Source organism: Pleurodeles waltl, chromosome 4_1 (genome assembly GCF_031143425.1).
Source record: "Pleurodeles waltl isolate 20211129_DDA chromosome 4_1, aPleWal1.hap1.20221129, whole genome shotgun sequence".
Lineage (NCBI taxonomy): Eukaryota > Metazoa > Chordata > Amphibia > Caudata > Salamandridae > Pleurodeles > Pleurodeles waltl.
The window spans coordinates 386,484,987-386,557,075 of record NC_090442.1 but is presented as its reverse complement, the minus strand read 5'-3'; positions in this window follow the sequence as shown (position 1 = coordinate 386,557,075).

Here is a 72,089-nt window from a genome sequence, read left to right as displayed (position 1 = left end):
TTATTCTCTCATAGCAGGTTAAACAGCTGTTTATCAAATGCTCTGTGTGTGTGAGTAGTGATGATTTAAATTGAATGAGGGACCATTACAATCAGTGTGTAGCCCATCACTATCCCCTCTGTTTGCTGAATGCTAAGGCTCACTGCAGCAAATGCTTAGAGGCACCCAGGGAATGCTACTGCTACAGGATCAAGAGTTGCTGAGAAATACCCAATGGGGCATGTGGTCTCCCCATGGGTCTGTGTCAACACAGATAAAGCGCATCCATCCCTCTCATGGCAAAAGAGTGCAAGTTCTTTAGTATAGTTCAGCGATCCAAGAGCAGGTGCACTGCATAGTAAATTTCAGAGGTCCTAGAAGGCGTCGATATTATCACTATCCCTTGGTACTGGGTCATTGACTACAGTTGAGTCAGCCTCAGCGAGGGTTTCACCATGAAGGAAAAGTTTCAGGTCAATTGTCGGCAATAGCCAGCTGTCACCAAGAACATTCATACTTTTCTTTGTGTTCATCTTAAGAATGCTTACAATATGTTCATGGAACTTCCTTTTACATCTGGTGGCCCAGATACATGACTTTTTTTTTTACTGCAATTTTTCGGGGGAAACGTTATGCACATTCTTAGTCAAGTGGTTGAGCAGAGCAGTTGTTCCTTTTCTACAAGCTTCCTTTCTTATTCATGTAACCAACAGGTCTTCAACATATTGGATTAGGGTCGAGCTATAGAGTAATTGCAGGGATTCTATGTTCTTTTTTAAGTATCTGATTGAAATAGGATGGATCTTCAGTTTACCTTTAAGGAACGCAACACCTCTCTTCTCTTGGAACTGAAACGCGAAGAGAAACTGGTTCTCTTTGTGAAGGGGAACTGAGAAGAACGCACAACAGAGATCAATGACTGTGAACCATTCAACTTCTGAGGGAATTTGGAACAGAATCATGGCAGGGTTTGGTACCACAGGAGACCATGGAATGACAATTTGGTTATTTTTCCAGCGATCTTGTACAATCCACCACCTTTTGTTGGGTTTCTATAAGGCCATGTTTTACATGAACTTCCAATGACTTCCTTCAGAATGCCTTGTTCTATCATGCTCTCACAGCTGATTCCTACAATGGCCACTGGGGCCATCTAGTAAGGACACATCTGAGGAAAAACTGCATTGGACTGAAGGGCTATTTTCACTGATTAGCACCCTTAGTCAATTCAATCTCCCACTCGTGAAATCTCAAACTTCTTCTCTGACTGTCTCCTTCAAATCCAGAAGGTAAAAACCAGATACAGTCTGATGACAGATTCCATTGTGTGTAGCTTGAAATCTGCATCTGCTGTTTGAATCTCGATCCTGACACCATCCTGGTTACAGTAAATGATGCAGTTGAGTTTACAAAGGAGATCCATTCCTAACAAGTTTATGGGACTCGAGTCATACACTAGGAACTGATGAATTTCCTTGATGTCTCTGATTTTTACTGGGTCAGAGGCAGTAATCTGATTGGTATGCTGCTTGTTATTAACACTTACAACTTGGACTTCTTTTCCCAAGAGGGGTAGGTTTGAGACCTCATTCTTCTAATAGTTGAGTGAGTGGCTCATTTGTCTATCAGGAAAGATCTGTTAACCTCTTCATCCAAATATGGTCCATTTCCCCAAGTACACACTCCTCCTCCCAGGTACGGTCATAGGGCCTAATAAAAGTTTGTGAAACTCTCACACATCATAGGAACCGGGGCATTTTGAGACACCAATGGATTTTGGGGTCACCTTCTACTCAGTTGGAGATGTGGACTTCCTCCCTGCATTTGCAAAGGTCCATGGGAATTTTGCGGTATGACTGATTTTGGGATCTTTCGGGTTGACATTGGAGGTCCCGGTAATGGAGAATGCCCTCTCTTCGCTGTGAAATTCACAGCTTGGGTGTTGAGCATGGCCCAATCAGGATTGTAGTCACAGCCCCGCTTTCAATGCCCAACCTTGTTGCAAATGTGGCAAGGGGTAACCTTCGTTGAACTCCTTGCTGGTCATCCTGATTCTAGGTTAAATTTCAGGACCTTGAAGGGGTGCTTTAAGTCCCTTCATTCTTCCATTCTGTGCTAATTGGGTCTTCATGTCCGTCTCTTTCAGGCCTTTTCGCTTCGATTCTAGCATATCAGTGCAATACTTTGTATACCTCAGGATCTCATCAAGGGGCTTACTCTGCAAGCAAATAACTGATTGGACAATCCGGTTGCTAATTTTGGGTCGTAGTCCCTGCGCAAAGGATGCACAGAATCCTCCCACGTTGCCTCAAATGGGTCATTTAGTCAACTATGCTCCCTATACACCTCCATCAACCTCTCAAAATGTGCATGCACAGACTCTTAAGGTTCTTGAAACGTTCAGAAAATCGTGGGGCAATTTATTTCTCTTTGGGGAAACTTAGGGCCAGATGTATCATTTTATTAAACTGTCATTACCTAATTGTGATTCCCTGCAAATCACAATTAAGTAATCGCTATTCTAATGTATGAAACTCATGGAGTTTGATTTTGCGTTTCCTAATGAGTCGTGAAGCAACCTATCTCATTAATATTCATGAGGTTGGTCGCAATTCACGACCCATTAGGAAACGTTAAAATCACAGGGATGGTGGCCTACTGGGCTCAGCAGACCACCATGTCTATGATGTTTTCTTTTTTTAAATGCAGCCCGTTTTCCTTAAAGGAAAATGTGATACGTTTAAAAAAGTAAAATGAAAAGTTTTCTTTTGATTTGTTTTAGAGCAGGCCGTGGCCCGTGCTCCTACAAAATGTTTTTGCATGCATTCACAAAGGGGACGGGGTCCCTTAGGGACCCCTTGCCCTTTTCAAATGGGTTACCACCTACTTGAAGTAGGAGCTGCAAAAGTATTTGTGCAGCTCTTTGAACAGTAAAACAGTAAAAAACACCACACAAAAAGATCCCACACCAGGCTAGAAAAATAGAGCTTAATCTAAAAAATAAACAAGACAAAAACTACAAAAATCCAATCAGTAGAACCAGAGTTATGAATTTTTAAAGAATAAACTGCAGCATAGCACATAAAAGCAAAGTGACACTTTGGTTAACTGGTCACGCTGGACCAGGTCAAAGTCAAGTTTAAGCCAACTGTGACTGAGTGCTGGTCAGACACAGTCCCAGATTAGTCCCGCTGAAAGTTTACCTTCTCAAGTTTTATGCCACGAGTTAAATTCACATGGGAGAAGGTAACCGGGTGTAAGGAGAGCTTCACAGACAGCAGCTGATGTGGTGCAAAGAGCATGCTTGGCATCGCAGTCAGGTATCATAAATTCAGTGAAGTTCTATAGAAAATCGAGCATAGCTTCGCCTTGTAAGAATGGGGAATAGTAGTTCCGTTTATGGAGAAAAGCAGGTCCTTTTATAGAACGTTAGACAAAGGCTTTCACACATTGCTACACAAGTACAGGATTCTCACGATATGCACCAATGAGGAGAAAACAAGAAGAAATATTTCACTAGAGAATACTTTTGAGGTTTCTCTCATAATACTTTTATATTGAATTCTGACAGTTGATTCTAACATTATAATCAACACATTGTATGAACAATAGTTTGAATGTCCTTGGTTGGGTACAATGTGGTGAGAAGCTCCTGGGAACGCTCAACATCTTTTAGTGTAAAGTTCACAATTTTCATTTAGGAAAGAAAGACAATAGTGCTAGTCATCACATGGTGTACTACAACATCATTTCAATATACAGGATAACATAAACATAGCATAAGAATAGTTTCTAATCTGTTGTAAGCTGGAAAAAAGAAAAACAGCTCTCACAGAGGAAAGGCATTGAAGGTTCAATGCACAGATCGTTCAACAATGTGGTCATGACTATCACCGAACAAAAAAACATTTAAGGATCTATAAAATAATTGGGAACAGTGATTTACAGGCACACCTTTAAACAGAGACTCTGTTTATACAGACCGCTCCCTTGTTCACTTCATTCAATGGACCAGTGACCAATAAAAGCAAATGGGTCATACACCAGTTTCAGAGCTAGAAGGCATCCAGTTAGTTTAAAGAGCCAAAGTGCCCAGAAGAAATCAAAAGGAGTAATGTGAAGCACTCTGAAACACCTCTTCAATAATACATCATTTGCTGTGAATTGCCAACAAGGGAGGCCTGTACTATCTTATTTATCAACCTGCTTTCAAAATGGATAAAGTCAACAAAGGGGAACCGACATACAACAATTGGCATATTAGTTTTACCACAAAAATGAATTAAAAATATTAATAGTGTCTAATAACTTTTGCTTACTCTATGCCATGTGCCTGCAGATAACTACCAACCTGCTAATAATGAATAAGGTATTAGACCCCAAGAAGGAGGTCAAAGCAGCCACACAGAGTTTAAGCCATAGCAACCTAATGCACATTGTTCAAAATTTGATACAGCAGTAAGAAAGACATTTTTCTATTCTATTCTGATCTATTCTAGGGATATGACCATATTGTGTGTGGTGTACCCCCAGATTGTTGCCTTCTATTTGTTTTTTACTCTGTTCATGTTAATCCTGTTAACCAGTAGTAAAGTGCCTGTACTCCCCCATTTAACATGGTTGAATTGGTCTGTCCCATTGACATATTTAAATTACCTATAAGTCCCTAGTATATGATGTAGGCTATATCAGGGGCCTGTAAGTTGAATGCTACTAGTGGGCAGCAACACCTAATGTGTCATCCACTACAGTGTCAGTGCAAACATGGCGTCCGGCCTAACTTTGTAGCCTGACTGGAACAGTTTACAAATCACAACACAAACTGTTAAAATAACTCATTTTGACAGGTCTATACCTTCCTTTTAAGTGTTAACAAGTCACCCTCAAGTGGGCCCAGTAGCCTATAATGCACAGGAAATGGAATTTTTAGGACATGTCACATTTAATGTTAAACATGTCTTTGCTGTGACTATCACCTAAATGCTATTTCACTGTAGTAAGGTTTGCTGTTCCATACAGAAACACTAGAATGCAATATTAAATTTAATAACGCTATCTTCAGCGAGGAAGCTACTAGAAATGTCATTTTTCTACTCTTTATAATATTTATAAAACTTAATTCACTTACAAAATCAGATTTTAATAAATATTAAAGAAAAGGTACTTTTTTCCTGCCTAACGCCTCAGGAGGCTAATTTGCATTAGCCTCCACCTGAGTGCTCAAGCCTTGAATGAGGGGTCAAAACTGCTCCCAGAGCTGAGACAAAGGCATGGATGTAGAAAAGGGGGCGGGCACTTTGCTTCTGTCCTTTTGGAAGGCTGACCATTTGGACACCACTCAGAAACTTAACTTATTTCAAAGGGGCATCTTCTGTCACAGGCAGATGTCAGCTCTTGTACAGGCCCTTCATTTGTTCACCCATTCAGCCAGGCTCCATTCCCAGTGGGGAGAGAGCAGACCCCAGGACTGGTTTGCAGTGACCGCAGAGGAGGGGTTGTTCATGTTCCAGGCCCTACTCAAGTGATGGCCACACAGGTTCTGCACAAGGGGAGAAGGGTCTCACCATTGGGGATTTAGGCATAGAGGGTTACTGTGGGATTGTTTGCAGTAGAACAAACAGGAGATGCTACAAAAGTGGATGGGGTAAACCGTGGGAGCCAGGAGTCACCCTAACTTGCATATTGGTGCCAGACATGGATTTGGCATCCCCAGTAACTTCCTCAGAACAGTACCTGGCCTGAGGAAGATCAGAAGAGAGAGAATTAACTTGCTGTATGAGACATAATAAGAGCCCGGATGGACTGGGCCTGCTTTGCCTATTATACCCAGGACTCCGAGGGGCATAAGGTTGATCTCCTCCTCAAGCTACAGGAACTCAATAAAATACATGAGTTCTTTCCTGTAGATTCCCAGCTGACCAGTTCCAACTGGACCTTCCGTGGACCCTGCTGGTGACCTCTGCTGGAGTGAGTCCTGACACCCAAGTGTGGTTCCTCAGGTCCTGGAACCCGTGGTTGGGCCCCCTGGGTGGACTTTTCCTACCATAATGAAAACCTTGGATTTTGAAACATTTGACCTCCAAGACCTCAGGACAACCAGGACAACCCTGCCAAACCTATACAACCAAGGTGTGTAGAAGCTGGACTGAAGATTCAGGTTTCTCCACAGCCAATGCGATTCAATGGGGCCTTACAGATATGCTATCTATCCTTATGGAGCCCACTTAGGTTATAGCCTTGAGCCTTGACCCTATGTAGAAATCAGAGTTCTAAAAAGATGACTAAGCACAAATTAAGAAATATTGACTATACAAGTGCACCCAAAAGTATCTGACCGGCAAAAGACCTTTCCTGGTTGTGAAATTGAATTTCTGTCTTTCTGAGCATTTTTGCCAAAAACCAACACTTTCACTGAGACTTCATCAGATGGCTATCTGACTTAGTGGAGCTACTGTGCCTTGCTGAAAACTTTAGACTTTTGTTTTTAAGACCAAATCCTAAGCAAAATCTTCCAACCAGGTTGAACCTGGTCCTTGTATGGCAGTTGGTCTCAGTTTTTGTCTAAGTTCCCACCTATGGCAACCAATTGAGAATGGTTGGCTCTCAATGCCTTCTGCTGCTTTTTTTATTTCAATCTTCAAAAACGTGTGTTTCCTCTTTTTGGATTTTCTCATTATGGTGCAATTTTATTTATTAAAATGTCATCCATTGTTCTATTCTAGTTTGTGATTTTTCTTGTGCTTTGTTTTTACTTTATTTGTGTTTTAGTACCTCATAAATACTTTACATATTGCTCTAAATTAAGCCTCTCTGTTCTGTGCTATAGTTGCTTGTGGGTTGAGCTTAGGTCATCTTAGTGATTTTAGTGGTCCACACTGGCAAGGACTCTGTTTGTTGTTTGAGGTTGTTAGTAAAAATCAAATTTCTTACACTTTTCTATTCCGATAATGAGCAATATTTACATTGAAGGAGCTCTTGGCAGATTTGAAGACAGGGCTAGAATTAGGCCCATGAGGGGAGCTTCACTCCGCTGGCAGAGCTAATGGAGTTTTTGGAACACTGTGCTCCGCTTGAAGCGTGGAGTAAGTACAAAAACTCTGGAGTGGAGCTCACCTTGTGCACGCTGCAGCCAAGTTTGGGCTGCACAGCGCAAGTGCAGAATGTCTGCCCAGGCCTAGCTCGAATAGCATGGAATACACATACCTGAAGTCTGTGATTGTACAAAGTGGTTTCAGAGATTTCTTAAATTTAAGCAAGCAATGTTCTGTTCATCCCAGAGGATTGAAATCAAAATGTTTTCCTACCCAAACACTTTTCAATGTGGGTACTATGAAAAGCTTAACGAAGACTGAACAAAGTTTAAGATTATGCTTGTGTTTCAGATATTCTTGCACCAAAAGATTTCTGTGCATAATACAGAGAGTTTTACAAATTTGTCTAGTTTTACTGGAAGCAAACGCTAAGTTTCCTGACATGTAATAAAATGTACACAGTCCAAAATAGGATCTTGCTGCTACTTTTCATATATGACACGATGTCTTCATATTTTTAGAAGCTAGACCTATAAAGATGACATAACAATAATTGATGTGAGAATAGATAAAGGACTTTAATTATAATGTTCTTTTCCAGGGTCAAAAAGTAAAAAGTGTGAAAAGACGTCTTTTATGTAAGAAGCAATGTTTTGAGCCAGGTATCCCTGATAGTCCAATGACAGATCATTATTAGTTATCACTCACAGGTTCCAAACTAATAAAGACAGATTTCAGGCAGAACTTCATTGAGGAATCCACACTCTCACTTATCTGGGGGGGTGTTGAGTAGACAATATTTTCTTCTTAGAAGGTTTTATACACTTCCACTATAGGATTGCATTCATTTTCCAGGGGAAACTATTGAGCACCCACATTTTACTTTCATCCTCTGCACTAACAGAATTTAGAAGATAGTTGAGGCTCACCTCATGGCACACATCAGATGCAGGAGGTAAATAGCCCTGCTGAATCATATGAAATATTACTGAAAGACTCTGCTGAGAACAGTAGCACCAGTGAAGGCCTCAGTTATACAACTAAGGGCCTGATTTAGATTTTGGCGGACCGTTTACTCCATCACAACAGTGACGGATATTCCATCCGCTGAAATATAAATCCCATTATTTCCTATAGGATCTGTATTTCGGCAGGTAGAACATTCACCACCGTTGTGACGCAGTCACCCAACTACAGAAATATATATCAGGCCCAAAGTAGGTCCTCTAGTTGATGGTGTTGCAGACTGTTAAAAGCGCTAGTAGAATTACCTCCCAGAACCATCCACGATTCTTCTCAATTCACCAACAACACCACTAATTCTGCACTGAGACCAGGTAGAAAGCCTGTCTGTTGGAAACCAAGAGCTAGATTGTCTTCCAACTCTGAAGATGGCAGGTAGTCTCCCTCTTAAAGAAACACAAGTAAGAAAGATGGGAAATTGGCCAGAATGGTAGAGTTCTATAAGGGTTTTTTAAGAAAGTTCTCACAATAACCATTTTCACTTGTATGAGAACTGAACCAGAAGGTAAGTAGACATTAGGAAATCCAAGTAAAAGGGCAGGCTGCTTAACTGTCATTATTGTTTTGACTAAACAAACATTTCTGGAGAACCTGTGACTTTGCTTTTTATTGTTAGCCTTATAAAAAGATAGTATTTCTATTATTTTTCACCTTGAGTGGTGCTCTCTGGGCAGCACCTTCCACAAATCAAAGTTACAACTTTTAAACCTTGTAATAATATACCTGGAGATTTTTTAAGTTTTGGAGTTACAATAGTAAATAAGCCTCCTGACCTATTTGGGCGAGAGTTGCGCGTTCACCAGTTATTCTATAACTGAATGTTGAATAGTAAATGTTGACCTCCCAGTGTCTGCTACAACCACTGCTGCCCTAACTGGGCATCTTTAGGCAAGAAACATAGATGTGATAAAAAGATAACCCCTTACATCAAACAAAATTAATTGATGAGACAGGTCCACAGTCACTCTGAATTAAGTGGATGAGAGTTAGGTTCCATTTTGGCTACTCTCCTTCCATTCTTGGCCACTCTCTTCTCAAATTAATATTATGGACTCTTTCAGAATACGGTAAAGACTGGGTCATGCCATTAATCAGTGAGTTGTTTGCCTACCCAAATTCGCTGTTTGATCGCCTTATATATAGGGGTGGGTGAAACATTCTGTCCAAGAGGGCATCACTAGAGTTTTTTGGCATAAAGTAATATTTAATTACCATACATTAATACAACTGCTGCCTTACATAGAATTGGCAGAATTTTGGCGACCCTATGTTACTTTTGTAACGATGAGGTCCAGCTAAATTCTGCCAATTGCCACATGGCAAAGTTTTTTTGACGTGCAGCTCCAGGATGGTAAGTTGTCAAGTACGAGTGCGATTTGACATCCCCCAACACGAATTCCTGTCAGAAGAGGACATCAGGACAGTTTTTTCTAACGCAGATGGTTGCAACCGTTTGTAGTCAATAAGCTGCTGCTCGAGTAGACAATCTACTTGAGCAGCAGCAAAATCAACTCAAGTAGCTGCGCTCTCAGGTGCGCCACAGTGTGCTGTCCATTCTGATTTTTCCGTGTGGAATGCGCTCCCAATTCTAATTCACAGTTGAGCGGCACAACATGCCTATTTCTGCCGATTGGAGAAATCAGCAGAATCTCGTGGAGTTTTTAATGTAACTCTTCAGAATTTTTCGAAGTCAAACTCCATGAATTTCTCTCACCCCTACTCATATACAGCCGGGAGAATATGATTATGCTCCAGTGGAGCCTTCAACCTCTCAATTAGTGCGTAGAATTGGTGTCCACAAGGACTTCTAACTTTAGTGCTCTAAAAGGACTGCACGATGCACGTTTCTCTGCCCATGTGAGGTATGCTGGAGTGATGAAGGGAAAATCAACAACGACCCCCATTTATAGGAAATAAACCCTGTGTGCCCTGTGTGCCTTACTTTCGGTGTTTGCTTCTTAAATAAACAAGGAGAGTGGGCTGTAATGACATGGCAGTTTGTCTATCATTCAGTTCCAAAAAAAGTTCTTCTGTCTCACTAGGGCCAAATTAAAATGTAGAAATGGATTCAACTAGATCCAGTGGGGGGATTACTGAATCTGTGAGACTGTGAACAGTCTTGAAAGGTCTATGTGGCAAATGTACTGTAAAAGCAACACTAGAGGATATACACTTCCTTTTGGCTGCTCTAATAAGGTGATATTTTTTACCATTTACAACTGAATCTGTATTATTATAATTATGAGAAACTGTATTTTTCAGTGGATAAGTGAGCTGTGGTACTGCAGGGAGGTTTGTCCAGGACCTGGTGGTTCCTTTTATGTTAAGGTGGAAAATTGTAAAGCAGATTTTGCAACGCTGTTAACCATGAAATAGACTAGCTAGTAGTCCAAACGCAAAAGGAAAATTAGAGTAAACGTAAAATGTTCTCAATAGTATAACCCGCTGAGTGTCGGTCCTCTTGCCCCTTGACAGAACTCAAAAACCTCCATACTGTGTGAGGAAGAATTTATTGGGCATAATATAATCATCTACTGAAACATTTAAAAACAGCCAAAACAACAAGGGGCATATTTATGAGCTCCTACCGCCATCGGAGCATCACTTTTCGTGACGCTCCGGTGGCACACTGCCTTGCCCCGTATTTACAAGGGGACGTGCAATGGGTGTTGCTGAGGGCGTGCCAAAGCAACACCCATTGCATTTCGATGCTGCCTCAGAATTATGAGTTTTCGTAAACCTGAGGCAGCGCAAAAATCTAACACCATCCGAGGGGTGGCATTAGCAAGGCGCAACGAGAAGGAATACTTTTATTCCTCCTCATTTTTTGCTTTTTCTATGTGTGCTGCATTCTGCAGCATGCATGGAAAGAGCAAAGTGCCAGACATGATTGTTTATGTGTGGGAAGGTGCCCCTTCCTGCACTTAAACAATCATTTAAAAATGACACTTTGGCACTTTGCATTTTGCAGCACACACAAAAGTGCCAAATCACCATTAGTGATTGTTTATGTGCAGGAAGGGACATCATCCCACACACAAACAATCAAATCCTTCAATGTAGACATCCTATCACGATGGTGCAAGGTTGCCTGCCGTGGCACTGGGCAGCTCAATTTAGCACCAGTGCAGGGGACAAGACAGAGGTGTGCCGTATTCAATTAAATACAGTGCATTCCTGCGTTGTGAAAATGATGGAGCACGGTGCTGCCAATTTTGGTGCAGCGTTGCGCTTGGATAAATATGGGCCCAAGTCTATGTAAAAAGTGTGATATTGCGCACCTTCAAGTTATGTTGCTAATTAAAACATTCAAACAAAGAATTAGGAGGGCAAGAATGAAAACTAACAGATTTGTTTCATCAGTTGGTGGATACCAAATAGACATCCTTAATTGTTTGCAGGAGGCTGAAGTTTAAAAGAAACATCACTTAAACTATCACTTTTATATATACCTGATCTTTTTTCAGCACCTGAAACATACTAAAGCATCTCTAAGGGAGGATCAGTCTTCAGTCTACCATGATTCTGCAAACGCCAGCATTTCAAGCTTTTGTCCTTTAGGAAGGTATTGTTGCAACTGTGGTCCTAATGTTTGGGTTTGAGAAAGCAGGAGAAATATTTTCTCAATGGGTTTGCTGCATCATACATGATTTCTTTCCCCAATGATGACAGAGTGAGCTGAGTAAAAGTGTAAAAAAAAAGGGGGGGAGACTAAGCTGTCAAATTCACCTGGCAAACGGCTTAATACCAGATAATGTGACTAATTAGAAATTATTAATGAATGTTTATGTGTTTTGATTAATCATTTAAATAGAGAAATTAATTGTAGAGAAAATATTGTGCACGTTTGAAAATGTGCCCATGGAGAATGGCAGCCACTTATACAAACTTGTACTAAAATGATTACAAATGCGTGAAATAATGAAAATATATAATAATAATGTAGTAGTATGTCATATTGAGATGTATACCCTATGTTTTGCATTATATTGTAGAGTTAACTTAGCTGAAGTTGTGGCCTAGTCTTTCCAAGCCTCATGCAGGAGCTGAATTAATAGAAGCACAAAGTAGAAGTCGCTGGTGCATTGAACCAACCGTGAACTGTATGCTTTGCTAGCATTTTCTGCAATGTACCGACAGACAGGAGATGATGGAATCAAATTGATACAATTATGTGTAGAGTAGGCTGAATGTACTTTCCCAGGACTTGAACAATGAGGACACTGACTGAAGAGGAAGATGCAACATTTTCAATACCTGAAGAGCCGGATGATGAGGACATCGTACAGTGAACCAATCAATGAACTGAGAACAGCGAAATATTAGAACTCATAGATTTGTAGAATTAAATGTATTGGGTAGAGTCACATATGGTGATTAATTGACCAATTAGGAATTAGGGGGATGGAGTGAAAATATTTACTAAAAAGTAATGACAAGGGGCTCAAACTTCAGATTAGGTGAGATGAGATGCAACAGATGTGAGATGCAAGGTGTGAGATGCTTATGACGTCAAGAGACGTGATTCGAGATTCTGTCATTGAGCTCAGACCTCCGAGAGCCTGATGCATTGCTGATTGATTGATGACCTGAAGACGAAGACTGACTTTGTTGCTGATCCATTCCGTGGATAGGTAATTATGACAATGTGACTGTTTCACTTTTGTGCCTTTTCTTCTAGGTACCAACTGCGCTGTTTTTATAGTATCTCTCTTAGCTAGATGTTTTCCAAATTCACGTTTCTAGTTTGTTTTCACATGAAGTCCCACATGCTAATGCTAATCTGGGTTAGGTAGGATTCTCTGGGTGACATTGACAGTGACAAATGATTGACAAACTGCTGAACTCTGCTGTTGATGTTGATATATTCTTCTTAGTTAGCTTTTGCTAAAGCATTAGAGCTTATGTTTTCTCAAGTTCTGATTAAATTATGTTATTGTTGGTTGCTAATAAACTAATTCTGAGCTGAATGAATAAAGTTTGAGTTAACCTCATGCACTAGAGTTGTAACTCATAGGGAAATAAAATTATTAAAACGTATATTGAGTTGTGGTTATTCATGAAGTGTTGATTAGTTATAGTGCAGCTTAGCAACATTGATCACTACATGGCTAGGATACTCCATGTGATCCAAAAGGTTCATAGGCCTATACACATCCCCTTGTAAGTTTACTTACTACGGACCAGGCGCGCTAGCACATGAGAAAGAAATACAAGAGTGTTGTGACACAAGACATCACAAAGAAAGTGGCACTCACCAATGGCACCACTTAAGTGATACTGAGGAGGGGGCTTTTGTGCCCCCGCTGGTAATGCTGAACACTTCTGAAAACCCACGTACGAGTCTACATCCTTGGAGTTCCGATACCAAGCTTTAGTTCTATAGACATACAGGAATAGTAAGTTTAGCGAGACCAAGAAATTTGGGAAGCTCCAATGACATTATTAACACAGTGGCCATCTTGGGTGCTGCCATATTAAAACCACACCCAAATGCTTGTCTTTAGTGTTGTCTCCTGAGAAGATCTTATACTCATTGCTCCCGGCTCAACCTGGGTTTTCCTTGAATGTTCTGGACGTCATCGGAACTATCTTTATGTTAGGTCTGCTGTCATCTTAGAAGCTGTTCCACAGAGCCTGAATTAAAACAAATAAGCAAACTAAACAAACATATGTTTGCCTGCTCAAAACACTCATTCATGCACAGGGCAAAGTAGAAACAAATCAACAATTCCAGCATTTTTGGATTTGACCAAAACTATGTGAACCATGATTGTATGTTAAAAGCTTTTGGTAAGTCAAGTTTTTAGAGAACATAAACAAGCTTATGAGGAAAGAGCTTTCTAAAGCAAGAGACTAAAATGACCGAGGAGTACATTACTGACGAACACTGCCTACATTTTTCATTTAATTGCCAACAAGTAAATTATTGTTTTATTTTGAATAATACTTTGCTGAGTAGCGTGTCTAGCTCATGCTCCTGGTGATCACAGGACTCAATTATGACTAAGACTCATCCTTAAGAGATGAGATCTTTAAAAAATCTTATCATTAAACCTGTTGCCCTCTTATACCCATATCTTTTTCCCCATGACGTCGCTGTTAAATGCCATGGTAAACACATTAGTTAATGCTTGTGACGTCATAGGGTTGAGACATTTTCTATGTCTTTCTGCAGCTGATCTTGGAAACACAGGTTTCTGACATTGAGGCCAAACTACTACCTCAAATTGATCTCAGCCACTGGTAATTACTCTGGTCCACATTATAATCCATCAATCTGGTGTTCTTTTGCCCATCATGCTACATCAAATTAGACCCAGCCACATGCAAATCAGCCTTGCTCCATCAGAACTTTCCAGCCCAAACTGCCAAGCCAGGTCCTCTCTTATGTGCATCTGCAGCACTCGAGCTGTGAGTGTCTGCTACATGTCCCAGCAGAGACTGGCCCACTATCAGTTAGTTCTATCTCTGCACTAGAATTTACACCAATCTCCAGTCACGTCAGAGAAAAGATAGGCTAACAAAATAAATATTATTGTCAAAAAAGATAGCTAACATCAATCAAATAAAACAAAGGGTGAGTCACCCATTGTCATTAATATGATCTAATTTAAAGAAACAGAAAAAGAAGAGAGGTCCAAGCATCGCTTTGTTTGTTAGGAAGAAATAAAATCAAGCTAGGTATGTGAGAGAGTTTTGGAAAGTACTCGTTGAAGGCCTAAATCAATCCCAGGTGGCAGTTCTTAGATGAAAGTCTGCAATCAGCTTGTTATGCCACTATGGCTTAAAGGACATATGCAACTGCTTTTTGCATCTGCTTTCAGGTGCCTGTGCAGGTGCCTGTGTGACCCCTTCTGTAATTCAGATCACAACAGTGGGGTAGAGTAGTAAGGTAGGAACCGCCATGGAACGGCTGGCGGAAAGGGGAGTCGCGGGCCCCCTGGCACAGCCCCATAAAGCTTTTCACTGTCTGCACAGCAGACAGTGAAAAGGCCGCAACATTGTCGTCTCCATTTGGAGCCGGCTCCCATGTTGCGGCCGACATCCCCGCTGGGCGGAAACTCAGTTTCCGCCCGCCGGCCCAGCGGGGATGTCATAATGGCTACCACGGGAGTGCGGCCGCATTGGCAGCCGCACAGCGGTTACAACTTGGCGGGCGGTGGTTGCCGCCCCCCAAAGTTGTAATGAAGGCCTATGTGTGTTTTAACATATTTTTTGAGAGGTTTCTGAAAATATATTTTGGTAAAGTATTTTTTATTGATTTGCAGAGTAATAAACATATCCAAAACAAAAAAAACATAAGTAAATACAGACAAACCCTAGGTGACCACTGTACATAAAATAGTAAAAGGAAGTATATCACATTCCCAGAACCCAAACATGATTCCATCAAATGCAACATATTTTGCGGTGTTTCTGTGGGAAGTCTGGGTGGCCCAATTCTGGGCAATCTTTCCCTTCCCTACCAGTGTTCCTAGGCCCACCTAGTACCTCTCAGACCTCCTATCACTAAGCTCTTCCGATAGCCCCAGCTCCACGATACGAGGGGAGCTATCTATCATCCTACCCAGTACATAAGACAAAATCTCCAAGATGTGGGACCATTATGTTTGTATCACGGGGCACAGCCAGAGCATGTGATAAAAGTCTACAGTAGTGATACCACAGTGGTGGCATGCCGACGTCAGAAGCTTGGCCACCCCCCATAGCCGTTCCTGCGTCCTGTGCAGAATATTAATTTGGATCATGCGGAGTTGGGAGGAGATAGCTCCTGTGGTGCCAGGAATGCCTCCCTCCAGTCCTCATCCTTCAGGACTCCTTGCCAGGCCTCTCATCACTCATGAAGGGCAAGGAACAAGCCCGGGGAATTAATGACTAAGAACCAATATAACTGGGAGACCCCCTGACCCAAGAGAAACATGAGGACCTTGGCCTCCATAGGCCTAACCTCAGAGATATCCAACAAGGCAGGTTGATGTAGGATAAGCTGTAGGAAATGAAAGAACTGAGTTACGTACAAGCATAAGTCAGCCTGTAAATCAGAGAAAGAGTGCATAGTGGAGCCTAGCTGAGAAATGCAAATCAGGTTCAGAAGTCAATTCCATATAGGCCTGCCACATGTTATAGAATAGTGCCCCTCCTGAGGGGATCCTGCAATGTAATCCGGCCTCCCTATCCTGTCCATCTCATGACTGGCTGCCAGATCCGTAACACCACCCTAGGGAGATCGGGTCAGCATCAGGAGATCGGCGAACCATATAGATGGTCCATAATTGTCTCCTACGACATCAGAGGTAGTTCAGCACTGTAAGCTGGATCATCACGTCCCCCATGGAGCCAGTCATTCAAAACACTAGTTGGGAGGCCCAAAAATAAAGTTGCACAAAGTACCTGGTTAGCATAAAAAATAAAGCCGTACGGGTGAGCGTGCGTCGGAAAAGGCAGCAATGCATCGATTCCTTCCTCGCAAGGGAGGCGTGTATCATCTTCTCCAGGCCGGTTGACGATGTGTAATTTTCCCCCTTGCAAGAGAGCAATGCGTTGATTTCCAGAAGGGGCACCTCGGATCTGCGCAGAGTCGGGTTGACTTTGTAGCCCAGGGACGATGCGTGGAAAATCCGGTCACACAGTGTTAGAAAACCACGCTGCATGGTCTTTGCATCGTTATCAGCATCCACAAGCGGGTGTTGGGCGTTGTTTCTTCAGCCGCAATGTGTTGATCCCCCAGCCGCGATGCAGGTGGAGCATCGATTTTAGCCACGAGGCCGGCGGCGTGTCGTTTATCAGCTGCAATGCCGATGGTGCACCTTTCAAGGGCCCTGGGACTGGATAGGGCACCACTTGGCAGGGTAGGTGTCTCAGCAGAGAGTCCAGGTGCTGCCAAAGAAAGTCTTTGATTGCCCTGAGACTTCAAAACAGGAGGCAAGCTCACTCCAAGCCCTTGGAGATTCTTCTCAAGCAGGAATGCACAACAAAGTCCAGTCTTTGTCCCCTTTCACAGGCAGAAGCAGCAACTACAGGATAGTCCAACAAAGCACAGTCAGAGCCAGGGGCAGCACTTCTTCTCAGCTCTTCAGCTCTTCTCCTTGGCAGAGGTTCCTTTTTAATCCAGAAGTCTGGGGTTTTGGGTTCACTGCATATACCTCTTACTGACTTTGAAGTAGGAAACCTTAAAAGGAAAGTATTTCTTGTTCACAAGATCCTGCCTTGCCCAGGCTAGGCCCCAGACACACACCAGGGGGTTGGAGACTGAATTGTGTGAGGGCAGGCACAGCCCATTCTGGTGTAAGTGACCACTCCTCCTTCCACTCTAACGCAGACGGCTCATCAGGATAGGCAGGCTACACCCTAGCACCCTTTGTCTCACTGTCTGGAGGGGATTCACAAACAGCCCAACTGTCAATCTGACCCAGACAGGGAATCCACAAATAGGCAGAGTCACAGAATGGTTTAGGCAAGAAGTGCCTACCTTCTAAAAGTGGCATTTTCAAACTGACAATTTAAAAACAACTATACCAAAAGATGTATTTTTAAATTGTGAGTTCAGAGACATGAACTCCATATTTCTATCTGCACCCAAAGGGAATCTGCACTTAAATATGATTTAAAGCCAGCCCCCATGTTAACCTATGGGAGAGATAGGCCTTGCATCAGTGACAACCGAATTTGGCAGTATTTCACATTCAGGACATGTAAAACATAACAATACATTTACCACTTTTAACGTACACTGCATCCTGCCCATGGTGCTACTTAGGGCTACCTTAGGGGTGCCTTAAATTTAGAAGAAGGGAATGTTTAGGCCTGGCAAGTGGGTACACTTGCCAGGTTGATTTGGCAGATTAAAACTGCACACACAGACACTGCAGTGGCAGGTCTGAAATATGTTTGCAGGGCTACTCATGTGGGTGGCACAACCAGTACTACTAGTAGCATTTGACTTACAGGCCCTGGGCACATCTACTGCACTTTACTATGGACTTATTAGTAAATCAAATATGCCAATCATGGAAAAACCCATCAACAATACAATTTACACAGATAGCATATTCACTTTAGCACTGGTTAGAAGTGGTAAAGTGCCCAGAGTCCTAAAGCCAACAAAAACAGGTCAGGAAAAATAGGAGGAGGGAGGCAAGAAGATTGGGGATGACCCTGTAAAAAGGGCCAGGTCCAACACAACCCCCACCAGCCTAAAGCCAGGGGAGAACAATCAATACCTTGATGGACTTCCCTGATTAGGGGGTGATAGAACAAGGACCCAAGCCAACAGCTGGGGCATGTTCCAGTTCTACATCTTCCTGACTCCAGTTGGATCCCTCTGTCCATACTCTTACCTAACCTCACTTTGCTCACAGATGTATTCCTGGGGGCAGACAGTACCACCATGGCCAACACAGTGGTATGGCCCACTCTGCCCCTAGGGTGTGACTCCTGCCCCCCCCCCCAAGGGGCAACTCTTTCCACCAGGACAGCAAGCCACAGTGGCCACTGACAGCAGTCAGGGATGAGAGCCAGGCCCCTGGCCTTTCAAGACTCTCCAACCAGTGTGACTGTGGAGAGTGAGGTGCAGTAGTCCCACATGTCTGGCACCCTTTGACCACCCTCCCTTCCACCAGGTCAGGGATGACAATCTGACACTGGTCCTCCCCTCTGGGACTCTGTACCCTCCCCCTGAGTGGTACCCCGAGAGTCCAGAATTGTTAGGCCGCTTGTGGAAGCAGTCCTGAGCAATTCTCCCACCAGTGCAGGGGTGTTAACCTGCAACTGGTCTTCCAGCCTGGGGTCTGTACCCTTAGGTTGGACCAGGGTCAGCGGTGAGGCTTCCCTCTCCCTCTCCCTTCCTTCTGGGTTCCTGCACCCCACACTAGGAGTGCCCCACCAGAAGCCCACATGGAAGGGGCACAGTTACCAGAAGCTCCTCTTCCATGTCATGGGGGACACCCTGAACATGTCTCTTCAACTCCAGGTCTGTTCCCTTGGATTGAACTGGGATCAGGGGTGAGTCTCTCCCTCACTTGCCCCTACTCCCAGGGTTCTGCACCCCGCACCATGGAGAGTACCCCTAGATGTCACACCAGGGGGATATTAGGCATACTACCCCCCATCAGGTCAGGGTTTACTCCCTGCACCTGACCCTCCAGCCTAGGGTCTGTACCCTCAGACTGGACCATTGCCTGGCAAGACAGGACTTCCTGAGGAGCACACCTACCCCCCACAAGGGAAACACCTTCCCTAAGGGCCACATGAGAGTCTGGCTGGTGCTGGTCCTCTGACCTCTGCCCACCTAGAGCCTGGATCCCCCAGCATAGAAATGGTATCACCAAGATCATTCTTGGGGGGCTCTGACCTCAGAGCTAACCCCTTACCCTCCAGGTTCTCTACTGGGTCCTGCAACTCCCTCTTAACCCTCTGTCTGGACTTCTGTAGCCCCTCACTAGGAGTGGTACTGCCAGACACCAGATCTGGTGGATCCTGGCTACAGCTTCCCTCCCAAGTTCTCCTTACAATATGGGGTCTCCCTCAGCAGATGGCCCTACGGTACAGGCTAGGCTCCACTCCTGTTGTTCACTCATGGATCCCTCCAGGACCAGGGACTGGATCTCAGGCACTCTGGGACTCGACCCACCCCTGTTTCCTCTACTCTGAGACTGGACATGGGACCCCTCACCCATCCCACTACACTGGGACCTACCTGGGACCCTGCAAGCCTTTCCCACCCCACCTGGTTGGGAAATACCTAGACCGCTCCCTTCAGGAGCACCCCCAAATGCCTCTTCTGCCCCAGAGGGGCTGATATGTCCAGAATACTATCCAATTTGAGTTTGAAGTATGCATTAACAAATTGGATGCATAGAGGCCAATTTTATCTGTGCACCCCCGTATGAAAATAAGTTACACCCGTATTCTGACTTAGACTTGTGTATGGGACTTTACATAAAGCTCAAATAGAATGGGGTGTGGTGTGTTAATGCAGCCCTTTCTAGTACCCTTCTCAATACTAAGGTCTTGATTTAAGTTCCCATTTACCAAATTATTGGCTGAGGGAGCTGTAATATGTTAATACTCTAATCTCTTGCTCAACCCATGGTGTTGCAGGATAATACATAGATTAACCTGATTTATTACATTTTTTAGCTTGTTTAGGATGTATAGGCCAGGGATGGCAAGGTGGCTATTGCCAGGTGAATTGGGTCATTTAGTGGCTGATTTAAGAGCCCCTAGCGCCTCCTTGCACCACATTAGCGTCATTTTTTAAATGCTAATCTAGTCCAAGGAGGCCAAAATCGCTGTGCCAAATTTTCAAAGTGGTGCAATGCATGCATCATGCCACTTTGTAACCCTTTGCTCTACATTATTCCTGCTCCAGACATTACATATGCAACAGGGGCATTCCCCTCTTAGGGGGAACTGAAAAAATGGCACTTTTAATGCCGGCTCAGGGCAGGTGTTAAAAGGAGGCATGCCATTGTTTGCAATGGGCCTCAATGGGCTTTGCAGGATTAGCATCAAAATTGTTTACGCTAATCGTGCAAAAGTCTGAACTAGCGTAAAAAAGTTTGATGCTAGTTCCTCTAATTACCACCATGGTGCACTGTAACTTATATAGGGCGCACACATGGTGGCGTTAGGGGGTGCTAAGGGGCACAAGGTAAGTGGCGCTGCACTGGGTGCAGCATCACTTTCCTTAAATCAGGCCCTTAGTGGTCTAGTGGGACTTAAACTAAGTTTACCACCATGTAGGAAGGATGGACTAATGGAATTTAGTCTTTTTAGAAATGGGGTCTTTGAGTGGCAGTCAGGTTACTCCCTGTCCAAGCAAGGACCCTCAATATAGTCAGGGTAGCTTGGCACTGAGCAGTCAGGCTTAACTTAGAAGGCAATGTGTAAAAGATTTGTGCAATAAATCATACAATAACACCATATAGCACCACAAAAATACACCACACTGTTTAGAAAAATATATAATATTTATCTGATAAGATGCTGGTCAAAACGATGAAAGATGCAATAAGTAAATTTGGAGATATCCCTGAAAAGTGATATAGAGTGTCTTAAGTCTTTTAAAAGCAAACAAAGTCTCTTTCAAGCACAAAGTACCTAGTTTGCGTGAGAAATCTCCACAAAGAGCCACAGAGAAGGAGAAGCATGGAAACAAAGAGGTTTGCGTTGATTTCTCGGGCCGCACACAGCGATGGATCATTTAGTTTTCACGCAGGGACGGCTGTGCGTCGATTTCCGACGCTCGGTCGTGGATCCTCTTTGGGTTACGGAGTTTTCTGACGCCCCAGGGACGATGCGTGGATTTCCTCAGCTTCAGGATGAAGTCACAGGAGCTGCGTCGATCCGGTGGGTGCTGCGTTGAATTTTCTACTGCATGGCAGGTGCTGCGTCAATTCGTCTCTGGAAGTCAGGCTGCGTCATTCCAGCTCGGCTGTGCTTCAATCCAGTGTGCCATGCGTCAAATTTCCGGTCGCTACGCTGGTGCTGCGTCGATCTTCTCATTGAAAAGTTGGGCTGCGTCATTCCGGTTCGGCGTGCGGTGAAATTTTCACTACGGTGCAGGCTGTGCGTCGTTTCTGGCAGGCTGTGCGTTGAATTTCACCGCACAAGGAGTCCTTCTTGTAGAGATGAAGGTGGTCATTACAACCCTGGCAGTCGGTGTTAAAGCGGCGGTAAGACCGCCAACAGGCCGGCGGTATAAAATTTGCAATTACGACCGTGGCGGAAACCGCCAACAAAGATAGCCACTTTAACACTCCGACCGCCACGGCGGTACAAACAAACAGTGCGGCCGTCACCGCCAACAGACAGGCGGAAGACAAAGTACCGCCCACAGTATCACAACAGGCCAATCCGCCACCTTTTCTGGTGTGGATTCACCGCGGATAAAAACACAGCGGAAACAAGATTCCAAAGGGAAAACGCTCACCTCTACACACCCCACGAGGAACTAGGACACCATGGAGCCAGAACTCCAAATTCTCCCTGCAATAGTCTTCCTGCTCCTCTACCAGGAGCACGAATGCCGGCAGCGAAGACCACGGTGAGTACTGCACCTACGACACAGGGGAGGGAGGAGGGAAAAAACAAGGACACACGGAACAGCCCCACCCCCACCCTCACACACTACAACACACACACTAATACATATTAATACATGATAGTCACACCCCCCAACCCCCCAGAAGAATGCAAAGACAAAAGGAAATTAAAGTAGGTAAAAAATATATATATACACCATAAACAAAATATACACCAAGCATAGTAGTCCAGGGAGTGATCCAATTAAGTCCGTGGAACACTGGGCCCACACGGTATGGGTGAGGCCCACACAAGATCCCCGACCATGACGGAGAGAACACTGCAGGGGCATCAGAGAGCAAGAAAACAGGCTCCTCAGGGGGAGGGAAAGGGGGGGCACTTCAGCCGGTTGAGTGCACGACACCAAATCCACGAGAGGGCCACATGCCCACTGTTCAATCCTGGGGAGTGCAAAGCCACAGTCTCTCAAGTCTCTACAGTGGGTGGGTTGCCCACTGTTCCATCCTGGGGAGTGCAAAGCCACAGTCTCTCAAGTCTCTACAGTGGGTGGGTTGCCCACTGTTCTATCCTGGGGAGTGCAAAGCCACAGTCTCTCAAGTCTCTACAGTAGGTGGGTTGCCCACTGTTCAATCCTGGGGAGTGCAAAGCCACAGTCTCTCAAGTGGATAACAGTCTCCACTGGTTCTGGAGGAGGCATTGTGCCCAGAGTGCTTCATCCTGCTAAGGACAGAGGTAGTGGATGTATCTCTCCACTGGTTCTGGAGGGGGCTTTGTGCCCAGAGTGCTTCATCCTGCTAAGGACAGAGGTAGTGGATGTATCTCTCCACTGGTTCTGGAGGGGGCTTTGTGCCCAGAGTGCTTCATCCTGCTAAGGACAGAGGTAGTGGATGTATCTCTCCACTGGTTCTGGAGGGGGCTTTGTGCCCAGAGTGCTTCATCCTGTTAAGGACAGAGGTAGTGGATGTATCTCTCCACTGGTTCTGGAGGGGGCTTTGTGCACAGAGTGCTTCATCCTGCTAAGGACAGAGGTAGTGGATGTATCTTTCCACTGGTTCTGGAGGGGGCTTTGTGCCCAGAGTGCTTCATCCTGCCCGTGATGGACTCAGTAGCGTCAGTGGCCTTGGCGCTCATGCTTGAGGTGGCGGTGCCCTGTTCAGCGGTGCTTGAGGCGGCGGTGCCCTGTTCAGCGGTGCTTGAGGCGGCGTTACCCTGTTCAGTGGTGCTTGGAACGGCAGTGCCCTGTTCAGCGGTGCTTGAGGCGGTGTTGCCCTGTTCAGCTGTGCTTGAGGCGGCGGTGCCCTGTTCAGCGGTGCTTGAGGCGGCGGTGCCCTGTTCAGTGGTGCTTGAGGCGGCGGTGCCCTGTTCAGCGGTGCTTGGAGCAGCGGTGCCCTGTTCAGCGGTGCTTGAGGCGGTGGTGCCTTGTTCAGCGGTGCTTGGAGCGGCGGGCTCCTTTGTAGTGACTCAGCTGCTGGTGGTCCTCTCTGGCCCAGCGCGGCTTGTGCTGGCGGTCCTCTCTGTCCCAGCGGGGCTTGTGCTGGCGGTCCTTTCTGTCCCAGCGGGGCTTGTGCTGGCGGTCCTCTCTGTCCCAGCGGGGCTTGTGCTAGCGGTCCTCTGTAGCCCAGCGGGGCTTGTGCTGGCGGTCCTCTCTGGCCCAGCCGGGCTTACACTGGCGGTCCTCTCTGGCCAGCGGGGCTTGTGCTGGTGGTCTTCTCTAGCCCAGCGGGGCTTGTGCTGGCTGTCCTCTCTGGCCCAGCTGGGCTTGCGCTGGCGGTCCTCTCTGGCCCAGCGGGGCTTGTGCTGGCGGTCCTCTCTAGCCCAGCGGGGCTTGTGCTGGTGGTCCTCTCTGGCCCAGCGGGGCTTGCTCTGGCGGTCCTCTCTGGCCCAGCAGGGCTTGTGCTGGCGGTCCTCTCTGGCCCAGCGGGGCTTGTGCTGGCGGTCCTCTCTGGCCCAGCGGGGATGATGGCGGTGGCCTCCTGGGCAGCGGGGATGATGGCTGTGGCCTCCTGGGCAGCAGGGATGATGGCTGTGGTCTCCTGGGCAGTGGGGATGAAGGATGTGGCCTCCTGGGAAGCGGGGATGACGGCTGTGGCCTCCTGGGCAGCGGGAATGACGGCTGTGGCCTCCTGGGCAGCGGGGATGATGGCGGTCTCCTCCGCCGTGCTGCTCTTCCTAGACTTTCCTGGTTTCTTGTGGCCCTTCCCCACCTTGGAAGGTGTCGCAGCTGACTCCACACTCCCACCGGGACCCCTGGGAGCGGCTTTGGTGGCTGGAATCTCCCTCCTCTCCAGCCGGGCACTGGCCAACCTTTGATGCTTCACAGGTGGGGGACTGTCTGTGCTGTGGCTCTGTGCCACACTGGCTGCTCTGGTGGCCGGTGCACTCCAGATTCCGCTGACTACAGGCACCACTGGTCCCGGAGATGTTGTGGCTGAGGTGCTGGTTCGGGACCTAGGAGATGGACGGGGTGGGGGAGGTGTTGGAAAGAGGTCAAGGTTGGACAGGAAAGGTTTTTTGGAGACAATGGGACGGGTAGCTGGAGGGGGTTGGGGAGTGGAGGAAGAGGTTGTGGTTGTTGGAGGTGTTCGTTTGCTGACTTTGGGTGAAGGTGCATGCGCTGGAGGCTGTCGTGAGGTGTATGGCTGTTGGGTGGGTGTGTGCCTGCGTTTGTGTATCTTGGGAGGTGGCGTCACAGACACACTGGGAGCGGACACAGGGGACGTGTGAATGGTAGTGGGGGTGGTGACTGCACGTGAGCGGGGTGTGGTGGTGTATGTAATGGTGATGGTAGTAGTGGCTGTTGATGTAGTGCATGCACGTGTGAGTGGAGACGAGACTGGGAGGGAGGAGGGAGACGAGGAGGAGGGGGACACAGTGGAGGCAGTGGATGTTGGTGTGTCTGCATGTGTGTGATGCTTGCGTGAGTGCCTGTGGGATGTGTGGTGCTTATGTCTGCCTGAGCTTCCCTTGTGTGTTGAGGTGCGTGCATGCTGGTCTGAAGGTGTGCTTTAGATAGGCTGGGGTACAGGGGATTGGGTCTGGGTGGAAGAAGTTGGAGGGGGGAGGCTAGAGACAGGGACAATGGCTGCATCAGTGCTGAGGCCAGAGTCTGAAAAGCTCGCTGAAGGGCCACCTGACCAGAATTAATGCCCTCAAGGAATGCATTTGTTTGTTGCAACTGCCTTTCTACACCCTGAATGGCATTCAAAATGGTAGACTGCTCAACAGTGAGGGATCTGAGGAGGTCCATGGCCTCCTCACTGAGAGCAGCAGGGCTGACTAGGGCAGGGCCAAAGGTGCCTGGGGCGAAGGAGATGCCCACCCTTCTGGGTGAGTGGCCACGGGGCACATGCTGAGGGGCTGCTGGGAGGGCGGTGCTGGTAGGGGGGGTGGCGGCTGTACCTGTAGATGCGGGGGCACAGAGGGGCCCCCCACCGCAAGGGAGCTCCCATCAGAGGAGGAGTCGGTGTCGCTGGTCTCTGCTCCAGTCCCCGCCGTGGAGCTCCCCTCGCCCTCCGTCCCACTGGTGAACTGAGTCCGTAGTTTCGCCCTCCAGGGCCATGTGGGATGCAGCTCCCTCGTGCTCCGGTGCCACTGCTCCTCCGCCTGATGATGCTAATGCACACAAGAACAGGGAGACCACAAAATGTGGGGGACGACAGAAGAAAGACATGTTGAGTGCATGCATTCCCGCTACCGTTGGCTGACATGACAGACACAGAAGCCCCCTGCACTATGCCGCACTCTTGGGCTCCACTGTTCAATTCCAGGGAAATGGGCCACTAGGCTATGGACGACATCTGCACACATGGATGACACAGGAGCATGACTGGGTGTACTTGGCACTCTACAGAGGTGGGGTGGGGTGCCACATGGCCTGCCTTACGGAGGGACCTTGCCTACTAAACTCGCCCTGGCCTAGGGAAACCACAGCACACCCCCCCCACACTCAGACACCTCCACTGCACGCTAAATCAGCAGGATGAGACTGTACTCACCCCCTTGTGGCTGCTGTGATGCCCTCAAGCGCCCATCCAACTGCGGGTACGCCACCACCAGGATCCCGAACATCAGGGGGGTCATGGTGCGACGGGCACCCCTCCCACGTTGGGAGGCCATCCCCAGCTGAGCCTCGGCCGTCTTCTTGCTCCATCGGCGAATGTCCTCCCATCTTTTCCGGCAGTGGGTGCTCCATCTGTGGTAGACCCCCAGGGTCCGGACGTCCTTGGCGATGGCACGCCAAATATCTTTTTTTCTGGTGGGCGCTGACCTACATGTTTTGTACAGGGGGAAGAGAAACTTATTACCAACTGCACCATCACAGTCATTGGCTCCCATCCCTACCCGTGGCATGTGGCACATGCACTCACCGTCGTTTCATGCACGCCGCACTCTCCCCCCTTCCTTCTTACATCCACCCCTCTCCACATAGGCATAGCCCATACAGCATGCTCCCAGAGTACTTACCTGTTTGTCTGGAGGACCGTAGAGTAGCGTGTACTGGGGGAGGGCCCCATCCACAAGTTTCTCCAACTCCTCCGATGTGAAGGCAGGAGCCCTTTCCCCACACACTCGAGCCATTGTCTCTTCCAGACCGAGGTCACAGCAGCACTTGCAGTGTAGGTCCTCTCCTGTCGAAGATCAGGTATCAAGTGATTGAACAGATAGAAAATGGCGGTCACGTCCGCGGCGGTGCGTACCGTCACCGCCGGCGTACATCGTCATTGGCTCCTGGGACCCATAGGGTCCAATGTTAACCAATGCAGCATTACGCCGCGGTCTTTGACCGCCTACCGCGACGGTGTACAACGCCAGCGCAATTACCTCACATCCTATTGTCCCACTTTACAGGTCAGGCAGCCGCCATTTCAGGGGCCCACATGGCTTCATTTTTAACTGCGTCACACATACCTAGGCCTAGACTCAACACACATACAGGCAACTTTCTGGATTATGATACGTGTTCTGTGTAAGCTGTGGGTATGTACCTCTGAGTTGGTTGACTCTGTGCTCGCTGTTGTCCTTCATAGGCACTGTCCGCTGGGACATGTGAGGAGATGGCGGCATCCTCCAGTGTACCGACCGTTGGTGGACCTGTCGACAATGGAGGAAAGTCATGTGATCATCACCTACAGGCTTGACTGTGCCACAATCCAGGAACTGTGTACCCAGCTGGAGCCAGACCTGATGTCAGCTATCCGCCATCCCACAGGAATCCCCCCTCAAGTGCAGGTGCTGTCAGTGCTCCATTTCCTTGCAAGTGGGTCATTTCAAACAACAGTGGCCATAGCATCAGGGATGTCCCAGCCTATGTTTTCCAACGTGTTGTCCAGAGTGTTGTCTGCCCTGCTGAAACACAATGCGGACTACATCGTTTTCCCTCAGGTGGAGGATTTGCCTACAGTGAAAGGTGACTTCTATGCCCTGGGATATATCCCCAACATCATAGGTGCCATTGATGGGACACATGTGGCTTTGGTCCCCCCCCCCACAGGAGTGAACAGGTGTACAGAAACCAGAAGAGTTATCATTCGATGAATGTACAGATGGTATGTTTGGCCGACCAGTACATCTCCCATCTGAATGCCAAGCTCCCTGGCTCAATGCATGACGCTTACATCTTGCAGAATAGCAGCATCCCTCATGTGATGGGTCAACTCCAGAGGCACCGTGTGTGGCTATTAGGTGAGCACCTGGAAGCAAGACAGTGGGAATGGTTGTCTGGGGATATCCCTACAGGTTAGTGTGTGTCTAACAGTTGTCCCTCGCCATTTGCAGGTGACTCTGGTTACCCCAACCTGTCATGGCTACTGACCCCAGTGAGGAATCCCAGGACAAGGGCAGAGGAACGCTACAATGAGGCCAATGGGCAAACTAGGAGGGTGATCAAACGGACCTTCGGCCTCCTGAAGGCCAGGTTCAGGTGCCTCCATATGACAGGTGGATCCCTATTCTACTCACCAAAGAATGTGTGCCAGATCATCGTGGCCTGCTGTATACTTCACAACTTGGCTTTGCGACGACAGGTGCCTTTTCTGCAGGAGGATGGTCCAGATGGCGGTGTTGTTGCAGCTGTGGAGCCTGTGGACAGTGAAGACGAGGAAGCAGAAGTAGAAGACATGGACAACAGGGACTCAGTGATCCAGCAATATTTCCAGTGAAACACAGGTAAGATTACAAACCTGCCTACTACATGTACTTAAACACTACCACCTCTCTACTGTCTGTCGTTTTCACCCAGTGTATGGTCACTGAGTTGTCACTTTCCCTTACGATTTCACAAATGTGGGTCCCAATGTGTGACATCTGCTTTGATTCCTCATGGACTACAGCTGTGTGACATAGGTATGTTGACATTACAAATGAAAGAGCTTTTTGCCACAGTAATTGCTAAAACACTATTCCGATATCACAGACTGACTCCAGATTGTTTTGTGCTTTAAGGGTGTTTATTTTAGTGCTCAATATTGGAGGGGGTAGCAAAATGGTGAGGGGTGATGGCGGAGGAATGTCCATGGCAGAGTCCAGTCTATTTGTCTCACAGGTGCATTGCCCAAATGGGCATAGGAAGTGGAGCTGGGGCAGTTTAAGGATGGACAGGGTGACAAAGTGGGACAGAAGGATGACATTCAGGGTGGCCTCATTTCTTGGCGGAGGTCTTGGCATCGTTCTCTGTCTTTGTCCTGGATCTCAGGGACCGTTTGCGAGGTGGTTTTCCCTCTGCACTGGGTGGGGTGCTGGTGTGGTGGTCCTGTGGCAGTGCCTCCTGTCCACTTCTGCCGGCGGAGGTGGTGGGCAGTTCATCGTCCAGGCTAGTGTCAGGGGCCCAATGTAGTGCCACAGTGTCCCTCCTGGGGTTGAGTACTTCCCTCAGCACCCCTACGATGGTGCCAGGGTGGAATTGATGGCTCTGATTTCCTCCCTGAAGCCCAAATACTGTTCCTCCTGCAGGTGCTGGGTTTCCTGAAACTTGGCCAGTATCGTTGCCATCGTCTCCTGGGAGTGGTGGTAGGCTCCTATGATGTTGGAGAGGGCCTCGTGGAGAGTGGGTTCCCTTGGCCTGTCCTCCCCCTGTCGCACATCAGCCCTCCCAGTTCCCCTGTGTTCCTGGGCCTCTGTCCCCTGGACCGTGTGCCCACTACCACTGCCCCCAGGTCCCTGTTGTTGTTGGGGTGGTGGGTTAGCCTGGGTTCCCTGTAGTGGTGGACACACTGCTGATTGACGTGTCCTGGGGACTGAGGTATGGGCCCGCTGGGTGGGTGCTGTGCTGGTGTTTCCAGAGGGGGGTAGCTCTGTGGTGGCCTGTGCCAGTGTGAGGGTAACTGACTGTCCAGAGGTACCCGATGGGCCGGGCTGGTCATCTAGATCCAGTTGGACAGAGGTGCTGTCATCACTGTGGGCCTCTTCTGTTGGTGGTGTGGACATGTGTGGACCCTCCTGTCCGGTGACGTTGGGTAGGGGTCTTGCAGGGGTATAAAAGGATGTTTATTGCATCTGTGTGTGCCATGGTGTGCAATGGGTGGGTGACCGTGTACCCCAGTGCTTGCATTCCTGTGTGGGACCTTGTGTGATGATGGTTTAGGGGGTTGTATGGGTATGTGCAGTGGCCATGCTTTAGTGATGGGTGTCCATGCTTTGTTGTTGCATGCAGGGCTTGGTGTTAGGATGTGTGGTTTGTGATGTTGGGACATTTGTGAGGAGTTAGAGCGATGGGGGTGAGTGTGGGGGTATGTACTGGCATGCCGGTAGGGTAGGGGATGTAATAGTTAAGATTTGACTTACCAGAGTCCATTCCTCCACCTACTCCTGTAAGGCCCTCAGGATGCAGAATCGCCAAGACCTGCTCCTCCCATGTTGTTAGTTGTGGGGGAGGAGGTGGGGGTCCTCCGCCAGTTTGCTGAACCGCAAGGTGGTGTCTTGAGAACACGGAACGCACCTTCCCCCGTAGGTCGTTCCACCTCTTCCTGATGCCCTCTCAATTTCTTGGATGCTGTCCCACTGCGTTGACCCTGTCCACTATTCTTCGCCATAGCTCCATCTTCCTTGCAATGGATGTATGCTGCACCTGTGCTCCGAATTGCTGTGGCTCTACCCAGACGATTTCCTCCACCATGACCCTGAGCTCCTCCTCCAAGAACCTGGGGTGTCTTTGCCGTGCCATGGGGTAGTGTAGGTAATGTGTGGGGGGGGGGTGGTGATAAGTGTGCTGATATGTAGTGGTGTTTAGTGTGAGGTGCGTAGAAGTTATGTTGGTGATGGTGTTGTGTGCCTGTGGATGCTAGTATTGTTCATGGTGGTGTTTCTCTCTGGCCTTCTCTCGGTGATTCTGGTCGTAGGGGTTTGTGGGTGATGTGGGTGTGTGTTTTATATTGTATTGGGTGTGTGGGAGTGGTGTGTGTATGTGTATCAGATGTGTGTATTTCGATTTGTCCAATGTGGCTGTGTTTTGGAGATGTGTGTGTATGTTGAGCGCGGCGGTGTGTACCGCCAATGGAATACCGCGGTTGAAAGACCGCTGCGTGGATTCGTGGGTCGTGATAGTGTGGCCATATTTCTGTTGCCGTGACGGTGGAGGTTTTGTTTTTGCCAGTTTATCACTGACCTTTGGTGTGGCAGACATATGTGGGTGTCTGAATATTGGCGGATTCCGTGTTGTGGGTCATAATAGCTGTGGTGGATTTCCGCAGCCGCAGCGGTGTATTGGCGGTCTTCTGCACGGTGGTAAGCGGCTTTTACCGCCAATGTTGTAAAGACCGCCAAAGTCTTTTTGGTCCTGAGACTTCAGGGAACAGGAGGCAAGCTCTATCCAAGCACTTGGAGAGCACTTCTTCACCTCAGCCAGAGAGCAGCAAGGCAGCCGGGAAACAGCAAGGCAGCAGTCCTTCACAGAAAGCAGACAGGTGAGTCCTTTGGGCAGCCAGGCAGTTCTTCTTGGCAGGATGCAGGTTCTGATTCCAGTTTCTTCTCCAGGAAGTGTCTGTGAGGTAGAGTGTCTACCCCAAGAAGTGTCTGAGTTGGTAGGGGCAGAGACCCTGTTTAAATACATAAATGTGCCTTTGAAGTGGGGGAGACTTCAAAGAGTGGCTTAGAAGTGTACCAGGTCCCCTTTCTGTTCAAACCTGTCTGCCAGGGTCTCAGTAGGAGGTGTGGCAGTCTTTTGTCTGAGGGCAGGCTACTGTCCTTTGACATGCAAGTATCAGGCCCTTCACCCTCCCAGCCCAGGAAGACCCATTCAAAATGCAGATGTATGCAAGTGAGGCTGAGTATCCTGTGTTTGGGGTGTGTCTGAGTGAATGCACAAGGGAGCTGTCAACTAATCCCAGCCAGACGTGTATTGTAAGGCACAGAAGGATTTAAGTGCAGAGAAATGCTCACTTTCTAAAAGTGGCATTTCTAAAATAGTAATATTAAATCCAACTTCACCAGTCAGCAGGATTTTGCATTACAATTCTACATATGACCTTCCTACTCCTTTCAGATCAGCAGCTACCACTCAAACAATATATGAGGGCAGTCCCAATGTTAGCCTATGAAGGGAGCAGGCCTCACAGCAGTGTAAAAACGAATTTAGGACTTTTACACTGCCAGGACATGTAAACTACACAGGTATATATCCTGTCTTTTGCCTACACAGCACCCTGTCCTATGGGTTACCTAGGGCATACCTTAGGGGTGACTTATATGTAGAAAAAGGGGAGTTTTAGGCATTGCGAGTACTTTTAAATGCCAAGTCGAATTGGCAGTGAAACTGCACACACAGGCCTTGCAATGGCAGGCCTGGGACAAGGTTAAGGAGCCACTTAAGTGGGTGGCACAACCAGTGCATTTAATCTACAGCCCCTGGGCACATATAGTGCACTCTACCAGGGACTTATAAGTAAAATAAATAGTCAAATTGGGTATTATCCAATGTTACCATGTTTTAAGGAGAGAGCACAAGCACATGAGCATTGATTAGCAGTGGGAAAGTGTGCAGAGTCCTAAAGCCAGCAAAAATGAGGACCGAAAAAGAGAAGGAGGAAGGCAAAAAGTCTGGGGATGACCCTGCAGAAAGGCCATTTCCAACAAGTCTGAATAATGGAATACTGAAAACTCCTTTATAACTGCAAGTCAGAAGTCAATTGGCATACAGCTCTTAAAGGTAAGTAGGTCCTCACTCTGCTTGAGTATAGTTGACATCATTGTCTCGACCCTTGATGTTGGGACCCTATTTACCTGTAAAAAAACATTGAATTATAAACTATTTTGGCTTTCTGAATTTAGATTTCTGGTTTCTAGAGCATGCCTGGCCTAGAGGCTGGTTTCGCTTGGGCCATGCTATACTGTAGGGATACCTTTTCTTTTTCCTTTGAATGGACTGAAGCTGCCTAACAACAAGAGTGAAGACTCAAGGTAAGGAATACATTGTGCTCATAGTCAGACACTTTGGTACCAAATACAAGTCTAAACACTCAGGCAGCCACCTGTGGATATCATTTTAAGGAGAAAATATAGTATCAAGTTGCAGCAAAAGTGATTTGTGTTTTCCAAGTGTCATATAAATTATGATGGGTACAATAGCATTAATTCAATATCAGTAATACCAGGAGTGGTACAAATGTCTGCAGCAATGTTATTTCATGTGCAATGGTACTCATAAGAGGTGTAATATCTTCCTCAGTAAAAACTTTACCCCTTATCATTTAAGGTCAGAGAAAGTTGTGATCAGAAAAAACATTATTCAAGCGATAATCAGGTAATTTAGACCAATCAAGAATCATATATTAACATCATCATGTGCTGTATCTCATCAAGGTAATATCTTACAGCTTCCCTTCTTGCATATGTGCACATTTGCATTAGATGAAATACTAAGGGCCATATGTATAAAAGGCAGTGGTGGCTGGAACCTATGGAGAGTGGTGGGGTAAGGAAATGGATAGTTGCATGCACTATTGCGCCACATGCGGCAAACAAAATGAAAATCCACATACCTTACATGCACAACACATCCTCCTCCTCGCTGTACATCCGCCTCCTTGCTGCATTCCAGTGTTCAGAATGGGCCCTAGCCAACTCCCTTAACTAATCCTGGCACTGCTCTCATGCTGTTACCCGGCATGACAGAAGCACCAGGACTGGAGGGAGCAGCCTCTCTCGGCACTCCAGAGGGCACTGGAGGCCGGTGCTTGCTCTCATCCAGCTGTCTCAAGACAGTTGGGTTAGAGTGGTTTCAAAGTGCGCATGTCTGGCTGGCCATTGCAAGACAGCTGGCCAAAGGGACATGCACACTTTGAACTGAAGTGCCCAGGCAGCCCATCCTCCTCCCTGCTGCCGCCACTCTCCATGCCCGCCCCATCCTGACACTCATTTCCGGACGGGTGGATGAAAACTAAAATGGTAATGAAGTAACTTTAGTAGCATTTTATTTTCCATCTATGGGGCTTTTGGGGGCATTTTAGTTAGTGGGGTGACACTCCTCCACTCTGAAGGAGAAGCCCCGCCGATGAAAGGATTTAGTATTTTTTTAATGGACCGAATCACAATTTCAGTCCCTTAAGAAATGCTAAATTGCCTTTCCATATGTTCAAAGATACATGGGGAATTGCAAAACTCTGAGTTCAAAACTAACAGAGATTTGTAGTGGCTAGATCAAGGGAAGGGTACTGCGAGGAGGGAAACCTGGAACAGATGATTCTGTAATTAGAGTTGACCTCTGGATTCCAATACTGACTTTGTAACAGTTTTTAATAAGAAAGCAATATTCTCTATTGCTCTTATCTGTAAGAAAACTGAGTGCTTTGCTGTGACTGAGAAATTAATAATTCACTTCCCAGAACTCAGAACATGACGAGAGTTGTTGCATTATGTAGCTTCAATCTCAAGATTATGCAATGTTCAATGTTTGAATTTATTCAGCTTGCACACAGTAATAAGGCTCACTACTTATTTCTGCTTGATATCAAAGGTTCAAGAAATGAGCGTCACAAAATCAGCAGAGTTCACTTATCCAAGGCACTGTTGTTCATGTTCCTAAAGCTGCTTTGTATTATTTACCAATGTCATTATGCAGCACTTTTTGTATACATTTATGTACTGCAGCCCTTATTGTAAATGTTCATGCAGTGGCCACCTTCAGATGTGCTCTGAGTGAGTGAATTGGCATCATGAGCACTGCTACAATACCTATGCCAAGAATCAAACTCTCACCAAGTGTCTGATCTCTTGTCACAGAACGTGGTCGGTACTTGCCTTAAAGAACCAAGGCCCTCATTACAACCCTGGTGGTCGGTGATAAAGCGGCGGTAATACCGGTAACAGGCCAGCTGTAAAAAAATTGAATCATTACAAACCACCAACACAGACAGCCACTTTAAAACTCCGACCGCCACAGCGGCAGCAACAAACACTGTGGTGGACACTGCCAACAGACAGGCGGAAGACAATGTACCGCCCACACTATTACAAGGCACCAATCCGCCAGCTTTTCCGGGGCGGTACCAACGCCATCAAAAGCACAGCGGAAACAGTCTGTGGAAGGGAAACCACTCACCTCACGACACTCAATGAAGAACCAGGACGCCATGGAGCCCGAACTACAGGTCCTGCCCATGTTGCTGTATCTCTTAATACACCACGAAGTGGAAAGAAGGTGGCGACGACCACGGTGAGTACCGCACCTAGCACACAGGGGAGGGGAGGAGGAAAAAGAGAGTGACACACACATGCAAAACACAACACCCTCACCCCCCACCCACAAAAACACACACATATCCAATAACATCACAGATACACCCCGTCACCCCCTGGAAGAACGCAAGGACGAAATGAAATGAGTTTAACTAGTGTAATATTCGAACCATCAGATAGCCCAAAAGAACAGCAAAGAAGCAGTATACACAAATATTTACAGCAAGTACACAAGTCCGTACACTGTCCCATGAAATGTCCATGGACCAGTGGGCCCAAAAAGAATGGGCGAAGCACACTCATGACACTTGCCTCAAAACGGAGAGAACACTGCAGGGGCATCAGGTCAGAAAAAAACAGGCACCTCAGGGGGAAGGGGAGGGGTGGCACCTCAGCCGGATGATGGTACAACGCCACTGCTCCTCAAGGGGGCTCCATGCCCACTGCTTCCTCCTGGGGAGTGCAAAGCCACAGTCTCTCAAGTGGGTGCTTTGCCCACTGCTTGGTCCTGGGGAGTGCAAAGCCAGACTCTCTCAAGTCGGTCAAGTGGGTGCTTTGCCCACTGCTTGGTCCTGGGGAGTGCAAAGCCAGAGTCTCTCAAGTCGGTCAAGTGGGTGCTTTGCCCACTGCTTGGTCCTGGGGAATGCAAAGCCACAGTCTCTCAAGTCGGTCAAGTGGGTGCTTTGCCCACTGCTTGGTCCTGGGGAGTGCAAAGCCAGAGTCTATCAAGTCTCTCAAATGGGTGCTTTGCGCACTGCTTGGTCCTGGGGAGTACAAAGCCACAGTCTCTCTAATCCCACAAGTGTGTGCACTGCCCACTAATTGGTCCTGGGGAGTGCAAAGCCACAGACTCTCAAGTCAGTGACATGTTCCACTGGTTCTGAAGGGGGCTTTGTGCCCAGAGTGCTTCTTCCTGCCAAGGACTGTGTTAGTGGATGCTTTTCTCCACTGGTTCTGGAGGGGGCTTTGTGCCCAGAGTGCTTCATCCTGCCAAGGACTGTGTTAGTGGATACTATTCTCCACTGGTTGTGGAGGGGGCTTTGTGCCCAGAGTGCCCTAATCCTGCCAAGGACTGTATTAGTGGATGCTTTTCTCCACTGGTTCTGGATGGGGCTTTGTGCCCAGAGTGCTTCATCCTTCCAAGGACTGTGTTAGTGGATGCTTTTCTTTACTGGTTCTGGAGGGGGCTTTGTGACCAGTAATGCTGCACCTGGGGTGTGGCATGTTGACTTTGTCTCACATGGGTGTCACAGCCACAGCGATGTACCCGTAACAGGTAGCATGATACTCTATGGAGGCAGACCCACACTCCATCCTGCGGCAACTTAGGTTGCCAATTGCTGGTTCGTGTCAGTGCTGGAGGTTGTGTCTCAAGTGGCGTGTCCAGGATCCAGGACCTCACCTGCAGACTCTGATGACTGCACAATGGGGATGGGGCTGACATCCGACAGAGTGGCATCAGCTGTGCACGTGGCGGTGCTGATGGTGGTGCAGGCGGCAGTGGCTGCGATGGAGATGCTGCCAGTGCTGGCTGTGGTGCAAGTGACTGTTGGGGTGGATGGAGACACCATACCGTCTCCGGCAGCCTCGGATGGATGATCCTTGGGGAGGATGCTGCAGACTGATGTTGTGCCAGCGGCGGTGCAGGTGGCGGTACAGGTGACGGTCGGAGCGGCGGTGGTGACTGTGGTGCAGGTGGCTGCCATCCCTGATGATTTGCTGGTCACCAGCCCCTCACCAGGTGACATCGTGCCCAGAGGTGATGTGCCCTTTGGCTTGTGGCCCTTCCCCATCTTGACAGCCGCTGCAGGGACCTTGGCACTGTCCACTCTGTGTTTGTGTGAGGCCTTGCTGGGTGGGTGGTGTGACTGTCCCGTGCTAGAAGCTGGTCCCTTTTTGAGCTTTGCAGGTGGTGGAATGGGGTGGTCCTTCTTTTCTGTCTGTGGCACACGGGCAGCTCTGACGGGTGCCCCCTTTGACGGTACTGGAGTAGCAGGGACCACAGTGGATGCAGATTTGGTGGCTGAGGTGCTGGGCTGGGATCTAGACATCCTGGCTCTAGGAGAAGGACGGGGGTGGGGAGGTGTAGGGGAGAGGTCCAGGTTAGCTAGGTACATTTTTTGGGACACACTGGGACGGGAAGATGGAGGGGGTTTGGGAGTGGAGGAAGAGGTAGTGGTTGTAGGAGGTGGACGTCTGCTGAGTTTGGGTGAAGGTGCATGGGTTGGAGGCTGTTGTGAGGTGGATGGCTGTTGAGTAGGTGTGTGCCTGCATTTGTGTACTTTGGGAGGAGGGCTCACAGACACACTGGGAGAGGACACAGGGGATGTGTGAATGGTAGTGGGGGTGGTGATTGCACATGAGTGGTGTGTAGTGATGGGCGTGCTGGTGATGGAGGTAGTGGCTGAGGATGTAGTGCATGCAGGTGTGAGTGGAGACAAGACTGGGAGGGAGGTGGAGGACATGGAGGAGTGGGACACAGTGGAGGAAGTGGATGTTGGTGTGTCTGCAGGGGGATGGTGCTTGTGTGAGTGCCTGTGGCATGTGTGGTGCTTATGTTTTCCTGAGCCACTTTTGTGTGTTGATGTGTGTGCATGCTGGTCTGATGGTGTGCTTGGGATAGGCTGAGGTAGAGGGGATTGGGTCTGGGTTGTGGAAGTTGGAGGGGGGAGGCTGGACACAGGGACAATGGCTGCCATCAGTGCAGAGGCCAGAGCCTGAAATGCTCTCTGTTGGGCCACCACACCAGAATGAATGCCCTCCTGGTATGCATTTGTTTGCTGCAAATGCCTCTCAACACCCTGGATGGCATTCAGAATGGTTGACTGCCCAACAGTGAGGGATCTCAGGAGGTCAATAGCCTCCTCACTGAGGGCAGCAGGGCTGACTGGGGCAGGGCCTGAGGTGCCTGGGGCGAAGGAGATGCCCACCCTCCTGGGTGAGCGGGCACGGGAAACACGCTGAGGGGCTGCTGGAAGGGCGGTGCTGGTAGGGGGGGTGGCCGCCACTGCAAGGGAGCTCCCATCAGAGGAGGAGTCGCTGTCACTGGTGTCCCCTCCTGTCCCCTTCGTGGAGCTCCCCTCTCCCTCTATCCCACTGGTTCCTTCACCCTCCGTGGATTTACCCTCCTGGGCCATGTGGGATACAGCTCCGTCCGTCTCCGGTGCCTCTGCTCCTCCGCCAGATGATGCTAATGCACAAAAGGCCAGGGTGACAAAACAAGAAGTGGGGGGAAAGACAGAGGAGACACATGGTCAATGCCAGCAACACCACTACCGTTGGCGGACACAACACAGGGAGCTGCCCTATGCACTACGCCATGCACTAGCAGTTAGTAGGAAAATCACCTGCCCATGGGGGACTATGCCTAACACCATTTGCTGCACACCTGGAACCCACAGGAGCCTGACTAGGTGCAGATGCCCACTAACACTATTGTGGTTGGACTGCCTGAGAGCCTGCTTAACAAGGGACTTACCCTACCAAGTTCGCCCTGGCCTAGGGGAACCCACATCCCCCACCCAGACACCCTGTAAAGCACGCAGAGTCAGCTGAATGAGACTGTACTCACCCTCTTGTGGCTGCTGTGATGCCCTCAAGCGTCCATCCAACTCCGGATATGCCACCACCAGGATCCGGAACATCAGGGGGTCATGGTGCGACAGGCACCCCTTCCACGTTGGGAGGCCATCCCCAGCTGGGCCTCTGCCATCTTCTTGCTCCAGCGGCGCAGGTCCTCCCATCTCTTGCGGCAGTGGGTGCTCCGTCTATGAGAGACCCCCAGGGTCCACACTTCCTTGGCGATGGCACGCCAAATACCCTTCTTCTGGTGGGCGCTGACCTAGTGGAAAGGTACAGGATGAAGAAAATTTCTCTCATGACCGGACCGTCATACTCATTGCCCACCAGTTCCCACCCATGCCCTGACGCACATACACTCACCATACTCACATGCAGGCCTCTGCCCCCCCACATGTATCTTCCATCCACACAACTCCATGCATTCATGGCCCACGCATCATGCTCACAGTGTACTCACCTATTTTTCTGGAGGACCGTAGAGTAACATGTACTGGGGGAGGGCCCCATCCACCAGTTTCTCCAACTCCTTCGCATTGAAGGCAGGGGCCCTTTCCCCAGACACATGAGCCATTGTCGCTGTCAGACTGAGGTCACAGCAGCACTTGCAGTGTAGGTCCTCTCCTGTTGAAGGTCAGGTATCAAGTGAATGAACAGATAGAAAATGGCGGTCACGTCCGCGGTGGTGCGTACCATCACCACCGGTGTACCTCCTCATTGGCTCCTGGAACCCATAGGGCCCAATGATAACCAATGCTAAATTGCGCTGCGGTCTTCGACCCCCTACCGCGATGCTGCACAATGCCAGCGCAGTTACCTCATTTCCCCTTGTCCCTCCTTACAGGTCAGGCAGCTGCCATTTCAGGGGGGCACATGGTATGGCACTTTTTGGCAGAAATACGGACAAAGTACGCCACACACGGATTTAATCACATTACAGCAAAAACACTTGTGCAACCTATGTGGTACATGGCCCTCTGCTGACCATTCTCCTCCATAGGGCACATCCGCTGGGGCAGATGATGAGATGGCATCATCCTCCGGTGTACAGACCCCTGGTGGACCTGTCGACAATGGAAGACAGACACATCATAATCACATACAGACTTGATCGTGCCACAATCCAAGAAATGTGTGCCCAATTGGAGCCAGACGTGATGTCAGCTATCTGACATCTCACAGGAATCCCCCCTACAGTGCAGGTCCTGTCAGTGCTCCATTTCCTGGCAAGTGGCCCCTTTCAAACTACAGTGGCCATGGCATCAGGGATGTCTCAGCCAATGTTTTCTAACGTGTTGACCAGAGTGTTGTCAGCCCTGCTGAAACATATGTGCAGCTACATTGTATTCTCCCAGGTGGAGGATTTGCCCACAGTGAAAGCTGACTTCTATGCCCTGGGACATATCCCCAACATCATTGGTGCCATTGATGGTACACATGTGGCATTTGTCCCCCCCGCGCAGGAATGAACAGGTGTACAGAAATCGAAAAAGCTACCATTTTATGAATGTGCAGATGGTGTGTTTGGCAGACCAGTACATCTCTTGTGTGAATGCCAAGTATCCTGGCTCTGTGCATGAGGCTTACATTTTGAGGAATAGCAGCGTCCCTTATGTGATGGGCCAACTCCAGAGGCACTGAGTGTGGCTAATAGGTGAGCCCAAGGTCCCCACACAGTATGAATAGGTGTCTGGGTATGGGTTAGTCACTAAGGGTTAGTGTGTGTCTAACAGAGTTCCCTCGACATTTCCAGGTAACTCTGGTTACCCCAGCCTCACATGGTCACTGACCCCAGTGAGGAATGCCAGGATAAGGGCAGAGGAATGCTACAATGAGGCACATGGGCGAACCAAGCGTATTATTGAGTGAACGTTCGGCCTCCTGAAGGCCAGATTCCGGTGCCTCCATCTAACAGTTGGCTCCCTATACTACTCACCGAAGAATGTGTGCCAGATAATCGTGGCATGCTGTATGTTGCACAACCTGGCTTTGCGACGCCAGGTGCCTTTTCTGTAGGAAGATGGGCCTGATGATGGTATTGTGGCAGCTGTGGAGCCTGTGGACAGTGAGGAAGAGGAGGCAGAGGAAGAAGATATTGACAACCGAAACAACATCATCATGCAGTACTTCCACTGAGACACAGGTAAGAGACTGGCACTGCTCATTTCATATCTGACTACTGGAAGGCATTGTATAAGTCAGCCTCTTAACCTCTGTGTATTGACACTGACAGTTCACTTTGGCTTCCCATTTTACAGATCTGGGTACCTCATTCTGCATTCTGCTATGTTTACTGCTGCCCAACAACTGTCATACATTGGTATGTGCAAATGAACAATTACATTGATATTTGTGGATGCAGTTGTAATTATACATTTGTGAAAGTACAGACTGACTCCAGATTGGTTTGTGATTCAAGGGTGTTTATTTATGGGCTAATGTGTATAGGGGTATGTGGAAGGGGCTGGGGTGATGGTGGAGGAAGGTCCATAGTAGAGTCCAGTCTCTCGGTATCACAGGTGCATTGTCCAATGGGGCATAGGAAGTGGAGCAATGTCAGTTAAAGGTGGACAGGGTGACAGAGTCTGACACAAGGGTGACAATCAGGAGAGTCTTATTTCCTGATGGGGGTCTTGGTAATGTTCTCTGTCTTCTGCCTGGATCACAGGGACAGTTTGCTGGGTGGTTCTCCTTCTGCAGGGGCTGGGGTGCTGGTGGCCTGTTGGTCCTGTGTCTGGACCTCCTGTCCACTAGCGCCGGCGGACGAGGAAGGCTGTTCATCGTTCGGGCTGGTGTCAGGGGCCCGGTGGTATGCCACTGTCTCCCTCATGGTGTTGGCCATGTCTGCCAGCACCCCTGCAATTGTGACCAGGGTGGTGTTAATGGACTTCAAGTCCTCCCTGATCCCCAGGTTCTGTCCCTCCTGCAGCCGCTGGGTCTCCTGAAACATGGCCAGTACTGTGCCCATGCTCTCCTGGGAATGGTGGTATGCTCCCACGATGTTTGATAGTGCCTTGTGGAGGGTCGGTTCCCTGGGCCTGTCCTCCCCCTGTCACACAGCAGCCCTCCCAGCTTCTCTGTTATCCTGTGCTTCTGTCCCCTGAACCGTGTGCCCACTGCCACTGACCCCAGGTCCCTGATTGTCTTGGGTTAGTGGGTTTGCCTGGGGTCCCTGTAGTGGAGGACACACTGCTGATTGACGTGTCCTGGGAACAGTGGCATGGGCCCGCTGGGTGGGTGCTGTGGTGGTGTTTCCTGAGTGGAGAGGTTCTGTGGTGGGTTGGGACTGTGGCAGGGGAACCGACTGTCCAGATGTCCCTGATGGGCCGGACTGGTCATCTTGATCCAGGCGTGCAGAGCAGCTGTCATCACTGTGGGCCCCTTCTGTGGGGGCACTGGATATGGCTGGCACCTCCTGTCCAGTGACGTTGTGGAGGGGTCCTGTTGGGGTGTAAATGCATTGTCATTGTATCTGTGTGTGCAGTGGGTGTGTTTCCCTCTATTACTGTGCTTGCATTTTCACCTTGGCCCTTGTGTGAGTGGTGATTGTGTGCCCTGGGTGAGTCTCTCCCTTGGACATGCTTTGGTGATGGGTGTCCATGCAGGTCTGTGATCGGTGTCCATGCATTGGTGTAACATGCAGGTCTTGGTATTGGGATGGGTGGGTTGTGATAGTGGGGTATATCTGAGGTGTTCAAGTGATGAAGGTGAGGGTAGGGGTAGGAGTTAGTGATGGCATGCAGGTAGGGTAGGGGGATGAAGTAGTTAAGATTTGATTTACCAAAGGCCAATCCTCCTGCTACTCCTGCAAGGCCCTCAGGATGCAGTATTGCCAAGACTTGCTCCTCCCATGTTGTTAGTTGTGGGGGAGGAGGTGGGGGTCCACAGCCGTCCTCTGTATGGCTACCTGGTCTCTGGATACGACGGAACGTACCTTCCCCCATAGGTCGTTCCACCTCTTCCTGATGTCATCCCGTGTTCTTGGATGCTGTCCCACTGCGTTGACCCTGTCGACAATTCTCCGCCATAGCTCCATCTTCCTAGCAATGGATGTCTGCTGCACCTGTGATCCGAATAGCTGTGGCTCTACCCTGATGATTTCCTCCACCATGACCCTGAGCTCCTCCTCAGAAAACCTGGGGTGTCTTTGAGGTGCCATGATGTTGTGTGAGTGATGTGTGAGGTGATGTGTGATGTAATGTGATGTTGTTGGGTGATGTTTTGGGATGTGTGGTGTTTTGTGCGTGGATGGTGTATGAGTGATGGTGTTGTGTGCCTCTGGATGCTGGTGTGGTCTTAGCTTTTCTGTCTCTCTGCTTCTTCAAACAATTTCATTGTAAGGGGTTGTGGGTAATGTGGGTGTGTGTTTTATATTGGATTTGGTGTGTGGGTGTGGTGTGTGTATGTGTATCAGGTGTGTGTATTTTAAATTGTCCAATGTGGTTGTGTTTTTTAAATGTGTGTGTATTTTGAGCTTGGCGGTGTGTACCGCCAATGGTTTACCGTGGTTGAATGACCACCGTGTTGATTCGTGGGTAGTGATAGTCTGGGCGTATTCCTGTTGGCGTAACAGTGTGGGTTTTGGTACCACCAATTTATCACTGACCTTCGGTGTGGTGGACTTTTGTGGGTGTCTGTATTGTGGAGGATTTCTAAGTGTATGTCATAATACCCGTAGCGGATTTCCACGCGAACACGGTATGTTGGCGGCCATCGGCATGGCGGTCAGCGGACTTTACCGCCAGGGTTGTAATGAGGGCCCAAGTCTGACACATTCAAGTGCACAAGGATTAAATTGCTCACTAAATGATAATTTATGGTCCCATGTGAGGCTTACTATGCTCCAAGATATTGTCTAGAATTGGACAAAAGGGGAAAAAGCATCAAGCATATCACAGCCCCTTCAAGAGCGCAGCTCACGCAGGGTACAACACTGGTGCATGATGAGCAGCATGAAATCGACAAAGCAATGTAGGTGCATGGATAGTGTGCCAAGAGGTTCCCGGGAGTCCTCTTCAGGACCATAGCCTTTCCAGTCAGTCAAGTACCACAGGTTTCCTTGGTGTTGACAAACAACTTTCATTGCCCTGACTTCGTATTCTAGGTAATTATGAACCATGATTGGTGCAGGACATTTAGACGGGGCACTCTGGGTGGGTTTCAATGATGAAGTATGGAACACTGAATTAATTTTCAATGATTTTGGTAATTGTAGTTTATAGGTTACTGGATTTACTCTTGAGAGGACTGTAAAGGGACCAATTAATTTTGAATGAAAAAAGGTTTTGGTTCTTGAATCTGATATTTTTTGTTGACAGCCATACATAGGCCCTCATTCTGACCCTGGCGGTCTTTGACCGCCAGGGCGGAGGACCGCGGGAGCACCGCCGACAGGCCGGCGGTGCTCCAATGGGGATTCCGACCGCGGCGGTAAAGCCGCGGTCGGACCGGCACCACTGGCGGGCTCCCGCCAGTGTACCGCCGCCCCATTGAATCCTCCACGGCGGCGCAGCTTGCTGCACCGCCGCGGGGATTCCGACCCCCCCTACCGCCATCCAGATCCCGGCGGTCCGACCGCTGGGATCCGGATGGCGGTAGGGGGGGTCGCGGGGCCCCTGGGGGCCCCTGCAGTGCCCATGCCACTGGCATGGGCATTGCAGGGGCCCCCGTAAGAGGGCCCCTACATGTATTTCACTGTCTGCTGTGCAGACAGTGAAATACGCGACGGGTGCAACTGCACCCGTCGCACAGCTTCCACTCCGCCGGCTCGATTCCGAGCCGGCTTCATCGTGGAAGCCTCTTTCCCGCTGGGCTGGCGTGCGGTCTGAAGGCGACCGCCCGCCAGCCCAGCGGGAAAGTCAGAATTACCGCCGCGGTCTTTCGACCACGGAACGGTAATCTGACGGCGGTAATCAGAATGAGGGCCATAGTCTACTGTTTTGTAATCTGGACCTGGCTGCCGTTTCGTGTCAGCAAACCTTTTATATTGGACCTTTGCTCGTGAAACATTTAGTTTCAACTTTTGTGTTATTTTCATCATTATTTGGAATTGATCATGCAGGTGTGGTATCTTATCATGGGAAGATAGGTCCACACTGGGTAAATGATTCGGATGCCAGCCATAATTTGAAAGGAAAGGAAACATGCATGTAGAAGCACTGCACAAGTTATTACAGGCAAATTCACCTGCCCAAAGCAGGTCTAACCAAGAGCCTGGTACATTAGCTAAATAACAGCGTAGGTATTGCTTTAGATTTCGATTTACCCCTCCTGTCTGGCCGTCCGATTCAGGATGGAAATTTCATGATAGATGGAGTTAATTTGTAGAACAGCACACCATGCTGTCCATAGCTTGGAGGTGAACGTCGCTTCGTGATCTGACACAATGGATTTTGTCGGTCCATGGAAGCATATGGTATGTTTTAATAGTAGTTATCCTAATAGAGTAGGCGGCAATGTGGCCGTGCGGCGTGTGCAACAGCACCCGTCGCGCAATCCACTGGCCGTAATTCGAGCAGGAATCCCCACTAGGCACCAGGGATTTCTTTTTGCTGTTTTTTCCGTATTTCGGCCCCCCCTGGGGGAAGATGGGCCGATCTGCCCCCGGGGGGGGGGGCAAAATCCACTAGACACCAGGAGCATTATTTTTGCCATCTATTTTAGGGAGCGACCTCTTGTACAAGGGTCGCTCCCATTGGGGGCTAATTTTTTTTCTTATTTCGGCCCCCCTGGGGGCAGATCGGCCGATTTTTCAGCCGATCTGCCCCCAGGGGGAGCCGAAAATCACTAGACACAAGGAAAATTATTTTCTTTGTTTAAGGGCAGAGACCCCTTAGGCAAGGGTCGCTGCCCCGGGGGCAATAATTTTTGTATATGTTTCGCCCCTCCTGGGGCTAGATAGGCCATGTTTTTGGCCGATCTGGCCCCCGGGGGGGGGTCGAAACCCACTAGGCACCAGGGATTGTAAGGTGTGTGTGTGTTTTGTGTGTTTGGGGGCACCCCTTGGGCAAGGGTCATCCCCCCAAAGGGGGGAAATTTCATGTTGGCCATCTCTGCCCGGGCCTATTTTTGTAGGCCCATCTGCCCCCAAGGAGGGCAGAAACCACCAATAGGGCGGTGATTTTTTTTTTTGGTTCCCCTTTTTTTGTTTAGTGCTGGGGGTGCCCCCCATTTGCCCCCTTTGGCAAGGGTCACCCCCTAAAGCAGGCACAGAGCTGTTGGCCATTTCTGTCCTCCTTGGTGGCAGATCGGCCAATTTATTTACGCCCATCTGCCCCCAAGGGGGCCAGACTCCACTTAGGCACCAGGGATCCTGTGTGTGTGTGTATTTTGTGTGGGGGGGCGGCACCTTTGGCAAGGGTCACCCCCCAAAGGGGGCACGTTAGTGATGGCCTATTCTGCCCACCTTGGAGGCAGATCAGCCTATTTTTTTTAGGCCCATCTGCCTCCTAGTGGGGCAGAAGCCACTTAGGCACCAGGGACAATTTCTAAGTTCTTGGTGGCGAGGTGTTTGTCAAATGGCGAAGTATTTGTATTTGTGATTATAACAGTTTATTTCTTCTTTTTGTTCTAGTTCAAAGCTTTTGCTTCCTTTGCTGTGGATCCTTGCGGTTTTGTCAGTAGTTGTTCTGCGGTTTGCATAGTTGCATGTTTTAGGTAAGTGAAAGCAATTTACTCCAAAGGAGTATTGTTGACATGCATGAATGACATGTTTGTAGGTGGTGTACTATATGCAGTATTGTGTGTGAAATTGTCCTTAGATTTGAGCACAATGATATTTTTGTTGTCACATGTCTAATTTGCTTTTTTCTTTTTTCTTTTTAGTGGGATATCATTGGTGATTGCTGTGTCTGTGCAGAGTAGTTGCTGGTGAGTAGCTTGTTCAGGCAAGTGAGTGGTATAGTTTTTTAGTACATAACTCTTTGTGATAAAGCTACACTTTGTTTATTTCTTATTTTAGTGCTAGTTGTTGTTGGCAATCCATTTGTCGTTAGTGAGGATCATGGCTAGCCGCAGAGTGACAGCTCAGCAGGTTGTTGCATGCTCATTGAGTCGTCTTTAGACCATGATTACGAGACTGACTCTGCATCTGAGGCAGAGGAGGAAGTGAGATATTCTGGCAGTGAGTTTTCTGTCTGAGAGTATTCTTCTGATGAGGTAGCTACTCTCAGTGCAGATGAAGGGCCTGTTTTAGAGGAGGACATTGATGTGCCAAGAGTGCAGCAGCCTGGGGCTGAAGGGTTTCCCATTAGAAGACCTGACACCTGGATTGCCCCAGACATGGAGCAGCCACACTTACCTGCATTTACCGGTCTCCCAGGGTGTAGAGTCAATACAGAAAACTTTTTGCCTGTCCATTTCTTTCACTTGTTTATGGACAATGTATTTTAGGAAGAGATTGTGGAGCAGACTAATTTGTATGCAGAGCAATATTTGAGGGACACCGCTGCCAGACTTAGGCCTCAGTCTAGAGCTACTCAGTGGGTTCCTACATATCTGGAAGAGATGAAAAAGTTTTTAGGTTTGACTATTTTGATGGGGTTGATCAGGAAGCCGTCACTGGCTTCTTATTGGTCTACTAGTCCCTTGATGGCAACGGCTATATTTCCTGCAACTATGACACGTAATCGCTATTTGCTTCTTCTTCGTATGCTGCATTTTGTAGACAATGCTTTAGCCTTGCCACGAGTTTACCCTGATTGTGACCGTCTTTTTAAGATTAGGCCTGTCCTTGATCATTTTGTAGATCGGTTTTCAGAGGTCTATGTTCTAGGCAAAGAGATAAGTGTGGACGAGTCTTTGCTCCTTTTCAAGGAGCGTTTAGTTTTTAAGCAGTACATTCCTAGTAAGAGGGCACGGTATGGGATTAAATTGTATATGCTGTCAGAAAGCAGTACAGAATATGTGTCTAATTTCCGAGTCTACACTGGTAGGGATTCCAGTATTGACCCTCCTGGTTGTCTGGCCACTTTTGGAGTTAGCAAAATAATTGTGTGGGAACTTGGTAGTCGACTGTTTAACAAAGGTCACCATTTGTACGTAGATAATTTCTACACTGGAGTGCAGTTGTTCAAGGAGTTGTTTAGAGTGGACACTGTTGCTTGTGGCACAATCCGTTCTGACCGGAAAGGCTATCAAAGGGAGCTTGTCTGTAAAAAACTTCAGAGGGGACAGTGCAGTGCCTTGCGGAAAAATGAGCTGCTATCTCTGAAATTTTCAGACAGGAGGGATGTGTACATGGTATCTACCATCCATGATGAGAGTACTTCCCCTGTGACTGTTTGGGGTCAGGTTGCGGAAGTGCGCAAACCTGCATGCATTTTGGACTACAATAGGCATATGGGTGGTGTTGATAGAGTAGATCAGAGGTTGGAACCTTACGCCTGTCTTCGTAAGTCTTACGTGTGGTATAAAAAGTTGGCCCTACATTTATTTCATTTGGCAACTTTTAATGCTTTTATTGTGTTCAAGGATTGTTCACCTGAGTCAAGGATGACATTTGTTAAATTTCAGGAGTCAGTGATAGAAAGCCTTATTGTGGTGGAACGGGCAAGAGTTCCTAGAGTAGAAGTGGTGGAGGAAGTGGCTAGATTGAAAGATCGCCACTTTCCAGATCATATTCCTCCGACTCCCAAAAAAGACTTGCCCACAAAGAAATGTAGACTAAAGGGGTCATTCCGACCCTGGCGGCCGCGAATGACGGAAGCACCGCCAACAGGCTGGCGGTCCTTCCTAGCCCATTCTGACCGCGGCGGTAATGCCGCGGTCAGAAAACCGGGGCCGGCGGTTTCCTGCCGGTTTAACCCCGGCTGGGTGAATCCGCCAGGGCAGCGCTGCAAGCAGCGCTGCCTTGGGGATTCTGACCCCCTTCCCGCCAGCCTGTTTCTGGCGGTTTTCACCGCCAGGAAGAGGCTGGCGGGAACGGGTGTCCTGGGGCCCCTGGGGGTCCCTGCACTGCCCATGCCTCTGGCATGGGCAGTGCAGGGGTCCCCTAACAGGGCCCAGGGCGGCTTTTCACTGTCTGCTTAGCAGACAGTGATAAGCGCGACGGGTGCAACTGCACCCGTCGCACCGCCGCAACACCGCCGGCTCCATTCGGAGCCGGCTCCTGTGTTGTGGCCCTCATTCCCGCTGGGCCGGCGGGCGCTAACTTGCTTAGCGCCCGCCGGCCCAGCGGGAATGTCAGAATGCGGGAAGCGGTATTTTGGCCGCGTGGCGGCCAAATGTCGCTTCCCGCCTGACGGGCGCCAACCGCCGCCCGCCAGAGTTAGAATGAGGGCCTATGTGCCCGGAGATCAATCCGGAGGGAGAGCCGGATGTACTGCCCCAAATGCCCTTCAAAGCCTGGGCTGTGTGTGCCCGGCTGTTTTAGAAGTTACCACACAAGAAATTTTTGGGGGGAAATACCGTGAGCGTAAACTGCCTGTTTTAGATTTTGATATGTTCAGTTTCACGGTTGGCATTACTGTCATGTGTTTAGTTAGAGCTTTTGTGTTTGTAGTTTTGAACTTATTTTATAATTAGTTAGTGGTTTCTTTGTTGTTTATAAACAAAAAAAAGTGATGGTGGTGTGCGTGGGGTGGCGCTTGGCTGGCGGTGTGCGTGGGGTGGCACTTGGCTGGCGGTGTGTGTGGGGTGGCGCTTGGCTGGCGGTGTGCATGGGGTGGCGCATGGCTGGCGGTGTGCGTGTGGTGGCGCTTGGCTGGCTGTATGGGTGGTGTGGCACTTGGCTGGTGGTGTGCTTGGGGTGGCGCTTGGCTGGCAGTGTGCGTGGGGTGGCGCTTGGCTGGCAGTATGGGTGGTGTGGCGCTTGGCTGGCGGTGTGCTTGGGGTGGCGCTTGGCTGGCGGTGTGCGTGGGGTGGCGCTTGGCTGGCGGTATGGGTGGTGTGGCGCTTGGCTGGCGGTGTGCTTGGGTTGGCGCTTGGCTGGCGGTGTACGTGGGGTGGCGCTTGGCTGGCGGTATGGATGGTGTGCCGCTTGGCTGACAGTGTGTTTGGGGTGGCGCTTGGCTGGCGGTATGGGTGGGGTGGCGCTTGGCTAGCAGTGCCAGACAAACACCAGTCCACACACTCATCAGCTGGTGTGATTGCTGTATCAGGCATGTGGGCATATGAAAGTGATGGGCCCTTGACTGGCGCTGTCTTTCGATGCGAGTGTTGTAATGTGCTGGGCCCGTGGCTGGCGGCGTGAATGGTCTTGTGCATGTCATGTATGAAAGGTATGTGAATGGACTGTAAAGCGGTTGGTACCTTGCCGTGGCTTTACAGCTCACGAGCTGTGAGTCATTGGTTCAGTTTTCTGGCCTTTCAGTTATTACCAGTGCATTTCACTTTTGTGAAATCTATTGTTAATAAAATTTGATCTACTGAACCATCACTCACCCTTGTGCCAAATCCAACCAGTATGTGGGTAAAAATTTGAAAACCTGCTCCGCTGTAATCAGGCGTTGCAGCACACTTGTGACGCGCTAGGTGTCCCAGGTGGGACCCCGATGATGAAGCATGCCACCAACTTGGTTGGTGGGTGAGGGGTCTTATCACATAACCCAAGTGCGTTTCTTTTCACACTTTTAGTGTTTGGCACAACTCAGACATATGTGGACACATCAAAATGATATATTACAAAACTACCTGTGTTTGGGGAGGAGGGGGCACCTATGTTTTTTGTCCTGGGTGCGGCCTTTATCTAGGGAAACCTACCAAACCCAGAGATTTTTTAAAACTAGACACACCAAGGAGTCCAAGGAGGTGTGGCTTGCATGGATCCCCCAACATTTTCTTACCCAGACTCCTCTGCAAACCTCAAAATTTGCTTACAAAAAAGCATATTTTCCTGACTTTCGTTTGTACGATCACCGCTCCAGCACAAAATTCCTACTCCCCAGCGTTCCCCTCAGTCTCCCAAGTAAAATGACACCTCACTTGTGTGGGTCCCCAAAGCAGAGTCAGCCTAAAGATGTATAAAAGAAGAATATGTGCTTATCAACTCGCTGTGCTATCTCCATGAACTCTACAAGTTTGTGCCCTTTTTCTGTTGCAGGCACCTGGCCCACTCACACAAGTGAGGTATCATTTATATCGGGAGACTTGGGGGAATGCTGGGTGGAAGGAAATTTGTGGCTCCTCTCAGATTCCAGAACTTTCTGTCACCGAAATGTGAGGAAAACGTGTTTTTTTAGCCAAATTTTGAGGTTTGCAAAGGATTCTGGGTAACAGAACCTGGTCAGAGCCCCACAAGTCACCCCATCTTGGATTCCCCTAGGTCTCTAGTTTAAAAAAATGCACAGGTTTGGTAGGTTTCCCTAGGAGCCGGCTGAGCTAGAGGCCAAAATCTACAGGTAGGCACTTTGCAAACAACACCTCTGTTTTCTGTCAAAAAATGGGATGTGTCCACGTTGTGTTTTGGGGCATTTCCTGTCGCGGGCGATAGGCCTACCCACACAAGTGAGGTATCATTTTTATCGGGAGACTTGTGGGAACGCTGGGTGGAAGGAAATTTGTGGCTCCGCTCAGATTCCAGAACTTTCTGTCACTGAAATGTGAGGAAAACGTGTTTCTTTAGCCAAATTTTGAGGTTTGCAAAGGATTCTGGGTAACAGAACCTGGTCAGAGCCCCACAAGTCACCCCATCTTGGATTCCCCTAGGTCTCTAGTTTTAAGAAATGCACAGGTTTGGTAGGTTTCCCTAGGTGCCGGCTGAGCTAGAGGCCAAAATCTACAGGTAGGCACGTTGCAAAAAACACCTCTGTTTTCTGTCAAAAAATTGGATGTGTCCACGTTGTGTTTTGGGGCATTTCCTGTCGCGGGCGCTAGGCCTACCCACACAAGTGAGGTATCATTTTTATCGGGAGACTTGGGGGAACGTTGGGTGGAAGGAAATTTGTGGCTCCTCTCAGATTCCAGAACTTTCTGTCACCAAAATGTGAGGAAAATGTGTTTTTTAGCCAAATTTTGAGGTTTGCATAGGATTCTGGGTAACAGAACCTGGTCAGAGCCCCGTAAGTCACCCCATCTTGGATTCCCTTAGGTTTCTAGTTTTAAAAAATGCACAGGTTTGGTAGGTTTCCCTAGGTGCCGGCTGAGCTAGAGGCCAAAATCTACAGGCAGGCACTTTGCAAAAAACACCTCTGTTTTCTGTCAAGAAATGGGATGTGTCCATGTTGTGTTTTGGGGCATTTCCTGTCGCGGGCGCTAGGCCTACCCACACAAGTGAGGTATCATTTTTATCGGGAGACTTGAGGGAACAATGGGTGGAAGGAAATTTGTGGCTCCTGTCAGATTCCAGAACTTTCTGTCACCGAAATGTGAGGAAAATGTGTTTTTTTAGCCAAATTTTGAGGTTTGCAAAGGATTCTGGGTAACAGAACTTGGTCAGAGCCCCACAAGTCACCCCATCTTGGATTCCCCTAGGTCTCTAGTTTTCAAAAATGCACAGGTTTTGTAGGTTTCCCTAGGTGCCGGCTGACCTAGAGGCCAAAATCTACAGGTAGGCACTTTGCAAAAAACACCTCTGTTTTCTGTCAAAAAATTGGATGTGTCCACGTTGTGTTTTGGGGCATTTCCTGTCGCGGGCGCTAGGCCTACCCACACAAGTGAGGTATCATTTTTATCGGGAGACTTGGGGGAACGTTGGGTGGAAGGAAATTTGTGGCTCCTCTCAGATTCCAGAACTTTCTGTCACCAAAATGTGAGGAAAATGTGTTTTTTAGCCAAATTTTGAGGTTTGCATAGGATTCTGGGTAACAGAACCTGGTCAGAGCCCACAAGTCACCCCATCTTGGATTCCCCTAGGTCTCTAGTTTTCAAAAATGCACAGGTTTTGTAGGTCTCCCTAGGTGCCGGTTGAGCTAGAGGCAAAAATCTACAGGTAGGCACTTTGCAAAAAACACCTCTGTTTTCTGTCAAAAAATGGGATGTGTCCATGTTGTGTTTTGGGGCATTTCCTGTCGCGGGCGCTAGGCCTACCCACACAAGTGAGGTATCATTTTTATCGGGAGACTTGTGGGAACGCTGGGTGGAAGGAAATTTGTGGCTCCCCTCAGATTCCAGAACTTTCTGTCACCGAAATGTGAGGCAAGTGTATTTTTTTAGCCAAATTTTGAGGTTTGCAAAGGATTCTGGGTAACAGAACCTGGTCAGAGCCCCACAAGTCACCCCATCTTGGATTCCTCTAGATCTCTAGTTTTAAAAAATGCACAGGTTTGGTAGTTTTCCCTAGGTGCCGGTTGAGCTAGAGGCAAAAATCTACAGGTAGGCACTTTGCAAAAAACACCTCTGTTTTCTGTCAAAAAATGGGATGTGTCCACGTTGTGTTTTGGGGCATTTCCTGTCGCAGGCGCTAGGCCTACCCACACAAGTGAGGTATCATTTTTATCGGGAGACTTGTGGGAACGCTGGGTGGAAGGAAATTTGTGGCTCCCCTCAGATTCCAGAACTTTCTGTCACTGAAATTTGAGGAAAATGTGTTTTTTTCGCCAAATTTTGAGGTTTGCAAAGGTTTCTGGGTAACAGAACCTGGTCAGCGCCCCACAAGTCACCCCATCTTGGATTCCCCTAGGTCTCTAGTTTTCAAAAATGCACAGGTTTGGTAGGTTTCCCTAGGTGCCGGCTGACCTAGAGGCCAAAATCTACAGGTAGGCACTTTGCAAAAAACACCTCTGTTTTCTGTCAAAAAATGGGATGTTTCTACGTTGTGTTTTGGGGCATTTCCTGTCGCAGGCACTAGGCCTACCCACACAAGTGAGGTATCATTTTTATCGGGAGACTTGTGGGAACGCTGGGTGGAAGGAAATTTGTGGCTCCCCCCAGATTCCAGAACTTTCTGTCACCGAAATGTGAGGAAAGTGTATTTTTTTAGCCAAATTTTGAGGTTTGCAAAGGATTCTGGGTAACAGAACCTGGTCAGAGCCCCACAAGTCACCCCATCTTGGATTCCTCTAGATCTCTAGTTTTAAAAAATGCACAGGTTTGGTAGTTTTCCCTAGGTGCCGGTTGAGCTAGAGGCCAAAATCTACAGGTAGGCACTTTGCAAAAAACACCTCTGTTTTCTGTCAAAAAATGGGATGTGTCCACATTGTGTTTTGGGGCATTTCCTGTCGCAGGCGCTAAGCCTACCCACACAAGTGAGGTATCATTTTTATCGGGAGACTTGTGGGAACGCTGGGTGGAAGGAAATTTGTGGCTCCCCTCAGATTCCAGAACTTTCTGTCACTGAAATTTGAGGAAAATGTGTTTTTTTAGCCAAATTTTGAGGTTTGCAAAGGTTTCTGGGTAACAGAACCTGGTCAGCGCCCCACAAGTCACCCCATCTTGGATTCCCCTAGGTCTCTAGTTTCAAAAAATGCACAGTTTTGGTAAGTTTCCCTAGGTGCCTGCTGACCTAGAGGCCAAAATCTACAGGTAGGCACTTTGCAAAAAACACCTCTGTTTTCTGTCAAAAAATAGGATGTGTCTACGTTGTGTTTTGGGGCATTTCCTGTTGCAGGCGCTAGGCCTACCCACACAAGTGAGGTATCATTTTTATCGGGAGACTTGTGGGAACGCTGGGTGGAAGGAAATTTGTGGCTCCTCTCAGATTCCAGAACTTTCAGTCACCGAAATGTGAGGAAAGTGTTTTTTTTTAGCCAAATGTTGAGGTTTGCAAAGGATTCTGGGTAACAGAACCTGGTCAGAGCCCCACAAGTCACCCCATCTTAGATTCCCCTAGGTCTCTAGTTTAAAAAAATGCACAGGTTAGGTAGGTTTCCCTAGGTGCCGGGTGAGCTAGAGGCCAAAATCCACAGGTAGGCACTTTGCAAAAAACACCTCTGTTTTCTGTCAAAAAATGGGATGTGTCCACGTTGTGTTTTGGGGCATTTCCTGTCGCAGGCACTAGGCCTACCCACACAAGTGAGGTATCATTTTTATCGGGAGACTTGTGGGAACGCTGGGTGGAAGGAAATTTGTGGCTCCCCTCAGATTCCAGAACTTTCTGTCACTGAAATTTGAGGAAAATGTGCTTTTTTCACCAAATTTTGACGTTTGCAAAGGTTTCTGGGTAACAGAACCTGGTCAGCGCCCCACAAGTCACCCCATCTTGGATTCCCCTAGGTCTCTAGTTTTAAAAAATGCACAGGTTAGGTAGGTTTCCCTAGGTGCCGGCTGACCTAGAGGCCAAAATCTACAGGTAGGCACTTTGCAAAAAACACCTCTGTTTTCTGTCAAAAAATGGGATGTGTCTACGTTGTGTTTTGGGGCATTTCCTGTCGCAGGCGCTAGGCCTACCCACACAAGTGAGGTATCATTTTTATCGGGAGACTTGTGGGAACGCTGGGTGGAAGGAAATTTGTGGCTCCCCTCAGATTCCAGAACTTTCTGTCACCGAAATGTGAGGAAAGTGTGTTTATTTAGCCAAATTTTGAGGTTTGCAAAGGATTCTGGGTAACAGAACCTGGTCAGAGCCCCACAAGTCACCCTATCTTGGATTCCTCTAGATCTCTAGTTTTAAAAAATGCACAGGTTTGGTAGTTTTCCCTAGGTGCCAGCTGAGCTAGAGGCCAAAATCTACAGGTAGGCACTTTGCAAAAAACACCTCTGTTTTCTGTCAAAAAATGGGATGTGTCCACGTTGTGTTTTGGGGCATTTCCTATCGCAGGCGCTAGGCCTACTCACACAAGTGAGGTATCATTTTTATCGGGAGACTTGGGGGAACGCTGGGTGGAAGGATATTTGTGCCTCCTCTCAGATTCCAGAACTTTCTGTCACTGAAATGTGAGGAAAATATGTTTTTTTAGCCACATTTTGAGGTTTGCAAAGGTTTCTGGGTAACAGAACCTGGTCAGAGCCTCACAAGTCACCCCATCTTGGATTCCCCTAGGTCTCTAGGTTTAAAACATGCACAGTTTAGGTAGGTTTCCCTAGGTGCCGGCTGAGCTAGAGGCCAAAATCCACAGGTAGGCACTTTGCAAAAAACACCTCTGTTTTCTGTCACAAAATGGGATGGGTCCACATTGTGTTTTGGGACATTTCCTGTCGCGGGCGCTATGCCTACCCACACAGGTGAGGTATCATTTTTATCGGGAGACTTAGGGGAACACTGGGTGGAAGGAAATTTGTGGGTCCTCTCAGATTCCAGAGCTTTCTGTCACCGAAATGTGAGGAAAATGTGTTTTTTTCACCAAATTTTTACGTTTGCAAAGGTTTCTGGGTAACAGAACCTGGTCAGCGCCCCACAAGTCACCCCATCTTGGATTCCCCTAGGTCTCTAGTTTTCAAAAATGCACAGGTTTGGTAGGTTTCCCTAGGTGCCGGCTGACCTAGAGGCCAAAATCTACAGGTAGGCACTTTGCAAAAAACACCTCTGTTTTCTGTCAAAAAATGGGATGTGTCTACGTTGTGTTTTGGGGCATTTCCTGTCGCAGGCGCTAGGCCTACCCACACAAGTGAGGTATCATTTTTATCGGGAGACTTGTGGGAACGCTGCGTGGAAGGAAATTTGTGGCTCCCCTCAGATTCCAGAACTTTCTGTCACCGAAATGTGAGGAAAGTGTGTTTATTTAGCCAAATTTTGAGGTTTGCAAAGGATTCTGGGTAACAGAACCTGGTCAGAGCCCCACAAGTCACCCCATCTTGGATTCCTCTAGATCTCTAGTTTTAAAAAATGCACAGGTTTGGTAGTTTTCCCTAGGTGCCAGCTGAGCTAGAGGCCAAAATCTACAGGTAGGCACTTTGCAAAAAACACCTCTGTTTTCTGTCAAAAAATGGGATGTGTACACGTTGTGTTTTGGGGCATTTCCTATCGCAGGCGCTAGGCCTACTCACACAAGTGAGGTATCATTTTTATCGGGAGACTTGGGGGAACGCTGGGTGGAAGGATATTTGTGCCTCCTCTCAGATTCCAGAACTTTCTGTCACTGAAATGTGAGGAAAATGTGTTTTTTTAGCCACATTTTGAGGTTTGCAAAGGTTTCTGGGTAACAGAACCTGGTCAGAGCCTCACAAGTCACCCCATCTTGGATTCCCCTAGGTCTCTAGGTTTAAAACATGCACAGTTTAGGTAGGTTTCCCTAGGTGCCGGCTGAGCTAGAGGCCAAAATCCACAGGTAGGCACTTTGCAAAAAACACCTCTGTTTTCTGTCACAAAATGGGATGGGTCAACATTGTGTTTTGGGACATTTCCTGTCGCGGGCGCTAGGCCTACCCACACAGGTGAGGTATCATTTTTATCGGGAGACTTAGGGGAACACTGGGTGGAAGGAAATTTGTGGGTCCTCTCAGATTCCAGAGCTTTCTTTCACCGAAATGTGAGGAAAATGTGTTTTTTAGCCAAATTTTGAGGTTTGCAAAGGATTCTGGGTAACAGAACCTGGTCAGAGCCCCACAAGTCACCCCATCTTGGATTCCCCTAGATCTCTAGTTTTAAAAAATGCACATGTTTGGTAGTTTTCCCTAGGTGCCAGCTGAGCTAGAGGCCAAAATCTACAGGTAGGCACTTTGCAAAAAACACCTCTGTTTTCTGTCAAAAAATGGGATGTGTCCACGTTGTGTTTTGGGGCATTTCCTATCGCAGGCGCTAGGCCTACTCACACAAGTGAGGTATCATTTTTATCGGGAGACTTGGGGGAACGCTGGGTGGAAGGATATTTGTGCCTCCTCTCAGATTCCAGAACTTTCTGTCACTGAAATGTGAGGAAAATGTGATTTTTTTGGCCACTTTTTGAGGTTTGCAAAGGTTTCTGGGTAACAGAACCTGGTCAGAGCCTCACAAGTCACCCCATCTTGGATTCCCCTAGGTCTCTAGGTTTAAAACATGCACAGGTTAGGTAGGTTTCCCTAGGTGCCGGCTGAGCTAGAGGCCAAAATCCACAGGTAGGCACTTTGCAAAAAACACCTCTGTTTTCTGTCAAAAAATGGGATGTGTCCATGTTGTGTTTTGGGGCATTTCCTGTCGCGGGCGCTAGGCCTACCCACACAAGTGAGGTATCATTTTTATCGGGAGACTTGTGGGAACGCTGGGTGGAAGGAAATTTGTGGCTCCCCTCAGATTCCAGAACTTTCTGTCACCGAAATGTGAGGAAAGTGTGTTTATTTAGCCAAATTTTGAGGTTTGCAAAGGATTCTGGGTAACAGAACCTGGTCAGAGCCCCACAAGTCACCCCATCTTGGATTCCTCTAGATCTCTAGTTTTAAAAAATGCACAGGTTTGGTAGTTTTCCCTAGGTGCCAGCTGAGCTAGAGGCCAAAATCTACAGGTAGGCACTTTGCAAAAAACACCTCTGTTTTCTGTCAAAAAATGGGATGTGTCCACGTTGTGTTTTGGGGCATTTCCTATCGCAGGCGCTAGGCCTACTCACACAAGTGAGGTATAATTTTTATCGGGAGACTTGGGGGAACGCTGGGTGGAAGGATATTTGTGCCTCCTCTCAGATTCCAGAACTTTCTGTCACTGAAATGTGAGGAAAATGTGTTTTTTTAGCCACATTTTGAGGTTTGCAAAGGTTTCTGGGTAACAGAACCTGGTCAGAGCCTCACAAGTCACCCCATCTTGGATTCCCCTAGGTCTCTAGGTTTAAAACATGCACAGGTTAGGTAGGTTTCCCTAGGTGCCGGCTGAGCTAGAGGCCAAAATCCACAGGTAGGCACTTTGCAAAAAACACCTCTGTTTTCTGTCACAAAATGGGATGGGTCCACATTGTGTTTTGGGACATTTATTGTCGCGGGCGCTAGGCCTACCCACACAGGTGAGGTATCATTTTTATCGGGAGACTTAGGGGAACACTGGGTGGAAGGAAATTTGTGGGTCCTCTCAGATTCCAGAGCTTTCTGTCACCGAAATGTGAGGAAAATGTGTTTTTTAGCCACATTTTGAGGTTTGCAAAGGATTCTGGGTAACAGAACCTGGTCAGAGCCCCACAAGTCACCCCATCTTGGATTCCCCTAGGTCTCTAGGTTTAAAACATGCACAAGTTAGGTAGGTTTCCCTAGGTGCCGGCTGAGCTAGAGGCCAAAATCCACAGGTAGGCACTTTGCAAAAAACACCTCTGTTTTCTGTCACAAAATGGGATGGGTCCACATTGTGTTTTGGGACATTTCCTGTCGCGGGCGCTAGGCCTACCCACACAGGTGAGGTATCATTTTTATCGGGAGACTTAGGGGAACACTGGGTGGAAGGAAATTTGTGGGTCCTCTCAGATTCCAGAGCTTTCTGTCACCGAAATGTGAGGAAAATGTGTTTTTTAGCCAAATTTTGAGGTTTGCAAAGGATTCTGGGTAACAGAACCTGGTCAGAGCCCCACAAGTCACCCCATCTTGGATTCCCCTAGATCTCTAGTTTGAAAAAATGCACAGGTTTGGTAGTTTTCCCTAGGTGCCAGCTGAGCTAGAGGCCAAAATCTACAGGTAGGCACTTTGCAAAAAACACCTCTGTTTTCTGTCAAAAAATGGGATGTGTCCACGTTGTGTTTTGGGGCATTTCCTATCGCAGGCGCTAGGCCTACTCACACAAGTGAGGTATCATTTTTATCGGGAGACTTGGGGGAACGCTGGGTGGAAGGATATTTGTGCCTCCTCTCAGATTCCAGAACTTTCTGTCACTGAAATATGAGGAAAATGTGTTTTTTTAGCCACATTTTGAGGTTTGCAAAGGTTTCTGGGTAACAGAACCTGGTCAGAGCCTCACAAGTCACCCCATCTTGGATTCCCCTAGGTCTCTAGGTTTAAAACATGCACAGGTTAGGTAGGTTTCCCTAGGTGCCGGCTGAGCTAGAGGCCAAAATCCACAGGTAGGCACTTTGCAAAAAACACCTCTGTTTTCTGTCACAAAATGGGATGGGTCCACATTGTGTTTTGGGACATTTCCTGTCGCGGGCGCTAGGCCTACCCACACAAGTGAGGTATCATTTTTATCGGGAGACTTAGGGGAACACTGGGTGGAAGGAAATTTGTGGGTCCTCTCAGATTCCAGAGCTTTCTGTCACCGAAATGTGAGGAAAATGTGGGGCATATTTATACTCTGTTTGCACCAAATTAGTGTCATTTTTTTTTACTCTAATTCGGTGCAAAACTAACTCCATATTTATACTTTGGTGCTAGACCCCTCTAGCACCAAATTTATGGAGTTAAAGTCATTTTTTGAAAGTGGAGTCCTACTTTGCCTTAATGAGATGCAAGGTAGGCGTTCGCGTGCAAAAAATTACTCTATGGCCTTAACACCATATTTAGGGGCATATTTATACTCTGCGGCATATTTATACTCTGTTTGCACCGAATTAGTGTCATTTTTTTTTACTCTAATTCGGTGCAAAACTAACTCCATATTTATACTTTGGTGCTAGACCCATCTAGCACCAAGGCCCTGATTTAAACTTTTTTTGCACTGCATTAACGTCATTTTATGACACAAAAGTGGCGCAAACTTACAAAATATTGGCCCTTATTTATACTTTTTGCTGCAAAACTGCACTAACTCAGTTTTGCACCAAAAAAGTTGAGCACCGGCTTGCACCATTTCTGTGCACCAGCCGGGCACCATATTTATGGAATGGTGCAAGCCGGTGCAAAAGGTAGGCTATAGTTTAAAAAAATGACTTTAGTGGGGTGGGGCTGGCAGTATAGAAGAAGAGGGTTTAGCACCAAAAAATGGCTTTAGGCAGGTTAGAGTAAAAAAAAATGACTCTAACCAGATTAGCGTCATTTTATGGTGCTATACCTACCATGCCACATGACTCCTGCCTTAGAAAAGGCAGGAGTCATGCCCACCACCCCAGTGGCCAGCACAGAGGACAGGGGTCCCCTGGGCATGGCCATTGCACCCGGTGACATATATGGGGGCCCATTTCAGGGCCCCCTATGGCACTTTCAAAAATAAAATGCACTTACCTGTACTTACCTGGGATGGGGTCCCCCATCCTCGCAGTCCCTCTAGTGTGGGTGGGGTGCCCCTAGGGCCTAGGGAGGGCACCTCTGGGCTTATTCCATGGTGTTCCACCATGGAAATAGGGCCACAGGTCCCCTAACACCTGCCCTGACCCAGGTCTTAAAAAATGGGGCAAAGCACGCTTTGCCCCATTTTTTGACCCTTCCTCCCTCCCTTGCACCATTTTTACATGGGAGTATAAATATGGTGTTAAGGCCATAGAGTAATTTTTTTGCACGGGAACGCCTACCTTGCATCTCATTAAGGCAAGGTAGGTTTCCACTTCCAAAAAATGACTTTAACTCCATAAATTTGGTGCTAGACGGGTCTAGCACCAAAGTATAAATATGGAGTTAGTTTTGCACTGAATTAGAGTTTTAAAAAAATGACGCTAATTCAGTGCAAACAGAGTATAAATACGCCCCTTAGCGTCAAAAAATTATGCTAATCTGGTCAGAATCATTTATTTTGACTCAAAACTGCCTAACGTCATTTTTTTTTAAGCTAGCCTACCCTTTGCACCGGCTTGCACCATTCCATAAATATGGTGCCCAGCTGGTGCTAAAAAATGGTGCAAGCCGGTGCAAAACTTTTTGGGGCAAAACTGCCTTAGTGCAGTTTTGCACCAAAAAGTATAAATAAGGCCCTGTGTTTTTTAGCCAAATTTTGAGGTTTGCAAAGGATTCTGGGTAACAGAACCTGGTCAGAGCCCCACAAGTCACCCAATCTTGGATTCCCCTAGGTCTCTAGTTTTCAGAAATGCACAGGTTTGGTAGGTTTCCCTAGGTGCCGGCTGACCTAGAGGCCAAAATCTACAGGTAGGCACTTTGCAAAAAACACCTCTGTTTTCTGTCAAAAAATGGGATGTGTCCATGTTGTGTTTTGGGGCATTTCCTGTCGCAGGCGCTAGGCCTACCCACACAAGTGAGGTATCATTTTTATCGGGAGACTTGGGGGAACAATGGGTGGAAGGAAATGTGTGGCTTCTCTCAGATTCCAGAACTTTCTGTCACCAAAATGTGAGGAAAGTGTGTTTTTTTAGCCACATTTTGAGGTTTGCAAAGGATTCTGGGTAACAGAACCTGGTCAGAGCCCCACAAGTCACCCCATCTTGGATTCCCCTAGGTCTCTAGTTTTCAAAAATGCACAGGTTTGGTAGGTTTCCCTAGGTGCTGGCTGAGCTAGAGGCCAAAAACTACAGGTAGGCACTTTGCAAAAAACACCTCTGTTTTCTGTAAAAAAATGGGATGTGTCCACGTTGTGTTTTGGGGCATTTCCTGTCGCGGGCGCTAGGCCTACCCACACAAGTGAGGGATCATTTTTATCAGGAGACTTGGGGTAACGCTGGTTGGAAGGGAATTTGTGGCTCCTCTCAGATTCCAGAACTTTCTGTCACCGAAATGTGAGGAAAACGTGTTTCTTTAGCCAAATTTTGACGTTTGCAAAGGATTCTGGGTAACAGAACCTGGTCAGAGCCCCACAAGTCACCCCATCTTGGATTCCCCTTGCTCACTAGTTTTCAGAAATGCACAGGTTTGGTAGGTTTCCCTAGGTGCCGGCTGATCTAGAGGCCAAAATCTACAGGTAGGCACTTTGCAAAAAACACCTCTGTTTTCTGTCAAAAAATCTGATGTGTCCATGTTGTGTTTTGGGGCATTTCCTGTCGCGGGTGCTAGGCCTACCCACACAAGTGAGGTATCATTTTCATCGGGAGACTTGGGGGAACAATGGGTGGAAGGAAATTTGTGGCTTCTGTCAGATTCCAGAACTTTCTGTCACCGAAAGGTGAGGAAAACGTGTTTTTTTAGCCAAACTTTGAGGTTTGCAAAGGATTCTGGGTAACAGAACCTGGTCAGAGCCCCACAAGTCACCCCATCTTGGATTCCCCTAGGTCTCTAGTTTTCAAAAATGCACAAATTTGGTAGGTTTCCCTAGGTCCCGGCTGACCTAGAGGCCAAAATCTACAGGTAGGCACTTTGCAAAAAACACCTCTGTTTTCTGTCAAAAAATGGGATGTGTCCACGTTGTGTTTTGGGGCATTTCCTGTCGCAGGCGCTAGGCCTACCCACACAAGTGAGGTATCATTTGTATCGGGAGACTTGTGGGAACGCTGGGTGGAAGGAAATTTGTGGCTCCTCTCAGATTCCAGAACTTTCTGTCACCGAAATGTGAGGAAAGTGTGTTTTTTTAGCCAAATGTTAAGGTTTGCAAAGGATTTTGGGTAACAGAACCTGGTCAGAGCCCCACAAGTCACCCCATCTTGGATTCCCCTAGGTCTCTAGTTTAAAAAAATGCACAGGTTAGGTAGGTTTCCCTAGGTGCCGGCTGAGCTATAGGCCAAAATCCACAGGTAGGCACTTTGCAAAAAAACACCTCTGTTTTCTGTCACAAAATGGGATGGGTCCACGTTGTCTTTTGGGACATTTCCTGTTGCGGGCGCTAGGCCTACCCACACAAGTGAGGTATCATTTTTATCGGGAGACTTAGGGGAACACTGGGTAGAAGGAAATTTGTGGGTCCTCTCAGATTCCAGAGCTTTCTGTCACCGAAAGGTGAGGAAAACGTGTTTTTTTAGCCAAATTTTGAGGTTTGCAAAGGATTCTGGGTAACAGAACCTGGTCAGAGCCCCACAAGTCACCCCATCTTGGATTCCCCTAGGTCTCTAGTTTAAAAAAATGCACAGGTTTGGTAAGTTTCCCTAGGTGCCGGCTGAGCTAGAGGCCAAAATCCACAGGTAGGCACTTTGCAAAAAACACCTCTGTTTTCTGTCACAAAATGGGATGTGTCCACGTTGTGTTTTGGGGCATTTCCTGTCGCGGGCGCTAGGCCTACCCACACAAGTTAGGTATCATTTTTATCGGGAGACTTGGGGGAACAATGGGTGGAAGGAAATTTGTGGCTCCTCTCAGATTCCAGAACTTTCTGTCACCGAAAGGTGAGGAAAACGTGTTTTTTTAGCCAAATTTTGAGGTTTGCAAAGGATTCTGGGTAACAGAACCTGGTCAGAGCCCCACAAGTCACCCCATCTTGGATTCCCCTAGGTCTCTAGTTTAAAAAAATGCACAGGTTTGGTAGGTTTCCCTAGGTGCCGGCTGAGCTAGAGGCCAAAATCCACAGGTAGGCACTTTGCAAAAAACACCTCTGTTTTCTGTCACAAAATGGGATGGGTCCACGTTGTGTTTTGGGACATTTCCTGTCGCGGGCGCTAGGCCTACCCACACAAGTGAGGTATAATTTTTATCGGGAGACTTAGGGGAACACTGGGTGAAAGGAAATTTGTGGGTCCTCTCAGATTCCAGAGCTTTCTGTCACCGAAATGTGAGGAAAATGTGTATTTTAGCCAAATTTTGACGTTTGCAAAGGATTCTGGGTAACAGAACCTGGTCAGAGCCCCACAAGTCACCCCATCTTGAATTCCCCTTGCTCACTAGTTTTCAGAAATGCACAGGTTTGGTAGGTTTCCCTAGGTGCCGGCTGATCTAGAGGCCAAAATCTACAGGTAGGCACTTTGCAAAAAACACCTCTGTTTTCTGTCAAAAAATCTGATGTGTCCATGTTGTGTTTTGGGGCATTTCCTGTCGCGGGTGCTAGGCCTACCCACACAAGTGAGATATCATTTTCATCGGGAGACTTGGGGGAACAATGGGTGGAAGGAAATTTGTGGCTTCTGTCAGATTCCAGAACTTTCTGTCACCGAAAGGTGAGGAAAACGTGTTTTTTTAGCCAAACTTTGAGGTTTGCAAAGGATTCTGGGTAACAGAACCTGGTCAGAGCCCCACAAGTCACCCCATCTTGGATTCCCCTAGGTCTCTAGTTTTCAAAAATGCACAAATTTGGTAGGTTTCCCTAGGTCCCGGCTGACCTAGAGGCCAAAATCTACAGGTAGGCACTTTGCAAAAAACACCTCTGTTTTCTGTCAAAAAATGGGATGTGTCCACGTTGTGTTTTGGGGCATTTCCTGTCGCAGGCGCTAGGCCTACCCACACAAGTGAGGTATCATTTGTATCGGGAGACTTGTGGGAACGCTGGGTGGAAGGAAATTTGTGGCTCCTCTCAGATTCCAGAACTTTCTGTCACCGAAATGTGAGGAAAGTGTGTTTTTTTAGCCAAATGTTAAGGTTTGCAAAGGATTTTGGGTAACAGAACCTGGTCAGAGCCCCACAAGTCACCCCATCTTGGATTCCCCTAGGTCTCTAGTTTAAAAAAATGCACAGGTTAGGTAGGTTTCCCTAGGTGCCGGCTGAGCTATAGGCCAAAATCCACAGGTAGGCACTTTGCAAAAAAACACCTCTGTTTTCTGTCACAAAATGGGATGGGTCCACGTTGTCTTTTGGGACATTTCCTGTTGCGGGCGCTAGGCCTACCCACACAAGTGAGGTATCATTTTTATCGGGAGACTTAGGGGAACACTGGGTAGAAGGAAATTTGTGGGTCCTCTCAGATTCCAGAGCTTTCTGTCACCGAAAGGTGAGGAAAACGTGTTTTTTTAGCCAAATTTTGAGGTTTGCAAAGGATTCTGGGTAACAGAACCTGGTCAGAGCCCCACAAGTCACCCCATCTTGGATTCCCCTAGGTCTCTAGTTTTCAAAAATGCACAGGTTTTGTAGGTTTCCCTAGGTGCCGGCTGACCTAGAGGCCAAAATCTACAGGTAGGCACTTTGCAAAAAACACCTCTTTTTTCTGTCAAAAAATGGGATTTGTCCAAGTTGTGTTTTGGGGCATTTCCTGTCGCAGGCGCTAGGCCTACCCACACAAGTGAGATATCATTTGTATCGGGAGACTTGTGGGAACGCTGGGTGGAAGGAAATTTGTGGCTCCTCTCAGATTCCAGAACTTTCTGTCACCGAAATGTGAGGAAAGTGTGTTTTTTTAGCCAAATTTTGAGGTTTGCAAAGGATTCTGGGTAACAGAACCTGGTCAGAGCCCCACAAGTCACCCCATCTTGGATTCCCCTAGATCTCTAGTTTTAAAAAATGCACAGGTTTGGTAGTTTTCCCTAGGTGCCAGCTGAGCTAGAGGCCAAAATCTACAGGTAGGCACTTTGCAAAAAACACCTCTGTTTTCTGTCAAAAAATGGGATGTGTCCACGTTGTGTTTTGGGGCATTTCCTATCGCAGGCGCTAGGCCTACTCACACAAGTGAGGTATCATTTTTATCGGGAGACTTGGGGGAACGCTGGGTGGAAGGATATTTGTGCCTCCTCTCAGATTCCAGAACTTTCTGTCACTGAAATATGAGGAAAATGTGTTTTTTTAGCCACATTTTGAGGTTTGCAAAGGTTTCTGGGTAACAGAACCTGGTCAGAGCCTCACAAGTCACCCCATCTTGGATTCCCCTAGGTCTCTAGGTTTAAAACATGCACAGGTTAGGTAGGTTTCCCTAGGTGCCGGCTGAGCTAGAGGCCAAAATCCACAGGTAGGCACTTTGCAAAAAACACCTCTGTTTTCTGTCAAAAAATGGGATGTGTCTACGTTGTGTTTTGGGGCATTTCCTGTCGCAGGCGCTAGGCCTACCCACACAAGTGAGGTATTATTTTTATCGGGAGACTTGTGGGAACGCTGGGTGGAAGGAAATTTGTGGCTCCCCTCAGATTCCAGAACTTTCTGTCACCGAAATGTGAGGAAAGTGTGTTTATTTAGCCAAATTTTGAGGTTTGCAAAGGATTCTGGGTAACAGAACCTGGTCAGAGCCCCACAAGTCACCCCATCTAGGATTCCTCTAGATCTCTAGTTTTAAAAAATGCACAGGTTTGGTAGTTTTCCCTAGGTGCCAGCTGAGCTAGAGGCCAAAATCTACAGGTAGGCACTTTGCAAAAAACACCTCTGTTTTCTGTCAAAAAATGGGATGTGTCCACGTTGTGTTTTGGGGCATTTCCTATCGCAGGCGCTAGGCCTACTCACACAAGTGAGGTATCATTTTTATCGGGAGACTTGGGGGAACGCTGGGTGGAAGGATATTTGTGCCTCCTCTCAGATTCCAGAACTTTCTGTCACTGAAATGTGAGGAAAATGTGTTTTTTTAGCCACATTTTGAGGTTTGCAAAGGTTTCTGGGTAACAGAACCTGGTCAGAGCCTCACAAGTCACCCCATCTTGGATTCCCCTAGGTCTCTAGGTTTAAAACATGCACAGGTTAGGTAGGTTTCCCTAGGTGCCGGCTGAGCTAGAGGCCAAAATCCACAGGTAGGCACTTTGCAAAAAACACCTCTGTTTTCTGTCACAAAATGGGATGGGTCCACATTGTGTTTTGGGACATTTCCTGTCGCGGGCGCTAGGCCTACCCACACAGGTGAGGTATCATTTTTATCGGGAGACTTAGGGGAACACTGGGTGGAAGGAAATTTGTGGGTCCTCTCAGATTCCAGAGCTTTCTGTCACCGAAATGTGAGGAAAATGTGTTTTTTAGCCAAATTTTGAGGTTTGCAAAGGATTCTGGGTAACAGAACCTGGTCAGAGCCCCACAAGTCACCCCATCTTGGATTCCCCTAGGTCTCTAGGTTTAAAACATGCACAGGTTTGGTAGGTTTCCCTAGGTGCCGGCTGAGCTAGAGGCCAAAATCCACAGGTAGGCACTTTGCAAAAAACACCTCTGTTTTCTGTCACAAAATGGGATGGGTCCATATTGTGTTTTGGGACATTTCCTGTCGCGGGCGCTAGGCCTACCCACACAGGTGAGGTATCATTTTTATCGGGAGACTTAGGGGAACACTGGGTGGAAGGAAATTTGTGGGTCCTCTCAGATTCCAGAACTTTCTATCACCGAAATGTGAGGAAAATGTGTTTTTTTAGGCAAATTTTTAGGTTTGCAAAGGATTCTGGGTAACAGAACCTGGTCAAAGCCCCATAAGTCACCCCATCTTGGATTCCCCTAGGTCTCTAGTTTTCAATAATGCACAGGTTTGGTAGGTTTCCCTAGGTGCCGGCTGAGCTAGAGGCCAAAATCTACAGGTAGGCACTTTGCAAAAAACACCTCTGTTTTCTGTCAAAAAATGGGATGTGTCCACGTTGTGTTTTGGGGCATTTCCTGTCGCGGGCGCTAGGCCTACCCACACAAGTTAGGTATCATTTTTATCGGGAGACTTGGGGGAACAATGGGTGGAAGGACATTTGTGGCTCCTCTCAGATTCCAGAACTTTCTGTCACCGAAAGGTGAGGAAAACGTGTTTTTTTAGCCAAATTTTGAGGTTTGCAAAGGATTCTGGGTAACAGAACCTGGTCAGAGCCCCACAAGTCACCCCATCTTGGATTCCCCTCGGTCTCTAGTTTAAAAAAATGCACAGGTTTGGTAGGTTTCTCTAGGTGCCGGCTGAGCTAGAGGCCAAAATCCACAGGTAGGCACTTTGCAAAAAACACCTCTGTTTTCTGTCACAAAATGGGATGGGTCCACGTTGTGTTTTGGGACATTTCCTGTCGCGGGCGCTAGGCCTACCCACACAAGTGAGGTATCATTTTTATCGGGAGACTTAGGGGAACACTGGGTGGAAGGAAATTTGTGGGTCCTCTCAGATTCCAGAGCTTTCTGTCACCGAAATGTGAGGAAAATGTGTATTTTAGCCAAATTTTGACGTTTGCAAAGGATTCTGGGTAACAGAACCTGGTCAGAGCCCCACAAGTCACCCCATCTTGGATTCCCCTTGCTCACTAGTTTTCAGAAATGCACAGGTTTGGTAGGTTTCCCTAGGTGCCGGCTGATCTAGAGGCCAAAATCTACAGGTAGGCACTTTGCAAAAAACACCTCTGTTTTCTGTCAAAAAATCTGATGTGTCCATGTTGTGTTTTGGGGCATTTCCTGTCGCGGGTGCTAGGCCTACCCACACAAGTGAGGTATCATTTTCATCGGGAGACTTGGGGGAACAATGGGTGGAAGGAAATTTGTGGCTCCTGTCAGATTCCAGAACTTTCTGTCACCGAAAGGTGAGGAAAACGTGTTTTTTTAGCCAAACTTTGAGGTTTGCAAAGGATTCTGGGTAACAGAACCTGGTCAGAGCCCCACAAGTCACCCCATCTTGGATTCCCCTAGGTCTCTAGTTTAAAAAAATGCACAGGTTAGGTAGGTTTCCCTCGGTGCCGGCTGAGCTATAGGCCAAAATCCACAGGTAGGCACTTTGCAAAAAAACACCTCTGTTTTCTGTCACAAAATGGGATGGGTCCACGTTGTCTTTTGGGACATTTCCTGTTGCGGGCGCTAGGCCTACCCACACAAGTGAGGTATCATTTTTATCGGGAGACTTAGGGGAACACTGGGTGGAAGGAAATTTGTGGGTCCTCTCAGATTCCAGAGCTTTCTGTCACCGAAAGGTGAGGAAAACGTGTTTTTTTAGCCAAATTTTGAGGTTTGCAAAGGATTCTGGGTAACAGAACCTGGTCAGAGCCCCACAAGTTACCCCATCTTGGATTCCCCTAGGTCTCTAGTTTTCAAAAATGCACAGGTTTTGTAGGTTTCCCTAGGTGCCGGCTGACCTAGAGGCCAAAATCTACAGGTAGGCACTTTGCAAAAAACACCTCTGTTTTCTGTCAAAAAATGGGATGTGTCCATGTTGTGGTTTGGGGCATTTCCTGTCTCAGGCGCCAGGCCTACCCACACAAGTGAGGTATCATTTGTATCGGGAGACTTGTGGGAACGCTGGGTGGAAGGAAATTTGTGTCTCCTCTCAGATTCCAGAACTTTCTGTCACCGAAATGTGAGGAAAGTGTGTTTTTTTAGCCACATTTTGAGGTTTGCAAAGGATTCTGGATAACAGAACCTGGTCAGAGACCCACAAGTCACCCCATCTTAAATTCCCCTAGGTCTCTAGTTTAAAAAAATGCACAGGTTTGGTAGGTTTCCCTTGGTGCCGGCTGAGCTAGAGGCCAAAATCTACAGGTAGGCACTTTGCAAAAAACACCTCTGTTTTCTGTCAAAAAATGGGATGTGTCCACGTTGTGTTTTGGGGCATTTGCTGTCACGGGCGCTAGGCCTACCCACACAAGTGAGGTATCATGTTTATCAGGAGACTTGGGTGAACGCTGGGTGGAAGGAAATTTTTGCCTCCTCTCAGATTCCAGAGCTTTCTGTCACCGAAATGTGAGGAAAATGTGTTTTTTAGCCAACTTTTGAGGTTTGCAAAGGATTCTGGGTAACAGAACCTGGTCAGAGCCCCACAACTCACCCCGTCTTGGATTCCCCTTTCGTCTCTTGTTTTAAAAAATGCACAAGTTTGGTAGGTTTCCCTTTGTGCCGGCTGAGCTAGAGGCCAAAATCTACAGGTAGGCACTTTGCAAAAAACACCTCTGTTTTCTGTCAAAAAATGGGATGTGTCCACGTTGTGTTTTGGGGCGTTTCCTGTCGCAGGCGCTAGGCTTACCCACACAAATTAGGTATCATTTTTATCAGGAGACTCGGGGGAACATAGAATAGCAAAACAAGTGTTATTTCCCCTTGTCTTTCTCTACATTTTTTCCTTCCAAATATAAGAGAGTGTGTAAAAAGACATCTATTTGAGAAATGCCCTGTAATTCACATGCTAGTATGGGCACCCCGGAATTCAGAGATGTGCAAATAACCACTGCTCCTCAACACCTTATCTTGTGCCCATTTTGGAAATACAAAGGTTTTCTTGATACCTATTTTTCACTCTTTATATTTCAGCATATGAATTGCTGTATACCCGGTATAGAATGAAAACCCACTGCAGGTTGCAGCTCATTTATTGGCTCTGGGTACCTAGGGTTCTTGATGAACCTACAAGCCCTATATATCCCCGCAACCAGAAGAGTCCAGCAGACGTAACGGTATATTGCTTTAAAAAATCTGACATTGCAGGAAAAAGTTACAGAGTAAAACATAGAGAAAAATTGCTGTTTTTTTCACCTCAATTTCAATAGGTTTTGTTTTCAGTTGTTATTTTCTGTAGGAAACCCTTGTAGGATCTACACAAATGACCCCTTGCTGAATTCAGAATTTTGTCTACTTTTCAGAAATGTTTAGGTTTCTAGGATCCAGCATTGGTTTTACACCCATTTCTGTCACTGACTGGAAGGAGGCTGAAAGCACAAAAAATCGTAAAAATTGGGTATGTCTGAGTAAAATGCCGAAATTGTGTTGAAAAATGTGGTTTTCTGATTCAAGTCTGCCTGTTCCTGAAAGCTGGGAAGCTGGTGATTTTAACACTGCAAACCCTTTGTTGATGACATTTTCAGGGAAAAAACTACTAGCCTTCTTCTGCAGCCCCTTTTCCCATTTTTTTAAAAAAAAATGAAACTTTCACTGTATTTTGGCTAATTTCTTGGCCTCCTTCAGGGCAACCCACAAAGTCTGGGTACCTCTAGAATCCCTAGGATGTTGGAAAAAAAGCACGCAAATTTGGCACGGATAGCTTATGTGGACAAAACGTTATGAGGGCCTAAGCGAGAACTATTCCAAATAGGCAAAAAAAGGCCTGGCACTGGAGGGGGAAAAGGCCTAGCAGTGAAGGGGTTAACAAGGTGGCACCAGCAGTAAACATGCTCAGTCCATTTTACCATAAGTTTATTGTGGGTGAGTCCCAAACTATAAGACTCCCTCACAGTAAAAGGTCAAAAACCAGGTGATCCAAAAGCAAAAAATCAATGGGGTCCAGATAGTCAGAATCGCCCTCTCACACTTCGCATCTAAAAAAAACACAGTTTCTGGAACAGGTTTAGCTTTCTGACAAATTTGATGGAAATCCATTCCCCCTTTTTTATCACTTGGCAGATCATCTTAAAACTTTCCAGGAAGGAGCTGAGGTGGATTATACTTTCTTAAAATACTTTTCGTGAAGATTTGACAGATGGCATCAAAGTTATAAGCAAACAAAAAAAAAAATCCTATTTAAACTTGCGCCCCCAGTCATGCACAGTTTTCTCATTAATAATTCCACTGCAAATGTTGCAATGATATTATCAATGATGTCACAGAAAATGTTATGAGTGATGAAATATGTGGGGTGATTAGCAGTGGATGGTGAGGGCGCCCCGCTCACCATACAGCTCTGAGTTGTAATTACTTGAGATAACTACAGCTGGTAGATTTCAGTGGTTTTTAGAGTTTAAAATGGATAACTGGAACACAGCTTGTGAGCATGCCTGGCGGATGGGGTCCCCAGGGCCATTAATGGCTCAGGGAGAGGGCCGTACATCCCCCCCCCCATCAATTTTTTTTTATTTTAAAGCCCTGGGGAAGTGGTGGTCATCGGGGATGCAGTGGGGCCGGGCTACCCCCTGCATCTATTTTGTGTAAAGCCCCAGGGAGGTTGGGGTCCCTGGTGCTGCAGGGGGTCCAGGAGGCCCCCGTATCTATTTTGTGGAAAGCTCCAGGGAGGCCCTCCCCACACACATAATCTTTTTAGTCCCGGGGACATGGCTGTCCCCGAGGCTGCGGGACTGACCAGGTGGTCCCCCCGCATTACACATAGTTAAAGCCCCGGGACGGTGGCGGTCCCCGGGCTGAGGGTGAGGGGGGCGGGCAGTCCCCCCAGCACACATAATTTTTTTCATCCCAAGATGTCTGCCAACACTTTGTGGTTGAAGTGTTGGCAGCAAATCAGAGCTGTGTATTTATCTGCATAAGCTTGTTATTATTTGTGAATCGTTCACACCTCGCTATGTTTCTTTTTCTTTTAATATCTCAAAAACTACTGAACGAATTTACACCAAACAAGAAAAAGGAAAAGAAAAAGTCTTCTTTCTGGACCAAAAGCTACCTTTCTGCCAAATTTCTGCCACATTTGGTGTAATTCTGCTCAGCAGTTCGTGCTGTAGTCGAGTTCAAAATCCCAATGGGAATTAACATGGGAAACCCAACTTTTGTAATCCTCCCTTTTTCTCTACCCATGCTTGAAGGATCACCCTGAAACTACCATTGTACAAGAGT